This window comes from Centropristis striata, chromosome 15 (genome assembly GCF_030273125.1).
Source record: "Centropristis striata isolate RG_2023a ecotype Rhode Island chromosome 15, C.striata_1.0, whole genome shotgun sequence".
Lineage (NCBI taxonomy): Eukaryota > Metazoa > Chordata > Actinopteri > Perciformes > Serranidae > Centropristis > Centropristis striata.
Genome location: NC_081531.1, coordinates 36,602,649 through 36,674,737, shown reverse-complemented (window position 1 = coordinate 36,674,737; position 72,089 = coordinate 36,602,649). Strand labels below are relative to the sequence as shown.

Genomic DNA, 72,089 nt, shown 5'->3' with positions numbered 1-72,089 from the left:
CTGAAAAATCTTCTCCCCTCAGGAGTGATGATATTACTGCGCCGAGAAAAGCGCCACGTTTTATTTTGTGTCGCCATACTTGGTCGTTTAACTACTCGTGTAGCTGTATTTAAATAGGGAAAACGTGGAGGAGTTTGGTCGCTTCTAACTGTCCATCTGTTTGGATCCTAATGAATGAACTGGGCTAAGCTAAGTGCTAGCCAAGTGGCGCCGCGCGCCAGGGCGATTGAGTGCACGCATTGAGACGCAAGAGGTCTGTATCAACTCGTCTTACTTACCCGAATAACATGTTTTAATATGAAAAAACGGTGGAGTGTTCCTTTAAGAGTGTGGACCTTCTGGTGGCTTTAAAGCTTTTGGATGGCTGCTCTTTTTAGACAGCTGACCATTATAAAAGTTGAATAGTGGCCAAATTGCCTCTTGCTGTCACTCTCAGACTCCCGAAGGGAAGAAGTTGCTTTGTCTCCAGCTCAGTCAGGCGTGATGATCTCAGCTGCTGCTACACTTCCTTCCCTTCATCAGGATAATTGAAGCGGCTGTAGTCAGTCTGGACATCGCTCTTTCCCTTCCATTCACTTGACTCACGTCTCTGTCCGTCTTTACCAGTTTTACATGGAAGCGTTTCTCTGAGCCGGTCGGGGCCGTGTGGAGTTCAGCCGCTCTGAGGACGTTTCTGCCTTTCAGCCTCCTCGTTCTCCAGTTTCCTCCTGAGTCTTGTAGCCTGGAGCTAATCAATAGGTCCTGGTAGGAATGCTCTTCCTTTTGACTCTCAGCTATGACTTTTCTTCTGATTTATATATTTCTGCTTTGCCCTGCCGGCTATGGGAAGAGCTTTTAATATATTCTGTACAGCCTCGGCTATCTCTGCCACACACTCTCTGAACCGGGAGCAAATTTCTCTTCATAAGTTCCACAGTTTTCTTCTGTCTCTGCTCCACCTTTTGCAAGTGAAGTCTTGACTTCAGTGTTTTGTCCACAGGCTGTCTGTCTGATTCTTGCCCCCCAAAGCTCCCTTTTGTCCTCATCAAACTCTTTCCTGAGCTGCACAATCTCTGCAAGTCACTCCTCCAACTATCTCATCTTCTGCTGGCTGAGTTTGTTCAGTAAAACTCCTCCTGAGACTCCTGAGACTCTTCGCCGTGAAGCTTCCTCTGCTCCACTTTCTCAATCTGTTCCTCAACTTCCTTCTTTTTCATCATCTCCTTATAATCTTCCTCACTGTTAGTGTTCAGTAGCACAATTTGTCTTATTTGAGGAGTTCTGCCACATAACCACCCTGTTCTTTTCTTGTTTTTTTGCAGTTTTAATGTTTTATATGCATTTGTATGAAGTCTTTTATGCAGTGAGTGTGTTTTTTACATGCATATGACATTTGTTTTATTTAAATTTGCTGTTCATGCCCTTTGAAATGTTATGCTCTAAATGTGTTAGAAGCTTTTATAAGAGGATAGTAATAGAATATAGCACATAGCAGTTATTGCTTGTTTTCAGAGAATACATTTTCATGATTTTGCATTTGGTTAATACATTTAATCTATTCATGTTTTTATATTCTGAAGATTCATTGGTGGTTTTATTGTTTTATTTATAAAATGTGTAATTTGTGCAGAAGGCTTTTTATACTCACAATAGCTTGCCATTCAGGGCCAAACAAATAGCCTAGACATAGCCTTGACATCTCTCTGGGACAGGAAACGTCCCTGGCTATTACTGGACTTTTTTTGTGTGTTTTTTTTAAATCCATGCATGCAGCATATGCAAATATTTACTAAAACCTTGAAACAGCCAGATAAACACATTCTGTTGTCTGTTTTAGTTTGGTATTAGCTGTTCGCTTCATGAATAATGGAGAAGATCCTCGTGTGGCAAAATGTCATGGCATTTGGGCCATATTCTTTTGTGTCAGTGTGTGTGTGTGTGTGTGTGTGTGTGTGTGTGTGCATGCACATGTTCTCATACTTTATTCATACCACATGCCTGGACACACAAAGACAAGCTGAGCCAATAGCAGACATTTCACATTCATCCCCATACATGCATATTTGTAAAAAAAAAGAAAAAAGGGATTTTTTTCCACACGCACACACGCTATTCTAGCAGATTGCCAGCAGATAAAAAAGTAGCCTGGATTTCAAACATGTTGGATATTTCATATGCTGCGCCAGATCAGCTGAAAACAGACCTGAGGCTCAAGCACATGAATTCCAAATCGCCTCTGCAGCCCCAAATACCACAGATAACCCACTTAGGGGTCAGAGATATGCAGGAATGATGAAAGTATGAAGAAAGTGATGTTTCGAAATGCGTCAGAAGCGCTCAACAATTTCCCCACAAGACTCAGAGCAGTCTGTTTCTCTCCGATTTGGATTGTTTCTGACTTTAAAATGACATCCTGTAGAAGAACATGTGCAAATATAAATACAAGGAGCGTATAACCAATGAATCAGAGATGAGTCTCCATAATTAGAAAAGCAGCTGGAATCTGAATGGCTCCACAAAACAATAAAATAGTGTTTTTATTCATTGCTTTTGCATTTGAATGATCCAATCAAACAGCGCACCTGAGCGCACTCCAGAGCTCCAACAAACAGGGGTCAAGCAGCCATGTTCATGTTCAACTGCTTTTCTAATTCTCTTGAGATATTCAGTGCATGACAGGGAGGATGTTGGTGAAACAGGAATCTTGAAGTAGGGCTGGGCGATACGGCCCTAAAAGAATATCACGATGTTTCAGGCTATTTTTGCGATAACGATATTCTTGACGATATTACCAAATACTCTAAAAGAATAGAAAATATGTTTTTTTTAGTCTGTATGAATAAATAAAAATCTAAAATGTAGTGTGAAGTGCAAATCTCAACAGTTGCCAAATACAAAAAAATGTACTCTTGACTCTAGAGTATGAGGAAAATAATAAAAATAACCATTTAGGGGTTCCGGGGGCATATTTTAATGACATTTTGTAAAGGTGAATAAAGGTTCTTGTATGTTTTATTTAAGGCATCTTATTTTGACAGTCTTCTTGTAAGTTCTGTGGTGGATTCTCTTAACACACCGTGCTCTTATTTTGAAAGCTGCATGTGTTTAGTGACAGGGAGTAAGTAGCTTTTTGTGATTAAAACAACTTTAACCACGACATCAAGAAGTAAGAACGTTGCCAATATCATGATATGCATTTTTTTTAACCATAAAAAAAATATACCGATATTATCGTGAACGATACGATGTGGCACAGCCCTATCTTGAAGGTGTTTTCAAAGGGCTAATAACTGAAATTGACAGGAAGATAAAATCCCAAAACGGTGATCATTACCAAAGGAAGTATTGGAAGATATGTTGGTCAGTGGCCAGCATAGGTAATGATGCTTCTGCTTTGATGTCTGAGTGTGTGTGTGTGTGTGTGTGTGTGTGTCTAAATTCATCCCTGTGGTGAAGTGTATTATTACACCTCGTTCTCATATCTGTTAATTACTCCTGATACATCTGATACTGTGTGTGTGTCCGTCTCCTGAGTGTTACTACGGTGCTCAGGGTGAGTCATGGCTCATTCTAAACACAAACGCCACTCTTCTTCTAATTGCCCTGAAAAAGGACACTGTTTTTAAATCCTCCTCCTGTTTTTTTCTCTATCTGAGTGCACAATTGCTTCAGTCATCTCTCACTCCTTCCCCCTTTTTCTCATCTGCCACATAGGAAGCATAAAATTCCCCAAGTTGGTGCACTTTTGCACAACAAATGTGTTTATTCTTTCCTGCAAGTGCATGGGACATTTCTAGCCTTTCTCTTGCTTCGTTGTACTGTTAAATCTTCCTGACATGCCTGCTTTGTCTTCTCTCTCCCTGTTTGTCTGTGACAACGTTTGTTTTCTTATAAAAAAGGCAATGAGTAAAGTTGCTGGCAAGTGAAAAGAGACAGAATGATCTGAGGTGATTAATCATGGCTCTCTGTATTCAGCAGGAATCCCCTCTTTCAGAACAGATTAACACCGTCCCCGTTCTCTCTCCCTCTTAAAAAAACAATCTGGAAACATTTCATAAAGAGCAGCCTGAGGCATCAGCAAGCTTAGATTGAGAAATTTCTGCAAAAAGGAAAAGTTACAGACCTGTTTTAAATGTGTGAGGCGCGTCTTCCTCGCTCGCATTCACGTCGTGCAGAAATCATCCCGTTGTGTTTGGTGTTTTCAGCCGCGCAAACCAGATCTGTTGCCCCCCGAGAGCTTCCCTATCAGCCTGTCTGCTCCCTCTCTCTCTCTCTCTCTCTCTCTCTCTCTCTCTCTCGCTCTCGCTCGCTCTCTCTCTCTCTCTCTCTCTCTCTCACACTACAGCTGGAGTAGACACTGCCAATCTCTATGAATGGACTCACATTCAAAAGGAAACACACATGCATATTATATTATACAAAGATGGCCATCCTACCAACTGATGTTCTTTCTTTCTTAAAGGAACACTCCACCGTTTTTTCATATTAAAACATGTTATTCGGTCAAGTAAGACGAGTTGATACAGACCTCTTGCGTCTCAATGCGTGCACTCAATCGCCCTGGCGCGCGGCGCCACTTGGCTAGCACTTAGCTTAGCCCAGTTCATTCATTAGGATCCAAACAGATGGACAGTTAGAAGCGACCAAACTCCTCCACGTTTTCCCTATTTAAATACAGCTACACGAGTAGTTAAACGACCAAGTATGGCGACACAAAATAAAACGTGGCGCTTTTCGAAGCGGATAAAAAGGAGAACTATAATGTATGGCGGAATAGCACTTGGGAGCACTTCGACTCGGTGCAGTAATATCATCACTTCCGCTCCCTCTCACTTCCGTCAGGGTTGATGATATTACTGCGCCGAGTCGAAGTGCTCCCAAGTGCTATTCCGCCATACATTATAGTTCTCCTTTTTATCGGCCATACTTGGTCGTTTAACTACTCGTGTAGCTGTATTTAAATAGGGAAAACGTGGAGGAGTTTGGTCGCTTCTAACTGTCCATCTGTTTGGATCCTAATGAATGAACTGGGCTAAGCTAAGTGCTAGCCAAGTGGCGCCGCGCGCCAGGGCGATTGAGTGCACGCATTGAGACGCAAGAGGTCTGTATCAACTCGTCTTACTTGACCGAATAACATGTTTTAATATGAAAAAACGGTGGAGTGTTCCTTTAACTTAAAAGTGTCCTTGTTCTATTCTGTGTTTTTTTCTATTGTTGTTTTTATTTATGCTACCTCAGTATTTTATTCTATTGTATTTTATTGTACTTGAATACCGGACTGCTGTGACAACCGAATTTCCCTTCGGGGATGAATAAAGTAATCAATCAATCAATCAATCTATCAATCTATCTATCTATCTATCTATCTATGCACAAGGTCTGCAACTGAGAGGCTGAAACTAATGAATTATGTGTTTTTTTAACTTGAAAAGTGGTGAATAAAGAGGAGAGAGGGTCACATCTCCTCTCTGTTGTCACTCCCTCCATCTCTGCCTTCCCACTTTCCTTTCTGCTGCTCATCACCTTTCAATAACAATCTCATAAATAGTCTGACCTATTTGAGCTCTTTTCACTCAGCAGCACATTCCTCACGTTTATCTATTAAGCTTTTCAATACAGTTGGTTATCACGGACTGACAAATAGCCAGATAAGTAGACACACCGTGCAGCCAGATCGATGCTTTAAGAATTACACAATAAATCAATATTTGTCATTGCATGCACACCCTCTCATCCAGTCTGTCCTTTGTGTTTTGTGTCTGTGTGACGGACACAGCCTCCTCTCTGCTCTCTGCAGCCTGCGTCAGCAGACAGTATCCAGGGGTGAAGCAGTAACTGGCTGCTGGTAGCTGGCAGACTCAACTGCTCAGATGAGACCCCAAATCACCAGATGAATGGGATGAATAGGAGAGAAAACAGCCTTTTACACCTCAATTTTCAGTGCAGCTTTTATTCTCTTTCTCTTTCTCTCAGACTGCCTTTTCATGACCTTCTTTTTCTGTCCTGAGAAAACAGCATTTACAGAACATCTGTTCTGTAAAAGTGCACACATCTTTATATATATATATATATATATATATATATATATATATATATATATATATATATATATATATATATAAATATAAAGATGTGTGTTCTATGTTGAAGCAGTCTGGTAGCATTGAAGAGAGTGTCATGCACTACAATGGACTAAAAAGGTCCCACCTTAAACAATCGCCTCCATTCTAAGTGTATGCTATATTTAATATATACTCAACACTTAGACAGTCCTTTACCACGTGGAACTGCAATTATTATCTATGCTCTCCTCAAAGTCCCCAGACTCCATTGACAAAAATAGTAATTTTACCTCAACGTGTCCCCAGAGCATCCTGAGTGCATTCATGTCTACTTACAGCCTCTTGTGATCGGATCAGCCAGCATGCATAATAAAGTCTGAACAGGGACAGATTACAGCGTAGGCTGCTGTCATTAGTGTCACAGGTATGTTATAACCAGTATGTGATAATTAGACCTACTGATGGCTAGAAGAAAGGTCTGAGGTTATTTAGATGTTATTTATGATACATTGCCTGAGGACAATTTATGTTTGTGCAAATATCTGTGCCAGTCCATCAAGTGGCTGTTGAGATATTTCACTGTAACTTTGAAAAAATACCTGCAGGTGGTGCTAAAGAAAAAGTCTCCAAAGATCACCAAAGTCAGAGGATGTAGGGACCTTCAGCAACTTTCATAAAGTTCATTGCAATCCATGCTGTATCTGTAAAGATATTTACTAACTTTGCCATGCCAAGGACCCCCATATAGCACTGGCCTCTAGTGGGGACCCCCTGTTGCAAAATGTATTAAAATGATGTTAAGAGAAATATCAAAAATCAAACCTACAACTTCTTGATGTATTTTCCTTATTTATTTTAATTAATTATCAGTTTTCTGTAATAAACTTTTCTTGTCAATTCAGTCTTAATATTGAACAGTAATATTACAGTAAACACTTTTTCTCTTTTCTAAGCCTGATTTATTCATAAAATTCAGTGTATTCTGTTATAACAGACATATATTACATATCAACGCCCCCCACTTTGAAAAACAGTGTGCAAGAGGAAAAGTGAGTCACTGAACCACTGAATTTATCTATTTTTGTCCCATAATTATCAAGATAATTTACCAAAATGGTGGGTTCACCAATCAATCTGACCAACATTTCCATTCTGCTAGCATGGTAAAACATTTTAAAGTATGATGTTTTCCTGTTAATGTTGGAGAATCCACAGAGCAGTTTATTCCTTTGGTAGAAATGAGTTCAAGTTATAAGGAAATATGATTTTGAAATGTGAGTAAACAAACATTTTAACCCATAAGAACCCAGACCCAGTAATCCTTAATGTTTGTTTATGATATTTCTTATTTTTGAATGAACAAACTAGACACATTTTCTGCTTACAAAAACACAAATTTGCCTTTTCCTTTGCATCTCCACAACATATAATAAAAAGTGTGACATTAATAGTGCTGTTAGACAACAAATTCCATTTCAGATTTGTTTTAAGTAACAAAATAATAATAAATAAGTAATAAATAAATAAATATAAATAACACTGCCTCATTTGACGGCTTCTCAACAAGCTACTGTAGCTGTAGAACACTGAAAAACACACTTATGTACTTGAGAAAACACATGAACATTACTAGAACATTTAAAATGTTTGTGACACCCGTGTCACCATAGGTTGTTATGGGTTAAAGTTCTTTACTTTGATTGTAACGGTGTGTTCAGACCGGACGCGTAGCGAATTTTTGCGTCGCGTTACTGGCCGGCGAAGGCTGCTAATGCTAATGCTAACTTTGTAGAGAAGTAGCTACAACAGATAGCTGAAATCACATTGTCACAACTTACCAGGCAGACCGGTGACCTCACTCACCCTCCTCCAGGCGAGATCTTTATGGTTCCGGTTGCGGTAGGAGGGTGATGATGTGTCAAAAAGCTCGGGAAGCCCACAGACCGCAACAATAACTTACTCCTCCATTTTTCCAGAAAAGGCGGGTTCCCGGGATGCATGACGTCACTGTCGTCCAGAATGTCAACGCTGATAGGCTGTCCCGACACAGCGTCACGCGAATATTTCGCCAAAGTTGAATTTATTGAACTCACACGAATTTGCGTTGTTTCATTCGCGCCGCGCGAAACCCGCGATTCGCGCCGCCAGCAAAAATTTGCGTCTATTCGCGTGTTTGCATTGACTTTGTATGTAATCTTGTCGCGCGAAATATTCGCTAGGCGTCCGGTCTGAACACACCGTAAGAGTATTTGGCTCAGTTTGAAAGTAAACACTCCAAATAAAGTTCAGTCTCCTCTGATATGAACCAAATCTTGCGTGTGACCCTGAATCTAATGTATGAGCTTGTTAGCACCTTGATGATATTCATGAAGGTGTTGATCATGAGGCAGGTGACACCAGGTGACACCTGTCCCGGCTCTGTGAAGGGGAAAAGGCGCCTCCTCTTCCACAGATGCCTCTGTCCTCCACCATCTGCCCGCTGACACCGACACCAGGGGGAACAGAGAGAGGAGAGATGAGACGAGCATGACTTTATTCCACTTTATTCCACATCCGGATCCAGCTCTCGCTCACACATCACATGGCTCCTCTTCATGTGTACTTCACGCAGGGATTTGACAGGTCTGGGATTCAAATGAGGAGCATGTTTTTTTCGTTTGTGAATATTTTCTTAATCCGAACCACCCAGAGGAGGGAAAGAAGTGTTGATAAATATTTTTAACGAGATGCTGGAGGCAGTTTTGCTGGTGTTGACAGAGTTGAGAGGGAAACCAAGGACAGAAGAAAGGAACATCATTTAATTATTCCAATAATTATTTCCCCTGACCTCCTCTCTGCTAATCCACATGCAAGACCATTTCTGAATCGTTACACTGACACAATTCTTTATTTTCCTAAAGAGGGAATATGTTTGGCAAAGCTAATTATGTCTGTGTGACTACATGTGCTCATCTCTGAGCAAACTTGTGTGTGTGTGTGTTTGCTTGTGTGTGTGTGTGTGTGTGTGAGAGAGAGGACTGAAGGATGGAGATAAGAGCTTTGGCCTCAGATGGTTTTTGTCACTAATCCCAGAAGGCGTGGCCGCCAATTCCGTGTCATTCCCTGATATCCAGCCTGTTCTGACTCCGTGCCATCCTAACACTGCCCTTGTGAGGACACCAGTCCCTGCAATGCATGTTAATGAGGGGGAAACATGCAGAAATGAGAGGGGGGGTGCAACTGCGTTTGAGAACCATTTTTGTTTTAAGTTTGTGTATGTTTGGGGATTTGACAAGCTCCTTCTGCCACACTTTACACTCTTAGATAACAGACAGGAAGGTGTCAAGATATTAGTTTCAGATGGAGTGCTGAGTATTGTAAACGCACTACCAGATGTGCTTTACATCTCTGATGATCTGCAGCAATTTGCCAACCTCCCTACTGGGAGAGAAGCTCACAAAAGAGAAATCCAAGACTTTGATGAGTGCAGGAAAGCTGACTGCTTCACTTGTCTTCTCCTTGTTACAGGAGAAACTATGTTTGCATCCCTAATCTTGCAGAAACACTTCAATTATAATGCATTTTGTCCATGTCTCCGAGAAGTTTTTTGCAGAATTATTTGTGATGTTCGGTTTGGTTTTTAATGATTTTGCAGATCAGACACCAGCCAATAAATATGCACAGACGACTACCGAGCTTTTGGTCTCATGGCAGCGTCATGCCAATCAAAAGCTGCTCCTCAGATCTGCTGGCATTGAGCAAAGAAAACATACTGAGGCATAACAGGGAAACACTCACACATGCACACACAGGACAGCAGCCTGACAGGCAAGGACTTGTCCAGAATATCAATGAGAAGAAATGGAAATGTGATATTGCCACTGTGGGGACAACGGGGATAAACGACAACACACATGTACCAGCGCATGGAAGAGACCTGGACTGAAATCACAGCCCTATAAAACCCTTACCACTAATAGTCTTGGCAATTTTGCCCAGTGCCTCTGAAGAGTATACACTCCAAATTCATGAAAGGAGAAGAAAGGGGAAAAACGTCCTCAAAGTCAGATTCATTTGAATATATGAATAATTTAGTGCACCAAAAGATTTGGGACCCTTAAATTGCAAATAAAAAAGCCCTTTCTCCTCAGACATTCATAATTCATACATAGCATGGCTCAGGCATGCAGCGACAGGGAGATATTTGATATAAGGTAAAGACAAGTCAAGGACAAAAGCTGCAACACTTTGTGCATAATTACTGAGTCAGTTTATGTATTTCTACATTTCAGTAAATCAGTGAATATTACTTTCTCTCCCACTGACTTCGTCTGATTCACTCTGAATAGTTAATGAAACGAATGCAGACCCCAAAAGTAAACAATTAAACTTTCATCAAAGGTTTGTCGCATCATTATGGTTATTGCCACATGCTGTGATATTCTATAAAGTGTTATAAAGCCTCTGGATAGGAGTTGGCTTGTCTCTGTGAGTGTGTGTTGTGGTATCCTGGTTTCTAGCAGCATAATTATTCCACCATCATAAGAAACAGACAATAAGAGCTTTCAGTCTTGACATTAACACCCTCCTCCTCATTCCCAATTCATTTTCTTTCATGCCCCTGGCTCATTACAGTGATAGGCCTTTTAATGGGGAGATTGGAACCAAATTTCCACATCATACTCCTCAACAAAAGGTCCTTTGATCAGCATGAGGATCATTAAATAAAGCATTATTATAGCACAAAAACAGACATCATATGACCTCCAGACAGCAGACAGAGGAACATAGATGAACTGATAAGATAAATGCTTATTTTTAACTCATGATCACGTCTCCTCATGTTTGATCTAGTTTCTTAGTGTTTGTCATGAGTTTTGAAACTCTTCCCAACCATATAAAGAATTATTTTGTGCTGTTTACTCCACTGATGATGCTGAAGTTTGATTTGGCCTCTTAGGAGTTTTGTTAGTTGTCTCTTGTTGATTTGAAAACTTTGATATCAAAGTTCTGATTGCAATCCATATTTTAGAGCCAATAAATGCTGCTAATTGGCCTTCAACCAAACATGACGGGAGACTATAAGGTTCTTTTATTAGTTTTTAAATGTCTTTATGGTCTTGGGCCATCTTATCTATCTGATGTGCTATTTTCATATCAAGGCACCGGTCTTTTGATTATTCCAAGAGTTAAAACTAAAACCTACGGGGAGGATCATTCAGCCTATGGAACAGCCTGCCAGAGGACATCAGGACTCAGAGACTGTTGATGTAGTTAAAAGGAGGCTCAAGACCCACCTGTTGGTCTAGCTTTTAACTGATTACTTTACTATTTAGTTTACTATTCATTTATTTATTCACCTATTTAGTTATTAATTAATTTATTTAGTTGTTCATCACATGTTTGTATTTTCTTTCCCGTTGTTTTTATCCTGTCCTGTTGTCTTTTAGTTTTTATCCTGTCCTGTTGTCTTTTAGTCTTTTAGTTTTTATCCTGTCCTGTTGTCTTTTAGTCTTTTAGGGGTTTTTTGGATTGTTGATGTCGGATTAAACCCCAACATCATTTTTGTAATTTCAGTTTTAAATGTCCTGTAAATCCCCATGTTTCTCAGCTACGATGCCTAGAGACTGACCTCTGGTGGTCGCTGCTGTGCACTACACTTAAACAGCATGACTACCAGTTTAAATTGCCTGAAAGAGCATCTTTATTTCTAATGGTATTCAAAATGATACCATCAGGATTTGTAAATACCCTGCTGTACCATAATACTGCCTAAGCCTAGCCAGGAGCCAGTTGGCTGTTTCTGTAGATGTGCATGATGTTCTTCAGTCCTTGTCAGATCCTCTAGTCCAGATCACCTGTTGCTCCAAAACACCAAGATGGTGATGGCCAAAAGGCCAAACTAGCAGAACCAACAGGAAAGTTTAACCAATAAACAGTAAATTTGAATATACCAGAGTTTAGAATATAAGTTGCAATCAGCCAAATGTCTCACTGTATTCTGAAGACCGTTTACTAACCTGCCTGGATATTTATTTTCTGTCTCTTTGAGTAGGTGTGACTGTGGAGCGATGGGGAGTGGTGGATTGTGGGTAAAATGACAGACACTAAGAAGATAAAGAGCTAACTGGGAATTGATGTTGACTTTGATTCTCAAATTTGGATTGAATCATGATCAGTTAATCTGTTCCTACAAAAGACCACGGAAAAAAAAAACGGCTGATAAAAATGGATAAAGCTCGGCAGATTGGGTTCTCTTTCATCTCCTGCATCTCCTCATCCTGCAGGTTAGTTGCCTGTCTGTGTTTTCTGAACTAATTTTTTCTGTGCTGCAGGGTGAGACACAATCTCAGCTGTGATGGCTCCCAGCAGGAGAACACCACCGGAGGAGATGTGTCTATCCCCCGGTGGGAGGATTTTCCTGCCTGGCACAGTATTTTTGAGGTGACCCCCCCCAAACCCCCCCAACCCAGCTGGTCCGAGCCTGTCACCAGCAATACATCACGTTAATGAAATGGCAGCAGCCCAATGCTATCTGTCATAAGCAATCTGCATCTGCTCAGGGACTGAACGGAAATGAGGAAGAGGGATAAAAAGACAGGAAGGCAGAGAGACTTTGTGTCCCCCACCAGGTGTTTGTGTTTGTGTTTGTGTTTGTGTGTAAGAATGAATGCATGTGTGTGTGTTTGCTCAGTCCTTTCTTTCAGAACAGTGTGACCAGATATTGATTTTTTTTTATTTTGAGAGGATGTTTTATGGTTTTTTTAATGTTTTTATTAACCCATTGAGGCCTAAAACACCTGTAAAACCTCTGGGCGATTTCAAAATAAGCCCCTAAAACCTGAAGTTTTTCTGGAAATTCAACAGAAGTGTCAACGCTCCTACTAAATAATAGATTTTTCAGCCTCTGTAGCAGATAGAAATGAAATTCAAAAAGTATTTAAGAGCTTATACAAATACTACAAAACGACGTACACGCTTTCCAGGCTTCAATGGGTTAAAGGATCCCCATTAGCTTGTGCCGTGGAAGTTTGCTCGTCTTCCTGGGCTCCACATTCCAACAAGTAATACTCAACAGTCCTACAACAACTTCAACAGTAAAAATACATTCCAAAATACATTAGAAAAGTGCAGCACAAAGTTCATTACAAAATGCAGCACAAATTTAAAAGACAGTTTGTAGAATCAAACCATTGAATGATAGCCATTTGGATTAAATGTTTAGGAATAATTGGTCAAATGCATTTGATCAGAAAACAAATAAAATACAAAAAAAACAAAACAAAATAATACAGCTATAACCAGTATCATTGATTGTAATCCTGGACATCATGAATCCAGGCAAACATTGCTTCTATAAAGAGTAGCGTCCTTTCAACCAAAATAAACAAAAAAAATTTAAATAAACCCCCCCAAAAAATATATATTAAGCCCAACACCTAATAAAAAAGCCAAAGCCTTGTCTCCCATCTCTACTGGACCAAACAGGTGAGGATAATTCATCGGTCCGAGCTAGAACAAAGTTCCAATGCATCTTATCTTCCAGAGAGAATTACTCCCCGTACCGTGTGCAGAGGTTATGGATATCTGTTTATCAGCTTCACAAACTGTGAAATTTTACACAAACGATAAACTACACATGGTTGTGGAAATGTGCTCCTAACACCTGAGCAACAGCAGCTGCATAAGAAAAAGATTCAGTAAGTCTGAGAAAAAAACATGACTTAATTATCTTTGACTTTATGATTATCCGTCCAGATAACAGCAAATATAATCTTGTCAGAATTTAATTTTGGTAAAATGAAATTGTGTCATGTTGTAAATACCAAAACTGATTATCGGCAATTTAATCTAGCATGTTATTAAAAATACTTTTTCCAAGTGTAGTTTTGGTTTAAGTTTAGTTGGAGTGATTGGTAATATAGTTTTGAATGTTTTTGAAATTTAACAGCAACTACATTTTGTCTTTCAGTCTTCTTGTAGTAAATATAACATTAAGTCTATTATAGTATAGAATTACACTCTCAGAGTTACATTATATTTTGACTTTGATGATGAAATTACCATTTTTATAAATAAAATAGTGTTTTGTGGTAACAGCATCTGTGTCTTACACAATCACAGAAAATATACAACAACACTGTTCCCTGTGTTGCTGTATAATATTAGTTATTACATGCTTTTTGGGGTCTGGAATGTTTTAATTTAGCAAAAATGTAACCACATTTCTGGTGGTGACTTAGATTTCTGATGATGTTCAACTCTTTGCAGGGGAAATGTCTTATCTTTAGATAAATGTATGGTGTTTGACCAGGATAGATTTCCTCAGTGATGGACTGAAACTTCAAGGATCCAACCAATTTATACAAAGAAAGAACAAGCATAAAGGAAACTCTTACATTTGATCAGAGGTGAAACGCACTGTTGAATTTGGAGGTTAGACAATTTTACAACCATAAATTCACACAAAAACTGAAGGAAGCTTCCATTAAATACAGCCATCAGGAAAGTAGAACAGTGCCGGTTGGCTGAAGGTTCAAGAAGCAGCCTTGTGACCAAAAGATTGCCAGTTGGATCCGTAATCCCCCGTTGCTCCACTGGAGCAACTCAGCTGCAGCGTGAGGTTAAAGCCCCTGGTCCTCCCACGCTCCAGACCTGCTCCACAGTTAGCTGCCTGCGTTTGTGCCTGTGACTAAAAATGTGATCATCATCATTATCATCACCGTAACAATGCACTTTATGTGTTTTTTATGCACACTGTTCATTGCACCTTATTTGTTTCATAGCACCAACATTTTTATACTGTATATTCATATTTATTCTGCACTGGAATTATATTCTACTCCTTAATACATACTCCTTCTTTAGACACTTTTTCTTTAGACACTTTATTTTTTATTGTATTTTATTGTATTTTTATATTTCACTGCTTGAAGTATGCCTAGGTTGTTCTTTTTATTTAATTGTGTTGTTATTGTCTCTGTGTGTAATGCTGCTGCTACACTGTCATTTCCCAGCTTGGGATAAATAAAGTCTATCTATCTATCTATCTATCTATCTATCTATCTATCTATCTATCTATCTATCTATCTATCTATCTATCTATCTATCTATCTATCTATCTATCTATCTATCTATCTATCTATCTATCTATCTATCTATCTATCTATCTATCTATCTATCTATCTATCCATCTATCCATCTATCTATCCATCCATCCATCCATCTTCCTTCCTTCCTTATTTCCTTCCTTCCTTCCTTATTTCCTTCCTTCCTTCCTTATTTCCTTCCTTCCTTCCTTATTCCTTTATTCCCTTCCTACCCATCTATCTATCTATCTATCTATCTATCTATCTTCCTTCCTTCCTTCCTTCCTTATTTCCTACCTACCTTCCTTCCTTATTTCCTACCTACCTTCCTTTCTTATTTCCTTCCTTCCTTCCTTCCTTATTCCCTTATTCCCTTCCTACCCATCTATCTATCCATCTATCTATCTATCTATCTATCTATCTATCTATCTATCTATCTATCTATCTATCTATCTATCTATCTATCTATCTATCTATCTATCTATCTATCTATCTATCTATCTATCTATCTATCTATCTATCTATCTATCTATCTTCCTTCCTTCCTTCCTTATTTCCTACCTACCTTCCTTCCTTATTTCCTACCTACCTTCCTTTCTTATTTCCTTCCTTCCTTCCTTATTCCCTTATTCCCTTCCTACCCATCTATCTATCTATCTATCTATCTATCTATCTATCTATCTATCTATCTATCTATCTATCTATCTATCTATCTATCTATCTATCTATCTATCTATCTATCTATCTATCTATCTATCTATCTATCTATCTATCTATCTATCTATCTATCTATCTATCTATCTATCTATCTATCTATCTATCTATCTATCTATCTATCTATCTATCTATCTATCCATCTATCTATCTATCTATCTATTCCAAGCAACATCCGCTTGCTTTGCAGGCAAAGAAAGACTTTGAGTTGCTTTGATATTTTAATCAGATGAGTATTTCACTCCTTTGCAACATCTCCGTCCCTGAGGAGTCTGGTTGAGCAAAGGTTTTGTGGTAATTTGTGAAATTAGATTGAGCAGGGTCACCACAATGTCATACTATAAAATATGAATGTATCCAAAGCTGTTGCTGCTGTGTGACGTCTTGGTGCTGTAGCCCTGTGATGAGACTCTCTATCTATACGGTTACATAATCTGACAAGCCCTTAAATGGTTATTTGACATTACATGTCAAAAGTCTGCTGGGTTTAGTGCAGATGAAAAGCGTCAGAGTTTTATTTCTGAAGAGAAAGCCTGCCATCTGCTGGACAGTGTACAACTTGCAGAAAAACATTTTTAACAGCTTTCTATAGCAACCCTTTGTCTTGTTTCCACTTGTTTAAATATCTCAGATTTTACAATTTATTTAATTGAACTGTGAACTGCCAAAATGTAAAACTTGGACAAAGTCGCGGGCCAACATTGATATTTATTGAAAAAATTAACCTAAACAAGTTCAAACGAAATGCAACAAGCAAAGCTTGATATAACTTAATATTGCAAACATGCAAAATCGAATATCAAATAAAACAAACAAACACATCAATGGCATTAATTTCTTAAATAAAATGTAAATAAAAATCGTATGTCCCTTTATTTTATATGCGGCCTTCTTTAAATTTAAATTTAACAGTAATCTTTTTCCACAGGCTAAAAATAAATGTAAGAATAAAATAACAATAATAAACCAAATGACTAATAATAATATCCTTCAATGAATGTGCAGCCATTCAAGCCTAGGACTAGCAAGAAAAAGTGCATAAAGACAACTTTAATTGTTGCTCAGTTTGCTCCACACTGTTCTACACTGTAAAAAATGTCTGTAGTTTTTACGGTGAAAAACTGCTAAACAGTAAAAGACCGTAAAATGATAAATGAGTTAATTCAGTTTCATTAACAATGAAACAACATAAATGTATATATCAGCCAAAACAGTATTTTTTACAGTTTTGTTTTTTGAAAAATATATTACTCCACTGTAAAATACACTGTAATATGTATTTAATGTAATATATACAAGTCATCACTGTAATTTTTGCATTTATCATTTGTAAAAGAATAATAATAAATGCATGCGGCATTTATAAAGTATTTTCTTTTCAATTATATGGCAGAAAAGCATTTCTTTTGATGGAAAAACCTTATTTTTATACAGTAAAAAATGGAGTAAAATGGCAATCTTAAACATGAAATCAACAGTGCTAAAATCTTTTTACCGTAATATTTAAAAAAGTTCAACCGTTTTTATTACGGTAAAGTTCTGGCAACCACAGCTGCCGGTTTTTTACCGTAAAAACAACAGGGTTTTTTTTTTTTTACAGTGTACTGTGTTCAAGCCAAAACACCAGCAGAGCATTCTGGGATTTGTAGTATTATTTGCGCTGTATAATAATAACAATTTGGTATTGCCTTGCGGGCCAAATATAATTATACTGCGGGCCAAATTTGGCCCGTGGGCCAGAGTTTGACACCTCTGAGCTAGAGTGAAGAGTACAAACAATTCTGGCATGAAAATAATTTACACTCATCTGATGTTGGATGCAGCCAAACAGCTTCTGTAACAGTAACAACAAAGGCAATAACAGTGTATATGTTGAATAATGTAGAGTTTGTGCAGCTGAGGACAAAACTGACTGAAGCAGCTTCGCTTTCATCCTGGTTTATTTTCACCATTTGTAGAAACAGAAAACAGGACGAGGAGAAACTGCAGTGAATTGGCAGTTACCAGCTGAAAGGGAAAATCCAGATTTGTGAGCATTAATAATAATAAATCCCACTAAAATCTACGATAAACTGCTTTAAAGATGACATCAAGCACAAATCTGGGATACAGATCTTGGAAACAGGGAGACAAAACAGGTTGGACACAAAAATGCATAAATAGAACTCTGCTAAAACAGTTTGCAACTTGCTTTAATAATGTTTTGTTCTGGAGATGTGAGACATTTTTATGTGAACCAGAGAAAGTATCGTATTGAGGTAACTGTTTAAAATTGCTCATTAGCATTTTATAAAATCCATTCCTTTTCCTTACTAATCTTATTGTGTGGAATTTTGGTGGTCAATTTTTAAAACAAATGTACATTCAATAGTCTTGTTACAGAAATAAATAATGAAATCAATGTTCAGAGCTAAAGAAAAATTCGTACAAATTTACTGTAAAAAATGCATAACATACACTACCGGTCCAAAGTTTTAGAACACCCCAATTTTTCCAGTTTTTTATTGAAATTCAAGCAGTTCAAGTCAAATGAACAGCTTGAAAGGGTCCAAAGGTAAGTGGTGAACTGCCAGAGGTAAATAAAAAAAGGTAAGCTTAACCAAAACTGGAAAATAATGTACATTTCAGAATTATACAAGTAGGCCTTTTTCAGGGAACAAGAAATGGGTTAACAACTTAACTCTATGGAGTCTTGGGCTATTTTGTCCATTTTTGAATTCTTTTCATGTCTTTGTAAGTCATTTTGTGTCTTTTTTTGGTCATTTTGTGTCTTTTTTGTCATTTTGTGTCTTTTTTTAGTCATTTTGTGTCTTTTTTTGGTCATTTTCTGTCTTTTTTGGTCATTTTGTGTCTTTTTTTGGTCATTTTGTGTCTTTTTTTTAGTCATTTTGTGTCTTTTGGTGTCTTTTTTTGTCATTTTGTGTCTTTTTTTTTAGTCCTTTAGTCCAACATAAAATGTGATTTTGAATCTTTTTTTTTTACTTTCAAAACACTATCATGCTCAATCAAGAATTTTAAAAGTTGCAAATGTGCATTAATTTCAGAGTACACTGAGGCATAATTTTAAATTAAATTCTGGAAAACTTTTGACCAGTAGTGTAAATAATTACAATTAATTTCTTCTAATGAACCCGTGCTTGTGTACTTGGGGCAGAGCTGAAAAACCACAAATGTATTTAATTTACAAATAAAGTGAATATTGATGAATCCAGTCTGGAGTTCCTGACGCAGCGCGTCATCAGTTGTTGCCGTCTGGCTCGTGATTGGTCAGAGAGCCGTTCAGAGGAAACAGCTGATGAGGAAAACCTGAAGGAAACTTTAATCTGACAGGATTAAAAACATCCGGCTGCTTTAAATCTCTGATCTCAGCCAGAGGTCGCTGTTTGACTACAAAAACACCACAAATCAGAAAGTTTCCGGTGATTTCTCCGCCTCAGTGGAATGCAGCTTTCCGCTTCATAACGCAACGTTCAACTGTTAAAACCACTTTGATCCTTTTCACGGTGAGTTTGCAGACAATATGTTTAATATGTTTAATATGTTAATAGACAGATCGGAAGCTGATGTTCGGCTGATACTCTGCTGCAGTTTGCTGCCTTGTTTTTGATTAATGTTGGTCTCAGTTTTAGTGTTTCTGTGATGGATGAACTGATTGATCTTTGTAACCATGGCAATTATGTTTCCGACATATTCATTGTTCCTGCGCACAGGCAGTGGTGGAACAAGTTTTCAGATCCCTTACTTAAGTAAAAGTACTAATACTACAATGTGAGATTACTCCAGTACAAGTAAAGGTCCTGCATTCAAAACCTTACTTGAGTAAAAGTACAAAAATATCAGCATGCGATAGCAAAATGTACTTGAAGTACTAAAAGTACTCATTATGCAGAATGGACCCACTCAGGTTGTCAAATATATTATTAAATTATTGTTTTTGATGCAATTATCTAAGCAGTGGTTTGTTTTCTCAAGCCAGGGCTCATTTTAACCTCTAAATATACTGTTATTGGTTTAATTTAATAAAATGTCTAATCACTTTAAATTGATCATGTTTTTCATGTTAAATCTCGACCTGTAAAGTAACTAAAGCTGTCTAAAGCTAAATTAAGTGGAGTAAAAATTCCAATATTTGCCTCTAAATGTAGTGGAGTAGAAGTATAAAATCACATAAAATGGAAATACTCAAGTAAAGTACATGTACCTCAAAATTGTACTTAAGTACAGTACTTGAGTAAATGTACTTTGTTACATTCCACCACTGCGCACAGGAGAGTTAAATGTTAAAAAGTGTAATTAATTAATTCAAATATTAGTAATCACATGTTAATTACAAGACACAATTCATGAATTTTATTATTATTATTATTATTATTATTATTTTCCAATTATGGGGCCAGTGAAAATTTCGCTGTAAATTAAGTACTGTTGTAGGCCTAAATTAAAAAATGGTTAGCCTTGGGCCAATATGGATGGTGCATTTTGTCCATAAAATAACCACCTAATCAATATGACTAACATATACAGTGGCGTAAAGTAACAAAGTACATTTACTCAAGTACTCTACTTAAGTACAATTTTGACTTACTTGTACTTTACTTGAGTATTTCCATTTTATGTAACTTTATACTTCTACTCCACTACATTTTAGAGGCAAATATTGTACTTTTTACTCCACTACATTTAGCTGACAGCTTTAGTTACTTTACAGGTCGAGATTTAACATAAAAAAATACATTTAAAGTGATTTGACTTGTTGTTTTTTAATTAAACCTTGTAACAGTATATTAAATAGTTAAAACGATCCCTAACTTGATCAAATTACATGTGATTACTTGTGCTGCTTACATAAATACATCATAATATTAATCCAATAATATACTTGATATATATAAAACACTCTGAGTGGGTCCATTCTGCATAACGTGTACTTTTACTTTTGTCCTCTGGTTCTGTATTTTTGCTACCTTTTGTTCACTATTATTTCCTGTTGGCTTTTTTGAGACATGTTTTGGTAGTTATATAAATAAAAATGTTTAGGTATTACAATTGCATTGACAGTCATACAAGTATGGACTTTGACACAGGACCTGAAAGAAAGGAGACAGTAGCAAAATAAGATACTGGAGCTTACTGTCATTCAATTTTAAAATATCAACCATGACTTCCCAAGAATGACCCACAAAAAAAAGACACTTGACAAATCCTCTTCAAAAACGATTATTTCCCAGCACCTTATGGTTGATATCTTGTATAGAAAACTTCCCACATCTGTAAGCTTCAATTTGAGCCCTAGATGAAATTGATATCTTGAAAATTACATTTTTTTTTCAAACTTCTCTTTATTGGGATTTTTTTTCTTTCATTCACATACAAAAATAAAGAAGGTACATGTTCATTTATGCTTGAAATCAACACAAAAGAGCAGAATGATAGTAGAAAAATAAAAGCAATAAAAAAACACAAAAAACAAACAAATAAAAAAACCTAGGTGGAGTCAAATCAAATAGCAAAACAAAAATAAGGTTTACAAATAAAAGAGATTTAAATATTAATAATACAACTCGGAGGGTGTTAATTTTTCCAAAATGTGAAGTTGTTAATTTTTCATGGGGTTATATTTGGTATAATAGTCCATAAATGGCTGCCATATTGTGTAAAAAGTATCTATCTTACCTCTCAGGATGAATTTTATTTTTTCTAACTGCAAATGTTTCATTATATCGTTCATTATAGCTCGATAGACTGATAGGAGGATTTTTTTGTTTCCAGTTCAGCAGAATTATTCTTCTCGCTAACAGTGTCACAAAACAAATCCCATTCTTCTGGTTGTTTGATAAAGAGAGATCCATGTTCACAAGAACTGGCTCTGGTTTAATATGCTTAATATGAAAGTCTCAGATAAACCTTGAAATATCTTAACCCAATAGGAAAATGACATTTAATGTGATCTAAATATTTCACTATCTCTGAAATCGGAGCAAACAAAATATTCAGTCACAAGCCTTCTAGATGGGAATAAGTATATTTATTGCATTTAACAAAATGTTCATATTATGTACTGCTGCTACTTCTATCTGAAGTGAAGAGTAACATAAAAAGTGAATACTGCAGTAATGTTGCTATTTGTTAGAAAATATGTAAAAAAATGTTTGTCTTAGCTATCAATTTAATTAATTTACGACCCTCTCAGATTGATCTTGAAGCCCTTTTCAGGTTAGGAACTAAAGGCTTCATGTACAGACAGGGAACTGACAAATACAACATAAGATAGAAAACCTTCATGTGAAGATTTACAGTGTTTCTGTTGCTTTTTCTTTCCTGCAACCATGACTCTATCTTTCCCCATCTCTTTGTTCAAAGATGAACTTCAGCTCCAATGCCCTCTGTGGCAATCGCACCAGCAAAGAAAACGTTCCTTCTTCAAACAAAAGTGATGCGCTGCAGGTCCAGAGAGCCAAGCAGCGCACCGTCCTCGGAGTGTTGTCAGAAAACGAGCAGCGCGGTCGATCCCTCAGCCAGGTGAGTAAGAAGAGCACAGTGGGCGTTTCTATTTCTATTCCCCCTCACATTTCAACTTAATTTGGCAAAGTCGATTCATCTCTCTACACAGGGAACCAAGGTTATTATAGTTAACGAAAACTAACAAAATAACGAAAACTAAAATTGAAAAAACATTTTCATTAACTGAAATAAAAATAAAAACAAGAGTTTTTTAAAAAACGATAACTAACTGAAACTGTATTGTGTGGTTACAAAACTAACTAAAACTAACTAAAATTATAGTGAAAATGTCCGTAGTTTTCGTTTTTGTCAACTTTTTTCATTCATAATTCAGTGTTTCTATTGGAACATGCAGGAACACAGTAAATATGTTTACTGAGACTGGAACCAAAATACAAAACACCCAGAACTGTAAGAGTTAATAACCTTATTGGGGCTGAGATGATAAACCAAAGGAAATAAAGGCACATAGCCCATTACAAAAAAACTAAAACTAACACTAAAACTAATAAAAACTAAACTAAAACTAAGCATTTTCAAAAAATAAAAACTAAACTAAAACTAGCAAACTCACTCTAAAAACTAACTAAAACTAACTGAATATGAAAACAAAAATTCACAACGAAATTAAAACTAAAACTAATGAAAAATCCAAAACTATTATAACCTTGCAGGGAAGCCAGTTTTCCAAGCACAGTTCGATCTCAGACAGCTCCCAGCTGGCCTTCCTGGACCGTCCCTCCAGCTCCAGCTACGACGTTTATGTTGAGGAGGCTTGTGAAGTTGTTCTGGCTGCGTCTGGCCAGGAAGTGGTTTCAGACAGCTATTACCTAGATGATGAAACTGCTGCCTGGCAAAACGAAGATTTGAGACTCCTGCTGGAATTGAGTTCAAGTGAGTGTGGCAAATACTGAAGACTTTTTCCTTGTGCAGTCTTTTTACCAACCTGGTCTCACAGAAATCCGTGGAATAGCCACGGAATTGCTCAAATTTCCGTGAAACTGACACGAATTTCGCTACAATGCAAGTTAATTTTCCCTTGGCTATTCCAACATACAAAGTGATTATGTACATTCACTGAGTGAATATTTAGAAAATAAAACATATATTTCTCGCTAGAAATGTGATCAAAATCCATTTTTATGCAGAAACTAAGTCAAAATATTGATTTTTTCACTAAAAATAAGAGAACTGTCCGCCATGTTTTTTGTTCTGACCGCCGGGACCTTGAAAGTCACGTGACTTGGAACAAACCAATAGGAACAAATATCCATGGAATAGCCACGGGATATGACTGTCATTAACTTGCATTGTAGCGAAATCCGTGTCAGTTTCACGGAAATTTGAGCGATTCCGTGGCTATTCCACGGATTTTGAGTTAAGCGAAATCCGTGGCTATTTCACGGATTTCTGTGAGACCAGGTTGCTATTTACTCAGCTGCTGTTTTGCTATTCTAGATTCAGACCAGGATGCTTCCATGCAGTCCAACCCGAATGAATCCCTGATGTCAGAGGAGGTGCTGCATGTCTCCCAGTATGCAGACGACATCCACCTGTGCTTGAGGGAGAGTGAAGTGCGAAAATGATCTGAACTTAATAATTTATTCCACTGTGTTTGGAGCATTAAATGCATTGTAGTCATAATAGTCAGGCGGTTAGGACCAGATTTAAGAAGAAAGGGGACACGCCGGACAAAAGCACCAAATTTTTTCCACATACTCTATCACCATAAGTTTCAATTTTTGGTATGAGCCACTTCATCAAGATTGCGGATTGGAGATGGCAGCCATATAAAGTCTATGAGAACCAATATATCTTCCAAGCCACTTAGAAGGTCAATCTGAGTGTAAAAATCTACATTTTCTGGGTCAAAAAATCATTTAAAGCGATTGAGAATATCACTAGATGACTCACTGTAAATAATTTGTTAGTCAAGATCTGACATGAGATGAAAGCGTTCCCTTGATTTTTTTGAGCAGTGTACATGGCAGCTAATCTGAACTCTCCCATGAATATAGACTCCAAACATTTTCAGCTCAGGATTCCCTGCTGCAGCACTTGCAGACCTACCAGTCTGGGTGAAAATGAACATATCTATTTGATCAAATAATCGTGATAGTGATATTCTCAATAGCTTTAAATGATTTCTTGACCCAGAAAATGTAGATTTTGACACCCAGATTGACCTTCTAAGTGGCTTAGAAGATAAAGCATTCCTCATAGACTTTATATGGCTGCCATCTCCGATCCACAATCTTGATGAAGTGGCTCCTACCAAAAATTGAAACTTATGGTGATAGAGAGTATGTGGAAAAAATGTGGTGCTTTTGTCCAGCGTGTCCCCTTTATTTGGCTAAGCCGCCTGACTATAATGTTTTCCTCACGATAACTGATTGTGTTTGTTTGTCAGCTGAGGTCCAGGCCGAGGCCAGGCTACATCGAGAGACATCCAGAGATCACCAACGGCATGCGGGTCATCCTGGTGGACTGGCTGGTGGAAGTCGTCGTAGAATACAAGCTTCGTACTGAAACTCTGCACCTCGCTGTCAATTATTTGGACCGCTTTCTCTCCTGCACTGCTAATGTGAAACGGGGCAAGCTGCAGCTGATTGGCACAGCTGCATTACTGATTGCTGCGTAAGAATATGTTTGTGTTTTTAAAAATTTGATATGTCCTCTGTGTAGTCTGTAGATAGCATATAAGAAGTGGACGTAGCCTCCGGGTCTAAAAAAGTGAAGCCAATGCAAAACCTGCATTCTGACTAATGGCCAGCTGGGGGCGACTCACTGGTTGCAAAAAGAAATTGGACTGTATTAAAATTCTCACTTGATTTATTACCTCATTAACCAATATTTTTTTTCTGCGTTACGAGACAGTTTGTCAGTAAACGGACCTGTATTTCTATAATACAGTAAAGGTACTGTAAATTTTATAGTAACTTACTGGCGAAACTGCTGCCAGTAATTTTCTGTAATTTAACAGTAAAAAGTTTTACAGTGCATGGTAGTTTGTGCATTAAAATAGCTAATTTACTTTTGGTTTACCTCGCTATGGAAGCTATGCTAAGCTTATTAACTAGAAGCCAGCCAAGTACAGTGAGGTTACCGGTTTAAGTAGGTATACATCATGGGTCTCAAACTCGCGGCCCACGGGCCAATTGTGGCCCTCGTGAGGATATTTTGTGGCCCCCACCTTGATATGAAAGTTTAATGTGAGTTTTATATGAATGGCACTTTACCGTGTTGTGTGCGGAAGGTCCCTTTAATTACTTTTTTTGGTAAGTTTGCGCTTTTTAAAATAATTTTGTGTCTTTTTTTGGGGTAATTTTGTGTCTTTTTTAGTAATTTAGTTTTTTTTTTCTGTCATTTTGTGTCTTTTTTGGTTAATTTTATGTCTTTTTTAAAAATATTTTGTGTCTTTTTGGGTAATTCTGTGTATTTTTTGTAATTATGTGTCTTTGTAAGTAATTTAGTGTTTTTTCAGTCATTTTGTGTATTTTTTGTAATTTTGTGTCTTTTTTGGTCATTTTGTGTTTTTTTTTTTGTAATTTTGTGTATTTTTTTGGTCATTTTGTGTCTTTTTTAAGTAATTTAGTTTTTTTCTGTCATTTTGTGTCTTTTTTTTGTAATTTTGTGTCTTTTTTTTTTAGTCATTTTGATACTGCCTCCAGCGGCCCCCAGGTAATTTGAGTTTGAGACCCCTGGTATACATGGTCACATCTGCCTCCAAAATGCCAAACTACTTGTAATTGTAGCCCATGAACCAATGGGTGACATCACAACATCCACTTCTTTTATACAGTCTATAGTCCACTCTGGTCCTAGATTGGTTCAAAAACAATTGCACTGACTTGATGACTGGTGACAGTTTACAGCCTATCGTTGTCTGATTTGTCACCTGATAGAAAATATGAGGAGATCTACCCTCCTGAGCTGAACGAGTTTGTGTACACCACAGACAGCACCTACACCAAGAAGCAGCTGGTCCGGATGGAGCATGTCCTCCTAGAGATTTTAACTTTCAGGTTGGCCGCCCCGACCACCAACCAGTTCCTTCGCCTCTTCATGTCCGTCCACTCCGTCTGTCCCAGCACAGAGAACCTCGCCCTGGTGAGCAAATCCAATAACTCCAATGCTCGCAAGTTACAGTTTCCCATGAGCCTTGATCACGATGTGTTTGTGTTTTTTGCCTCTAGTATGTAGCAGAGTTAAGCTTGCTGGAAATCGATCCATTCCTAAAGTACACTCCATCTTTAGTAGCAGCTGGAGCCTACTGTGTGGCTACGTACACTGTGAACAAATCTCTGTGGGTAAGTTTGTCCAGATCATTTCTGACTTGCTTTTTATGAGAAAATAATAAGCCAAAATCTGACTTTTCAAGCTTTTTTTTCATATTTTAGCCAAACTCCTTAAATGCCTTCACCGGTTACACCCTGGCTGAAATCATGCCCTGCATGACCGACCTCTACAAACTATACAGCAGTGCAGAGAGTCGCCCACAACAAGCCATCAGGGAAAAGTATAAGAGGTCAAAGTAAGCTCTAGTTGTAGATTTAACACATTTGCAAACAGCTGATGCAAACTAAGTCTTTGGGATCTTTCATGGTTACATTGCTGCATTGTTTTTGCAGTTATAGATAGATAGATAGATAGATAGATAGATAGATAGATAGATAGATAGATAGATAGATAGATAGATAGATAGATAGATAGATAGATAGATAGATAGATAGATAGATAGATAGACTTTATTTATCCCAAGCTGGGAAATTACAGTGTAGCAGCAGCATTACACACAGAGACAATAACAACACAATTAAATAATTAAATAAAAAAGAACAACCTAGGCATACTTCAAGCAATAAAATATAAAAATACAATAAAATACAATAAAATGTAATGTAAAAATAAAAATAAAGTGTCTAAAGAAGGAGTATGTATTAAGGAGTAGAATTTCAGTGCAGAATAAATATGAATATGCAGTATAAAAATGTTGGTGCTATGAAACAAATAAGGTGCAATGAACAGTGTGCATAAAAAACACATAAAGTGCATAACGACGGTATGTAATGAACCAGACAGTATCAGGGAAAAGTATACGAGGTCAAAGTAAGCTCTAGTTGTAGTTTTAACACATTTGCAAACAGCTTATGCAAACTATAAGTCTTTGGGATCTTTCATGTTTACATTGCTGCATTGTTTTTGCAGTGAGGATTCATCTAATTCATTTAAATGCCTGTCAGTTTCTTTATCTCTCCATTCACAGGTATTGTCGTGTCTCATTGATTTCTGCACCTGCTGTCTGGCCGTTCCTATGAATAGCTGCCCCGCCCGTCTCTGACGCTTCTGCCAGAACATTATTAACCTGACAACAAAACAAACAAAGCTGAGCCAACTGCCAATCCCATATATGTCACACTTCATCACCTTGAGATGGGTCTTTTCTCTTTTTCTTCTTTTTTTTTTTTTTTACAGTTAATGTCAATTAAAGGAATACTTTTTAATAAAACCCTTATACATGACTGACATATTTACTTTGACTACTACTTTTATGTGCAGGTGGTCATGCAAAAATATTTTTTAAAGCTGTATCAGTTGTTATATGTACTTATGGTAACACTTTACAATAACCAACTAAGTGATGTTTAGAGATGGTTTATAAACCAATTATTCACATTTACAAAGTGCTAGATACATATTTAATCTTTAAATGTTTTCAACTAATTTCTTAAAGGTATATGAATCATTTCAAAATCATTAACCTACTTAATATGGTGTTAAAAATTTTAAAATGAGTGCAACTAACACTATTAATAAACTATTAATTATGATTTAATTGTTTGTTAATGGTAAAGTAACTAGAAACTTTAATAAATAAAACATAAAATATAAAATAAAATAAAATAAAACATTAATATACCATCTATTTGTCATTTTTAAAAAGATTTAGATAGTTTAACATTAATAAATTAGCTATTTACCGTTCTAAATGGTCTATATATGGTTTATAAATGATGATTTAACATTAATAAACTATAAAAAAATTAATCTGTTTATCATTTATAAATGATGGTTATTGTAAAGTGTTACCGTACTTATATTTTATTCAGAATGATGTCATGTGGTGTGTATCATGAATTACAGCAGTTGAAGGTTTATTTTCTAGCGTTATTCTTCATATTTTACTGTAAAGCTGCATATGTGACTAAAGAAAGTAAAATAAATCACTACACCTAAAGGAAATGTGTTTTAATAAGCTTAGATTCTTTCTAAATAAATCTAAATTGTTACTATTTTAGCCGTTCTTAATTTGAAAGTGTATCTTTAGGATCACTTTTTGGATGGATTTTATTTTGAAAGGTGTTGGCCAGAAGCCATTTTTAGCGGCTGCTGCTGCGCTGAGCCGTCAGATTAACGCAGCAAGTGAAGTGAACACAGTAACATGAGGAGGAAAAGTGTTGTCACATCTATGGAAGCACAGAAGGGCCAAAACTTGGAATAAAGACTCTGAAAGAACTTTTTTTTATTGTTTTTTTCCCCGGGATATTGAAGTTTGGCTGTAGAGGTAAGTCAGACTTTACTTTATTATTTGTTTTGGTCAGTCATGTATGAATCATGTTTTCATACGTTTGATTAAAACATATAGACTATTGTACATGTTTAAACTCTGTTTTCATAGTAAATCTGCTGTCTAAAGAAGAATACTTAAGAGGTTCAATTGTAAGTCCATGTTCTTGTTGTTCAGGTTAAACCTGATGCTCTAACAACAAGCTGCCAACAACAAGCACATTACACACATTTTTCTCACATTAATAGATCTTCTCTGCCGTAGTGCGTCAGAGCACTTATGTCAGTGTTGAGGATGTATTTAAGTTTCTTTTTCTTCTCTTTTTCACACCTGTAGCTGCACATCCTGGTGACAGGTACACACTCTCCTCTGTCTCACTGCAGCTTTTATTATTTTACTCATGTTCTATGATATTTAAAGAATTAAAACTGCAGCACAAAAATAAAAAACACCCTGCTAAATTGTGTTACATGTGGGTTTTCTACATATCTTAATAGACACTACACTTTAGACACTTTCTTTTTTATTATATTTTATTGTATTTATATATTTTATTGCTTGAAGTATGCCTAGGTTGTTCTTTTATTTAATTGTGTTGTTATTGTCTCTGTGTGTAATGCTGCTGCTACACTGGAATTTCCCAGCTTGGGATAAATAAAGTCTATCTATCTATCTATCTATCTATCTATCTATCTATTATCTATCTATCTATCTATCTATCTATCTATCTATCTATCTATCTATTATCTATTATCTATCTATCTATCTATCTATCTATCTATTATCTATTATCTATCTATCTGTCTATCTATCTATCTATCTATCTATCTATTTATCTATCTATCTATCTATCTATCTATCTATCTATCTATCTATCTATTTATCTATCTATCTATCTATCTATCTATCTATCTAGGAATTAATGTAATAAAGAGCTTGAAACTGTGTTTATAGCTTGTTTCTGACCCTTGATCTCCTCTCTGTCTCCATTCTGTTAACTCTAGAGTCTGTTTCCAGTCCGTCCCCAGTATGAGTGAGCCTGCGGAGCTGCTGCTCATCAAGGACCAGTATGAGTTGGCCTTTCACTCCCTGAGCCGCGGTCTGGCTGCTGAGGAGGCCGGGAGGAGAGCCGAGGCTCTGGTGTTTTACAGGAAAGGCCGACAGCACCTCACCCAGGGACTGGAAGTCCCCACAGCGGGGGAAAGGCAGAAGGGAGCGGTTTGGGACGCGGCCCGGCAGCTCCAGCAGAGGATCAGGGACACTCTGAGGACTGTGGAGACCCACCTCTCCGACCTGGAGACCTCCCAGCTGACCTCAGGAGGCCAGAGGAGCCGTCTGCTGAAGGATCTACCTCCAAACCTCTATCCAGACTTGGGACCAAGCAGCCAGCCCCCCAGCAGCTCCCTGCACCACCTCTACCCCACCATACCCGCCTTCACCACCCCAAAGCTCCCTCCCAGGCCTGCTTCCCCTGCAGGAGCTCCATGCATGGCTAACCCCGGGGAGCAGCCTCCAGCATACACCCCCCAGCCCTCTCTGGGCCACCGCAGCCTGGCCTTCAGCCCTCCTGGAGGCCGCCTGGGCTCCGGGATGCAGCCTGGAGCTAAAGGAGACGGCAACGAGCTGATCTTCATCCCTTCTGGGGTCCAGATGTTCTTCGTGGCGCCGAGCGGGCAGGTCAGCTCCCTGTCCTACCCAGGATTCCTCCGCATCATCGCGTTTGACAGCCAGTCTGCAGGAAGACCCTCAGCGTTTCTACATGTGAGTTTGTTAGAACCTGGTCTCACAGAAATCCGTGAAATAGCCACGGATTCCGCTTAACTCAAAATCCGTGGAATAGACACGGAATCACTCAAATTTCCGTGAAACTGACACGGATTTGGCTACAATGCAAGTTAATGACAGTCATATCCCGTGGCTATTCCATGGATATTTGTTCCTATTGGTTTGTTCCAAGTCACGTGACTTTCAAGGTCCCGGCGGTCAGAACAAGAAACATGGCGGACAGTTCTCTCATTTTTAGTGGAAAATCAATATTTTGACTTAGTTTCTGCATAAAAATGGATTTTGATCACATTTCTAGTGAGAAATATATGTTTTATTTTCTAAATATTCACTCAGTGAATGTACATAATGACTTTGTATGTTGGAATAGCCACGGGATATGACTGTCATTAACTTGCATTGTAGCCAAATCCGTGTCAGTTTCACGGAAATTTGAGTGATTCCGTGGCTATTCCACGGATTTCTGTGAGACCATGTTGGTTTGTTATCATAGGGACATTTCTCAGTGAGTCTCTGTGGGTGTGGGTACGTCAGCAAAGCATTTCCTTTAGGGTGTGTGTGTGAGAAAACTACCCAGGAGAAACCACTTCTTCACTATTAGACCAGTTTTGGAACTAACTATGAGTCATTCTGTTGGAATATTAAAGTGTGTCAAATGAGTCTTTGTCACAAAGAAATGTTACATACATTCAGAACTGAGCTGTAAAGGCTGACTTGGATGCAGCATTTATTTTCCACTTTATTGCAAAAGAGTGATTTTTCCATTTATTTGTTTATATTGCACGTTTCAGCAACTTGACAACTCAAAGTGCTGTACATAAAGGACATCTCAATACAATAGAAAAAGGGACAAGAGAATGGAAAAAGAACAGGCTACAATATAAATAAATAGGCAGCGATAAACAAAAAAATGTCTTCAGTCTTGATTAAAAAAACTAAGATTTGGAGCATTTTTATGGAAGTTAGTTAACCGAATAAGGGCGTTACAATAAGGTTGCAACTAATAATGATTTCTGTTAAATTAATCTGATGCTTATTTTTTTCATCTGTTAATGAATTGTTTGTTCGATAAAAGCCTCAGAGTAAAGTAAAAATAAAATACTAATTTCACTCATTTCAACAGTCCAAAACAAACAAAACATTCAGTTAAACATAGAAGACAAAGAAAAGCTGAACATTCGTCTGACATCTCAGTCAGAAGAACCAGGGAAACTTAAAGGTTTTTTTCTCTTTTTGAGATGTTACTTAATAATTTTGAATCAACAGACATTACATTACATTAACTGACCTTTGTTTAAATACACCTGAGTGATGTGAAACAGATTTGTAGCTTGTTGATTTATGTTTGAGCAGTATTTGTCTCCACTCCTGCTGCTGTATTTGCTTAGAAATATATCTAAGTTGCTTAATCTCTTGACTTTTATGGCCCAAGCTTCCATGAATGTCTATTCACATGCTGCTCACTATGTGTTCAGATTTTTATATTGACTCAATATAAAGTGTATAAAGTAACAATAATGTATTCTGCCACCTGTACAAAGCGGTTATTATGCGGTGTGACCCATGACTGGGCCTGGTGGGCTGCTCTCCTGTGTTCAGGCCTTTGCTTTGTCTCGAGCAGAACAATGAATCCATTAACAGATGACTCTGCTCTTCTGTTGTTGTGCTGCTGGGCGGCGTCCTGCGCCCTCACAGGGGTCACGGCCGGACGGCATACCAGAGACCACGCTGCAGCAAGGCTGCCTCGTCTCTGTTCTGTCCTGGTGGGGTTAAATAATAATAATAATGTATCTTTGAGAGGGGAAACATTGGGTCCGGAGGAATACTTGGACATTCTTTGGGGTTCACAAGAAACCATCTGTTGCAGATGAAGTTAAATTGGAAAATAACTTTGGACATGGGATGGTTTCAGTTAACTTCTTACAACCTGGTCTCACAGAAATCCGTGAAATAGCCACAGATTTCGCTTAACTCAAAATCCGTGGAATAGCCACGGAATCGCTCAAATTTCCGTGAAACTGACACGGATTTGGCTACAATGCAAGTTAATGACAGTCATATCCCGTGGCTATTCCATGGATATTTGTTCCTATTGGTTTGTTCCAAGTCACGTGACTTTCAAGGTCCCGGCGGTCAGAACAAAAAACATGGCGGACAGTTCTCTCATTTTTAGTGAAAAAATCAATATTTTGACTTAGTTTCTGCATAAAAATGGATTTTGATCACATTTCTAGCGAGAAATATATGTTTTATTTTCTAAATATTCACTCAGTGAATGTACATAATCACTTTGTATGTTGGAATAGCCACGGGATATGACTGGCATTAACTTGCATTGTAGCCAAATCCGTGTCAGTTTCACGGAAATTTGAGTGATTCCGTGGCTATTCCACGGATTTCTGTGAAATCATGTTGGTTCTGTCTGTGTGGATGACTGACAGCTGTCCTGGTGGGGTTAAATAATAATAATGTATCTTTGAGAAGGGGAAACATTGGGTCCGGAGGAATACTTGGACATTCTTCGGGGCTCTTTGGGGGTCACTAGAAACCATCTGTTGCAGATGAAGTTAAATTGGAAAAATAAGATTGGACATGGGATGGTTTCAGTTAACTTCTTATGCGATACAATAAGGACTCAGAAGCCACCATCTTCTGCTTTTCTGTCACGTTTTAAAGACGAGAGAATCATTGCAAAGAAAACTGGGCTGGAAGTGTTCTCAATGACTTTTCTATTAAAACATATTTGCAGTTAACAATTAGGTTAGGTTTAGGAAAAGATCAAAGTTTGGGCTAAAATAACAATGTTTGTTATGTAACATAAATGGTGAAATAAGTGATTATGTAGGTTGTCAAATACTGACCATAGACTGTATATGATACTGACGCTTTGGGTTGATGTAAACAAACCCAAAGTGTGAGTATTTGACAAGCTGGGAATGAGACTGCATCATCTCTTATTGCACCTTTATATTATATGTGTAAGTTAAGTACAACACACAGTATGTTTCATGTAAGTTAAAATAAGTCAATGCTGACCTTTGGTTTAGAATGAGACAAAAGGGCAGAAGTCTGTGTTTGTTTGACACGTCTAGTCCGAACTTCTCCCACCACAGACTTTGATTTGAAACTGATTTCTGATACATTAAAAACGTTATAATGTGGCTCCCTGATAGCACATTTCCTGTATATCTTCAGCTCTACTGCCAAATAAAAGAGCAAAAAAGACCCCAATTTTTTCCCCCAAAAAATAATACGTTATCCAAGAGAAAATAAACTTCTCTTTAGGCTTCATTGAGAACGCAGTGGGCACTAGGTGATGTCCTTTTTATGAAGCAGGGTTGGACGTGTATGTTATTTTGTTAGAGTGCATGCACATATTTTATATATGCGTACGGCGTTTCTTTGATTGTGTTTTATTAGATATTTATTGGGTCTTATTATGTTATCGTTGTGTACTTTGTCTTGTGTGTCCTGCTGCAAAACAAATCTCCCTTCAAGGGACTAATAAAGTGATTCTGATCCAGGTGATGACCTCTGACCTCTTTGTGTTTTCCAGGTGTGTGACTGGCTGTACCCTCTGACCACGGAGACTCCGGTGCTGCTGGCTCACTCTGGGATCTTCATGTTCCCCGACAGCCTGTCAGAGACCCCGGGGTCCTACATCGGCATCGTGCTGTCCTCTGAGCTGCCTGCGGTCCAGAGAGAGACCTTCCAGGACCTGCTCTCACAGCTGGCTGACCTCAGGGTCCAGGTCAGCCTTTATGTCAAATCAAATCAAATCAAACTTTATTTTATTTTATTTTATTTTATTTTATTTTATTTTATTTTATTTTATTTTGTTTTATTTTATTTTATTTTATTTTATTTTATTTTATTTTATTTTGTTTTGTTTTATTTTATTTTATTTTATTTTATTTTATTTTATTTTTATTAATTTAGACAAAACACAACACAAATCACCAATGAACAAACAGAGAAAAACAAGAACAAAACAAAAAACACAACAACAACAAAATCACAAAACTAACCCAAATAAATAAATAAAACCACAATAATAAACAAGAACCTCATCAAAACAGACACAAACATACATCAAACATAATTACCACATAAAACACACAGTAACTTTATTTATATAGCGCTTTTCATACATCAAAATGCAACACAAAGTGCTGCACAAAACAAAACAAAAAATAAGAATAAAAACAAACAATAACAATGACAAAAGCCACCCCTCCCTCCCCCACATACACATTTGTAAGTATACATACACAAACATGCACACACACACACGCATTTAGTCATGCAAGCACACAAACACACACTCAGACTCACACACAGCACTTTATGCATTTACTTGTTGTATGTTTATGCTCTTTTATCTGTGTTTGGAGGGAAAAGGTGGTTTGTTTCCTCTTGTGACGCTGCAGGAGGAACTAAATAGTTGTTGTGTTGTGGGAAAACATTGTGAGTGAGTCACAGCTTAGAGGAATGTACGCTACCTGTTTGGCTGTAAACACATTTTAACCCATAAGAACCCAGTTATCTTTAAAGGAAAACTATGGGGGATATACCACAGACCAAGTGGGCCACATAGAACACATTTATGATGTTTAAAAAAAAAAAAAATACTACACCTTAATGTCAAAGATCTGTGATGTGACATAAACGTTACATTTGGTGTTTGTTTTCATAATATTTCTTGTTTTAAAATAAATAAACTAGACATTTAGGCCACTCAGAGCCTAGACTTTTTCAAGACAGGCCTGAAAACGTTTTTATTCAGAAAGGCCTACAAATGATAAACTTGAAACCGACTTTTTAACCTACCTCTATTGAGTTTTTTTTAAAATTATTTTACTTGTTAAGCACTTTGAGATCTGCTGATAAAAAGTGCATTAGAAATAAAATGTATTATTATTATTATTATTATTATTATTATTATTATTATTATTATTATTATTATTATTATTTTCTGCTTACAGAAACACAAATTTGACTTTTTTTTTTCCATCTCCACAACATTTATCAATATTGAGACATTAATAATGCTGATTAACAACAAATTATCAAAAATTTTCAGATTTGTTTTTTTTTAATTTATTAATAATAAATAAAAAAACAAATAACCATTTGCCTTTTTGTTTGCATCTCCATAACATATATCAAAATTGTGACAGGAAATATGGTCAGAACAAGTTAAATGCAATACAGGGAACCCTATTGATGTGTTTGACTTGTTAAATGAGTTTAATCTGAGATTCTAGATGATTTAAAGTGTTTGTTACCATAGGTTCTTATGGGTTAAAAGCATCCTACTGTGTCTGCTGCCATAAAAACTGTTTAGCAATATGGATTCCCTGCAGGGTCCAGAGGGAGCGGGGTCAGAGGTCATCAACCTGAGTGAGAAGATCCCTCTCGGCCCCAGCAAAGAGCCGGAAGGACTGACGGTCCCCACAGGGGAGAAGGACAAACCACCACTTCCTGGATGGAGCGAGAAGATGGCACAAGGAATACTGACTGGTGTGTTTCTAATAAATGAAGGGGAAATAAAAAAAACAATACTTCACTACAGTGTACTTAGACTGAATATACACAAGATTTCTTTTACAAAAACCACCACTAGAGGGCACCATATAACTATGCAGGGTAACACTTTACAATAACCATCATTTATAGTATCAATTATTTATCAATTATTAGTTTATTACACTCATTATAACATTTTTAACACCATATTAATTATGTAAATGATTTCAAAATGTTTCTTATACCTTTAAGAAATTGCTTGAAAACATTTAAAGATTAAATATGTATAGAATTTTGTAAATGGTTAATAATAATTGGTTTAACCTGTTAGTCTCTCCTGAACAGGCAGTGCTGGAATATAAGGCAAATAATGTTCTTTTCAGCTTTTTCAGGTCAAGATTAAACATAAAAAATGTGGGTAACACTTTACAATAACCATCTAAGTGATGTTTATAGATGGTTTATAAACCAATTATTAACCATTTACAAAATTCTATATATATTTAATCTTTAAATGTTTTCAAACAATTTCTTAAAGGTATAAGAATCATTTTGTAATCATTTACATACTTCATATGGTGTTAAAAATGTTATAATGAGTGCAAAACTATTAATAAACTAATAATTATAATGTAATTGTTTGTTTATGGTAAAGTAGCTATCAATTTACATTAATATACCATCTATTAAAAAAATAAATTATAGCTCAACATTAATACGTTTTCTATTTACCATTCTAAATGGCCTATATACGGTTTATAAATGATGATTAAACATTAATAAACTATCTGTTTACCATCTATAAATGATCTATTTACCATCTATAAATGATGGTTATTGTAAAGTGTTACCAAAATGTGATTATTTTAAAATCATAATGCATCATTATACATTAACCCATAAAACAATATGTTAATAAGGCTAAATGAGCCCTACTTTGACAACAGTAATCAATAATAATAATCTAAAGATCTACACTACCAGTCAAAAGTTTGGACACACCTTCTCATTCAGTGGTTTTTATTTATTTTTAATATTTTCAACATTGAACTATGAAAGAACACATATGACATTATGTAGTAAAAAACGTTTTAAACAAGTCAGAATAGGTTTCATCTTTTAGATTCTTTAAAGTTTCCACCTTTTGCTTTGATGAAAGCTTTGCAGCCTTCTGTTCTTCTCTCACCTGGATGCTTTTCATTAACAGGTGCAGCTTTTAAATGGTAATTTGTGGAATTTCTTGCCTTCGTGATGCGTTTGAGAGCATCAAAGCAAAAGGTTCAAGGCTACTGTGAAGAATCTAAAATATAAAACATATTCTGGTTTGGAGAACACTTTTTTTGTGTACAATATAATTCCATATGTGTTCCATCATGGTTCTGATTTTTTAAATATTAACCTACATTATAGAAAATATAATTAAAAAAAAAAGAATAAACATTGAGTAAGAAGTTGTCTCTCTCTCAAACTTTTGACTGATAGTGTATTTGTAATATATTTAACAAAGAGTCAAGTACAGAGTCAGACCATTCTGCATAATGTTTAGCTTTACTTTTGATTCTTTAAGTTCACTTTAATGGTGATACTTTTGCTTCAGTAAGTTTTGAAAGCAGGACTTTTACTTGTAGTGGAGTAATTCCAGTGGTGGAACAAGTTTTCAGATCCCTTACTTAACTAAAAGTACTAATACTACAATGTGAGATTACTCCAGTACAAGTAAAGGTCCTGCATTCAAAACCTTACTTGAGTAAAAGTACAAAAATATCAGCATCAAAATGTACTTGAAGTACTAAAAGTAAAAGTACTCATTATGCAGAATGGACCCACTCAGGTTGTCAAATATATTATTAAATTATTGTTTTTGATGCAATTATCTAAGCAGTGGTTTATTTTCTCAAGCCAGGGCTCATTTTAACCTCTAAATATACTGTTATGTGGTTTTATTTAATAAAATGTCTAATCACTTTAAATTGATCATGTTTTTCATGTTAAATCTCGACCTGAAAAGTAACTAAAGCTGTCAGCTAAATGTAGTGGAGTAAAAAGTACAATATTTGCCTCTAAATGTAGTGGAGTAGAAGTATAAAGTCACATAAAATGGAAATACTCAAGTAAAGTATATGTACCTCAAAATTGTACTTAAGTACAGTACTTGAGTAAATGTACTTTGTTACATTCCACCACTGAGTAATTCTGTGTGGTATTAGTACTTTTACTGAAGTAAGGGATCTGAATTGTGTGAACAGCATCGTATTGCAGTAAAAACTTTGTTCTACAACTTCTTCATCTGCTTGTACAAGATATTCTAACAACATAACAATCAATGATATTGCACATTTTTGTTTAATATCTTAATTATTTGTGTGTTTAGGAGCTTCAAAATTGAGTGTGGGGTTTGTAAAAGGAGCCGAGGCCACCGGGAGGGCCATTCATAAAGGAGCGGCCAAGATCAGGGACCACATCACGCCTGAGGAAACCGCTTCAGAGGTCAGCCCCCGCGTCCAGAAGAGCCTGCAGGTGGCCAAACAGGCCACCGGGGGCGCTGTCAGAGTCAGCCAGTTCTTGGGTGAGGCTTATTATTATTATTATTATTATTATTGGGTGAGGCTTTAACCCTTTATAGGGACTCCTAAACGTCAACCCCATTTTTATAAATTCAACCATAAAACAGTACATTAACTAGTTAAAATTAGCCCTACCTGGACAACAGTAAAATGCTGCTTTCATTAATGCATAAATAATAATAAAAAAATATATTTGGAAGTGTTTAGGAGTTATTCACATTTGGAAAAGAACCTACGTGCAATATTGGCAATAACGTTCAATAGCAGCCCTTTAAGTATTTTATGTATATAACGTATGTATATTTATGTATGTATAAAACGTCCTATTTTTTATTTTATTTATTACTAACTCCACAGTCTGTATGTTCAGCTATTGGGACGACTGAATGTCCCCACTGCGGGATAAATAAAGCCTCATCTGATCTTAATCCATCTTTAAAATGTAATCGGCTGCAGATGCAGGACACTTCTCTTGACAATATAATAACTAGAAACCTTTCATGGATATGTATGCATGTAATGTTCTCTTAACCCTTTATAGGGCTTTCCTGGAAATTGAAAATATCAACGCTGAAGTGTTATTGGAGGATATTACAAGACTTTTTGCAAAGTGTTTCATTTTTATATTGCAAATTGAGGTCAATTGAGTCATTATTATTATATTTATTATAGTCTCTTTCCCACAGCAACCCTAAACAGACAATAACGTCGTTACAATAACGTTTATTTAATAAATGAATGACATTGATGTTGTTTTTTATTTGAAATTTGATTTTGCATGTCTGCACTATTTAGTTATATATTGTATGTTTATAAGCGTTGCTGGTTCCATATTTAATGTTAAAGCAAAACATGTTTGGTATATATTAAAAGGTTTATTTGTTCAATGTTGGCCCGCGATTTTATTCAAGTTTTAAATTTTGGCCCATTGTGTATTTGAGTTTGACACCCCTGGTATATATGATAAGCACACGTAAATATAGTTGTATACTTTTTTTTATTGATAAAGGCTTTAAACCAACTATAGTGGCAGCATTGATAATAACAATAGCCACTGCTTTTGGGTTATAACAAATCTTTTTTCCCTTTCATTAACAGTGAATGGAGTGAGCACGGTGGCAGGACACGTGGCGGATAAAGTGGCGCCCCATGTGAAGAAACAGGGCGCCAAGCTGGTCCCAGAGTCCATGAAGAAGAAAGGGGACGGCCCCTCAAACTGGGATGGAGCCAAGTTTGTGGCAGCCAGCGGTGTCCACGGTATGTATCAATACAATCAATAACCCTCTATGGCAGTAGTTCTCAACCTTTTTGAGTCGCGACCCCCAATTTAACATGCATGTTGTCCACGACCCCCGCTCACTGAACACAATCTCACACACACAGTTTAGATCACCCAAAAAAGAAACAAAATGACCAAAAAAAGACACAAAATGACCAAAAAAGACACAAAATGACCACAAAAGACACAAAATGACCACAAAAGACACAAAATGACCAAAAAAAGACACAAAATGACCAAAAAAAGAAACAAAATAACCCAAAAAAGAAAAAAAATACCAAAAAAAGACACAAAATGACAAAAAAAGACACAAAATGACCATAAAAGACACAAAATGACTAAAAAAAAGATACAAAATGACTAAAAAAACCCCACAAAATGACCAAAAAACCCACAAAATTACCCAAAAAATCATTAAGTGACCAAAAAGACTAAAACACATGAACACTTTAACACAGTGGAGACAGAGCTGACTTCCAAAATGATTTGGCGACCCCCAGAAATCATCTTGCGACCCCAATTGGGGTCCCGACCCCAAGGTTGAGAACAGCTGCTCTATGGTACGGTGTTGCCCTCAGGCAACATAACCATTTTTGGCCTGTCAGATTTCTACAATGCATTTTTTTGAGTGATGCGATACTTTAAGAGGGAAGAGTCTAGGGAACCAATAGCAATGCTTTAACTTGTCACATGACCTCCAGGAGGCCATATTGAAACCATATTTTGCAGACTTTTCCAAAGGAAACAGCTTTGCCATTTTGCGCCACAAAAAATCACTCTTAGTGTCATTTCCTGACCCTTTTCCGTCTGGAAAAAAAAATATTCCTACTGATAAGTGAGTAAACCTTCATTTTTGATAGTTTTATACACTTAGACTGTTCAAGACAATCTTTCAATGGTACAATGTTGCCTAGGCAACATTCAGACAAGAAACCGGTTAAAAAAATTCCTTTTATTATGTTTTTAAATTTGATATGTTTTATATTGTACCCTGTTGAAGCTACTGAATGTTTTACACATGTAAATAGATAATGTTAAAATTAATTTCAAAAACTTTCTTTTTCACTTGTGCACCGTTATGGTACAATGTTGCCTACGGACAACAAACCTGAAAAATCTCCCAAAAAAAAAAAAAAAAAGAATTTCTTCACATTATGTTTATTTAGTCTATTTTAAGACAAAAAACATGCCAAACATTTTTTTCCTAACTGGCATCATAATGCATACCAAAGAGGGATAACATAAAGTTACACTATCACACTGTGAGATCATGATCGTAACAGAAAATGTCTCATTTTACATCCACACCAGGTTTCTCTACTGTCTGGTCCAGTCTGGAGACCGGAGCCAAGCTTGTTGGTAAAAGTGTGGCAGCAGAGACCGTCAACACTGTGACGTACAAGTAAGTTCTGACATTTCTCTTTTCTCCTTCTTGATATACACTACCGGTCAAAAGTTTTAGAACACCCCAATTTTTTCAGTTTTTTATTGAAATTCAAGCAGTTCAAGTCAAATGAACAGCTTGAAAGGGTCCAAAGGTAAGTGGTGAACTGCCAGAGGTAAATAAAAAAAGGTAAGCTTAACCAAAACTGGAAAATAATGTACATTTCAGAATTATACAAGTAGGCCTTTTTCAGGGAACAAGAAATGGGTTAACAACTTAACTCTATGGAGTCTTGGGCTATTTTGTCCATTTTTGAATTCTTTTTATGTCTTTGTAAGTCATTTTGTGTCTTTTTTTGGTAATTTTGTGTCTTTTTTTAGTCATTTTGTGTCTTTTGGTGTCTTTTTTTGTCATTTTGTGTCTTTTTTGTCATTTTGTGTCTTTTTTTTGTCATTTTGTGTCTTTTTTTAGTCCTTTAGTCCAACATAAAATGTGATTTTGAATCTTTTTTTTACTTTCAAAACACTATCATGCTCAATAAAGAATTTTAAATGTTGCAAATGTGCATTAATTTCAGAGTACACTGAGACATTAAACTGCATCATTTTCAATTCAATTCTGGAAAAGTTGGTGTGTTCTAAAACTTTTGACCAGTAGTGAAGTTGACAGAAAAATATTGATGCATAAACTGTTTTAGATCTTATTTGCAGTCTTTTTCTGATCCTGTTTCTGAACAGTAAAACAATGGATCAGAAACCAAACTGCTGTGTTGCTTTCTCTTCTTGGTACGTTGGGAAACTGATCTGCTCTCACACCTTTCTCTGTCTTTTCAGATTTAAGGGCTTAGAAAGTCTAATAAAAATGTCCAGCAACATATGACTGCAAATTGGAGTGAAGACTTGAGAACTAACAGCTGATGAACTCTTTCATGTTCACTCTCTATTTAAAACCCAGATCAAGTCACAAAAAAACCCTTAATAATTGAGACATTATTCCAAATCTAACGCAAAAGCAAACACGGAATTATCTTTCTGTTTCATTAACCCATTGAAGCCTGGAAAGCGGTTACGTCGTTTTGTAGTATTTGTATAAGCTCTCAAATACCTTTTTTCCTGAATTTCATTTCTATCTGCTACAGAGGCTGAAAAATCTATTATTTAGTAGAAGAGTTGACACTTTTTTTCCCAGAATTTTTCCAGAATTTCCAGAAAATTAGAGGCTTATTTTAAAATTGCCCAGCGATTTTTCAGGCCTCAATGGGTTGAACTGACTTTCTTGGATTCATTCATATCTAGACTGTTTTGGGTTCTTTTCTGACTTGCTTCGGTTCTGTTTGTGTGTTTCTGGGTCCACTTACTGCAGCTAAACGTCTGCTTGTGTTGGGTGCTGCTGCTCTCCAGACTATCTGTAGCAACTTTTTTCCTGCTTTGTTACTAATAAAACCACTAAAAGTGTCATCTGACTTATTCTTGACCTTTGGTGTGTTGGTGTGAATGACAACGGCAAAACATTTCACATATCAAGAAGCTCAGAATATGTATTTTCTCACACCGAACCGCTCCGACCCGACCGTGTCATTGGTGGTGAAGGTACGGTAATGATGCAGGTGCAGCCACAGACACGGGGCTCAAGTCAGTGGTCAACGTTGGAGTCACTGCCTACAACATTGACAATCTGGGTATCAAAGCCATCATGAAGACCGCCTGCAAGAAGACCGCCAAGGCCATGGTCAGGAGCTCGGACGCCGAGGGGAAGGAGGCGCAGAAACGAGAGCACCAAGCAGAGACACACGGGAAGGAGAAGCAGAAGAAAGAGGAGGAGCAACAAAAAAAATAGATTCCTGCAGGACGTTTTAGTCAGATTGATGGATGAACTCCTCATTTACATTCTATACAGCAAAATAGCCCACTCATTTGGATATTAGAGTCAATATTAAGCTGTATTAATTGCAAAAAACACTCATTTTACAAGTTATTTATATCTCTATAGGTTTTATATTTTTGTGGGAGTATATTTAGCTAGTCAGTTATTAATTTGTACATATTTTGTGTTTGTTTTGTATGCTTAAACATTAAGTTTCTTCTTGTTTTAACTACCTGAATGTATGATCTGTATGAAAAGTGCAATAATAATGCAAGAAATGCACATAAATAATATAAACTGCCATCATTTCCAAAGATGCATTTTTATATTGTGCGTTTGTAGAAGAAAAGGGTTTTTATATAGGTCGAAAAACAAACAAATATCAACTCTGTTTTGATTTAACAGTCGTGCTGAGCTCTGCAGCGCAAATTGAATGTTGTTTTTCCAATTATAATAAGATAGTCTGCGAGATAAATCAAGTGGCATTTATAGGCCATTAGTGTTAACTGTTGAATTAAAGGGCTCGGCTATACAGAGGAAGTCATTTTCAGGCCTAATTAAGCGCGAAATGAGCTTCATAAAAATGTCGGCTTGCAAAAATAACAATTATAATAATAATCACAGTTTGTGACTAATATGTAATTTACGAGTTATTTATTCGGGTGTTGTCCATAGACTGTATAAATAAGGTGTTGTCGTTTTAAACCGATGGGGAGGTTTTATTTTGAAATCTCCCGGAAGTTTGTTTGCCGGAAGTAGCCGTCTGCATGGAAACGCTGACGCCTGGATTCCACTGGATGCGTAACGGCTGCAGATCCGTCGTCGGAGCCGTTACGCACACATTATAATCAATGTGTGAGATTCCACCGACTGCAGATCCGCTGCGTAATGAGTCCGACAACGCAGGGCCATCCGACAGCCCTCGCAACAGTTGCGCAGAGCTTCTATTTTTGTCGGACGACGGAGCACTACGCATAAATTCAGCACAGAGCAGATCGTTCGGGACAGGAAGTCTTGCACAGACACAAAATAAAACACCGGTATATTTTCAAAATAAAATACCTCGGGTTCGCTAACGAAGCATAAATTCAGCACAGAGCAGATCGTTCGGGACAGGAAGTCTTGCACAGACACAAAATAAAACACCGGTATATTTTCAAAATAAAATACCTCGGGTTCGCTAACGAGGTCGGCCGGCTCGTTAACAAGCCGGCCGACCTCGTTAGCGCTCGTTAAGACGGAGTCGCTGGATTTGTCTCCAGTCATTAACGAGGAGATGTTGATTATCTTCCAATTATATCAATTGATTAGGCGTGAATTCGGGAGATCTCGTGCGTCCTCGGGACTCTGCTGTCCGCAACAGCTCCGACACAGACGGATCCGGTGGGTGTTGACGGACTGCGTAGATACGCAGCCGTTGCGGACAGACCCCTGTCGGAGTCGTTACGCATCCAGTGGAATCCAGGCGTGAGGCGCAAACTTTCCTGCAGAAACAGAAACATGACTGCAGACAGCGACTACAGCAGATACGATCTGGCTCGTCTGCAGGCAGAACTGGAGCAAGAGAGGGAGATGAAGTGAGTTAGTTTGGATTATTACTTAATAAAGTTATTGTTTTCACTGCAGCAGTAACGTTTCCTTGCCTCCTAAATAGAGAAATGCTGCAGGAGTCAGTGTGTGACCTGAGGAGCACCATGTGTGAGCTGCAGGAGAGGCTGCACGGTGTGGATGGGCAAGGTGAGAACCTTTAGGACAGGGGTCTCAAACTCAAATTACCTGGGGGCCGCTGGAGACAGTATCCAAATAACCAAAAAAAGACACAAAATGACAGAAAAAAACTAAATTACTTAAGAAAGACACAAAATAATCAAAAAAAAAGACTGAAAAAACACTAAATGACTTTAAAAAGACACAAAATGACCAAAAAAATACACAGAATTACCAAAAAAGACACAAAATCATTTTAAAAAGACACAAAATGACCCAAAAAAAGACACAAAATGACAGAAAAACACTAAATGACTTTAAAAAGACACAAAATGACCAAAAAAATACACAGAATTACCAAAAAAGACACAAAATCATTTTAAAAAGACACAAAATGACCCAAAAAAAGACACAAAATGACCAAAAAAGACTAAATTACTTAAAGAAGAAACAAAATGACCCAAAAAACACAGAATTACAAAATATATATAGGCCTATACAAAATATATATATATATAAAATTATTTAAAAAACACACAATAATTTTTTTAAAAAGAGACAAAATTATTAAAAAAAAGACACAAAATTACCACAAAAAAAGACACAAAATTACCAAAAAAGTAGTTAAAGGGACCTTCCCCACACAACACGGTAAAGTACCATACCTATAAAACTCACATTAAACTTTCATATCAAGGTGGGGGCCACATAATATCATTATGAGGGCCGCAATTGGACCGCGGGCCGCAGGTTTGAGACCCATGCTTTAGGAGAACATTACATGCAAACATATCCATGAAAGGTTTCTAGTTATTATTATATTGTCCCTTGTTACACAAAGCAAATAGAAAAAGCCTATAAAAACCTAAGCATAGAAATTTAACAAGGACAGCTCTTGACATTTTTTTATTTTTTATTCAAACACACACACCTAACAAAACAAGTAAAAGTAAAGTAAAAATATAAATTAAATACAGCAATCAAGTGAACTAGAACTATTAACATCAAATCTTCGTGAAGAAGATTTTTTTTACTAGTGATTGAGACCATAATGTTGTCCTAAAATATTCTGAGGTAATAAATCAAGAGAGAAGTTCTCTCATTTTGCATTGAAATTAATGGACAGAAATGTTTTTGCAGCCACACTTAGCGCCCCCTGCTGGAATTTTCGGTAGCATGCAGCTTAAGGCACTTCCTGGTCTCCCCCCCCCAAAAAGTTAGTTTTTAAAAAAGTTTTTTAAAAAATCGGACATGAGCCGGCTCGCATCGTTCACTTAAAAGAGCCGACTGACACATCACTAATATTTAGCAGAAAGTTCTGAAAAACTCTTAGAAATAAAGTTAATTTTTGAATAGTAACATCATCATCATCATCAAATGGCACCAGTTCACCAGAATGAATGAGCAAGGTTATTATAGTTAACGAAAACTAACGAAATAACGAAAACTAGAATTGAAAAAACATTTTCGTTAACTGAAATAAAAATAAAAACTAGAGTTTTTAAAAAACGATAACTAACTGAAACTATTTTGTGGTTACAAAACTAACTAAAACTAACTAAAATTATAGTGAAAATGTCCGTAGTTTTCGTTTTTGTCAACTTTTTTCATTCATAATTCAGTGTTTCTATTTGAACATGCAACACATGGTGAATATGTTTACTGAGACTGGGATGTTTACACTAGAACCAAAATTCAAAACAGTTAATAACCTTATTGGGGCTGAGATGATAAACCAAAGGAAATAAAGGAAACATTTATTATGACCACTTTGAATCTGGCACCAACACATAGCCTATTACAAAAAAACTAAAACTAACACTAAAACTAATAAAAACTAAACTAAAACTAAGCATTTAAAAAAATAAAAACTAAACTAAAACTAGAAAAAATCACTCTTAAAACTAACTAAAACTAACAGAATTTGAAAACAAAAATTCACAACGAAATTAAAACTAAAACTAATGAAAAATCCAAAACTATTATAACCTTGTTGTAGAGTATAGTTACATCTAACTGGTTTCTCTCCAGTGTGGTCTGTAATGTGTCCAGACTGAAATGTGTCCTCTGTTTATTATTATTATTATTATTATTATTATTATTATTATTATTCTGCTCCAGGAAACGAGTGGAAGACGAGGTATGAGACCCAGATTGAGCTGAACGGACAGCTGGAGAGACAGATGTCCCTCATTCATGAGAGACTAGAAGACCTGAGAGGAAACCCCATGGGTGAGTTCATAGCTGGACTGGTGTCTCTGTTATTAGTTTTTTATTGCACAGGGCTGATACTGGTGAGAATATAATATATTATAGGAACAGAGAGGTAGTGAGTGAGAAGAGGCAGCAGGATGTTGAAGCTTACCACTGAATACTCTTCACTTTTAACTGTTAGTGAAAAAACTTGAATTAAACAAAATTAAGAAGGCACGATGCTCACTATTATATAGCACCACTCGGGTTGCAAAGGGGTGGAACATTTCCGGTAAATTTCCCAAAAACTTTCCATGTGGGATGTTAAGCTGGGGAATTCTGGAAATATTCAAAATTTTAAAAAATGACATTTCAACAGATGTATTTGTAAGTCATGCAATAAATATGTGAGTAGAACTTAAAATCATTATTTAACTATTTTACTAAACAATCAATGATTTCATTGAACAACAAAAACATGAATATTGAGTTAAATATTACTCATCCCCATTCAAACATTCAGTAAAATGATCTCGCCTCCCCGATAAATTTCATTCAAAATGTTAAATGGAAATAGCTCCTCTCCCTTCAAAAAAGTCCCATTAAACATGTAAATGTGATTGAGGAATAGATGTGATAGATATTTGAGTGAACCGGCATTAAATCTGGTTGTTTTAGTGAAGATTATGCTAAAGAAATATATTTTCCCCAACTATGTTTAAGTTCCCTGTTAAGTTCCCCAACCTTCAATTTAGTTAATTCCCAGTTTATTCCTATAAATTCCCATTAGTTCCCTTGGAAAGTTTCCAACTTTGAAAATTCCTAGAATTGTGCAACCCTAAAGCGTAATGCTCACTCTCTCTTTTCTGTCTCTTTCACAGATCGATTGGCCTCGATCAGAACTTATGATGACATGCCTGTTGTGAGTTTTCTCCTGAGCTGTTTCCTGATCTGTGTTGTTGTCCTGGAGTCAGTTAGTGAGTTAGTATTACTGGTTACTAGAGCAGAAGCAGAGAGAGACACACTGCAAATAAAGAAAAGTTGGGTGAACTCAAAATTTCAAGGCAACAAACTTCGGTAAAATTTTAAGTTGGACAATTAAACTAAATATTTTCAGTTTTGTTTTTGAGTTTGCTCAACTCTGAATTCAGATTTTTGTCAACTCAACTGTAAGTTGTACTAACTTATAATTTAACATTGTAATAACTTTTAATCCTTACTTCTGCTAACTTCTGCAATGTGCTGAATTGGCACGATTGTAACGCCGCTATGAAATGTCAGCTAATGTTGTGACCACAATTTTGAGTTAGCATTGATACGCTAATGGCTACTCTTGTAGCTGTAACAAGCAGCGCAGCTAGCATCAGTTAGCCGCTAGCATCAGTTAGCCGCTACAATCAGTTAGCCGCTAGTATCAGTTAGCCGCTAGCATCAGTTAGCCGCTAGTATCAGTTATCCGCTAGCATCAGTTAGCCGCTAGCATCAGTTAGCCGCTAGCTTTCGCTAATGACTGAATTTCACTGCTTTCCTGCATTTCCCAACAAAGAAATAAGAGTTATCAGAACTATTGTCCCTTGTTGTGAACCCCAACTTAAAGATATAAGTAACAACAACTCACCAACTTGTTTTTGAGCAGACAACTGGCTTCCTTTGTTGTGCTAACTTACATTATTGCCCTAAATGTCAATAATTCATATTTCCAAGTTTTACCAACTTAAATCACTGTTTTAGGCCAAAAAATACAAGTTGGCTTTTTTGCAGTGCAGAGACACAGACTGAGAGGCAAGGTTATTATAGTTAACGAAAACTAACGAAATAACTAAAACTAGAATTGAAAAAACATTTTCGTTAACTGAAATAAAAATAAAAACTAGAGTTTTTAAAAAACGATAACTAACTGAAACTGTATTTTGTGGTTACAAAACTAACTAAAATTATAGTGAAAATGTCCTTAGTTTTCGTTTTTGTCAACTTTTTTCATTCATAATTCAGTGTTTCTATTTGAACATGCAACACATGGTGAATATGTTTACTGAGACTGGGATGTTTACACTAGAACCAAAATACAAAACAGTTAATAACCTTATTGGGGCTGAGATGATAAACCAAAGGAAATAAAGGAAACATTTATTATGACCACTTTGAATCTGGCACCCAACACATAGCCCATTACAAAAAAACTAAAACTAACACTAAAACTAATAAAAACTAAACTAAAACTAAGCATTTTCAAAAAATAAAAACTAAACTAAAGCTAGAAAACTCACTCTTAAAACTAACTAAAACTAACTGAATTTGAAAACAAAAATTCACAACGAAATTAAAACTAAAACTAATGAAAAATCCAAAACTATTATAACCTTGGTGAGAGGAGGATGCAGTGAGAACAGAGAGGATTGTTCAGCAGCTGCTCTCCATCTCCTGCTGCAGCAGCCTGAATCAACCACAGCTTAATCACAGCACTGTAATCACAGGATTACAAACCATGGGAGAGTAATGCACAATAATTACAGTGCTCCAACACACACGGATGCACAACACACTCTAAAAGGTTGTACAATACAGTCTGAATGTGAGTGGGCCTAAAGGCAGAACCAACAGCTGCTCATTAGTGACCCGGAGCAGCCGCTGCAATGATCTGCAGACTAACTGTAAGAGAGACTGAGAGTGTGACAGGAATATGGATTGTCTTTGTTTAGTGCAGTGAGTTAATGTGAGGACAACAGAAAGTGTTTACAGCTCCAAACAAAGAAGCTTCAACATTAATATTGTAATACAGCTCCCGACTTTACATGTGACAAACAGTTTATTAGTTTTGTTTAGTTCTTTATTTAGGCATTTAAAAGAAAAAAAGTTATTATCATCACCCAAGTCTGTTTGGTTTGTCTGAATCAGAGTTAAATTGATACTTTTGGTTAATTTTGTATTTAGTCTGGTTTGCTTTCACGGTTTATAAATGTAAGAGGGGCATGTATGAAGGCAGAGGACTGGAAATATACACTACCAAAAGTCAAAAGTTTTAGAACACACCAACTTTTCCAGAATTTAATTGAAAATGATGCAGTTTAATGTCTCAGTGTACTCTGAAATTAATGCACATTTGCAACATTTAAAATTCTTTATTGAGCATGATAGTGTTTTGAAAGTAAAAAAGAGATTCAAAATCACATTTTATGTTGGACTAAAGGACTAAAAAAAGACACAAAATGACCAAAAAAAGACACAAAATGACAAAAAAAAGACCAAAAGACACAAAATGACCAAAAAAGACACAAAAAGACACAAAATGACTTACAAAGACATGAAAAGAATTCAAAAATGGACAAAATAGCCCAAGACGCCATAGAGTTAAGTTGTTAACCCATTTCCTGAAAAAGGCCTACTTGTATAATTCTGAAATGTACATTATTTTCCAGTTTTGGTTAAGCTTACCTTTTTTTATTTACCTCTGGCAGTTCACCACTTACCTTTGGACCCTTTCAAGCTGTTCATTTGACTTGAACTGCTTGAATTTCAATAAAAAACTGGAAAAATTGGGCTGTTCTAAAACTTTTGACCGGTAGTGTATGTGTCACTTCTTCTTTACTGGAAAGTTGGCGGTGGAGAACGTAAACACGTAAATAAACAAAGCACCATGTGGTCTGCACCAGAATACAACTGGATCGTTCAAATGTGACGAAACAAACCGTAACAAGGATTGAAACTCACTAAACTTTGAGTTGTGAATCAGGAACAGACAAGGATTTAGAGAAGGTGCACCTGTTGAAAATGTTATCAGATGATTGAATATCAGCCACAAGAAGCTTCAAAACAAAGCGGTTACATTTAGTCTGCAACCCTAAATGCTTTACATTCCATTTCTACATTCATACATAATGACTCTGGCCAAAAGAGGGTGCTGCTAAACAACATATTTCATTAACCTTTTATCGGGTGAAGAACTATATTTGGTAACTTCAGTGGATATATAAAATTTACTAGATTAAAGTGCCAAATCTACAAGAAAAAAATGTGCAGATTTAAGAGATTTAAAGAGGCAAATCTGCATGAAAAAAGTTGCAGTTTTACGAGACAAAAGTAAAAAATAAAACTACTTCTTTCTCGCAGATTTACCACTTTAAATCTCATAAATCTGCACATTTTTTCTTGTAGATTTGACGCCTTAATCTCGTAAACTTTTTTTCCTCAAAATATTACCCCCCTCCCCCGGGTCCGTATGTTGTTGTTTTTTTTGCATATTCTGGCAGTATGTAATATCCTCCAATATTCTCTAGGGTTGAAATTTGCAATTTGCAAGTATTTCAATGAGTGCCCTATTAAGGGGTAAAAGTGGTGAATCTGGGAGAAAAAAGTTGCTTTTTCCCACTTTTTTCTCGTAAATCTGTGACTTTTTTCGCACAGATTTGCCACTTTAAATCTCTTAAATCTGCGACTTTTTTTCTTGTAGATTTGCCACTTTAATCTAGTAAATTTGCAACTTTTTTCTCGAAATATTACCTGAAGTTACCAAATATAGTTCTTTGCCTGATAAAGGGTTAAGAAGGGACAAAATATTTGCAAGTATTTCAATGAGTGAGTTAAGCTGCCTGGACCATACTCACCCATATTTATGAGCTAAAAACGCTGATAATACCCATTTAGTAGTATAACATTTGAATCAGGATGAAATAATGGATGCAGAAAGGATGTGAACACTTCTCCACCACTCGCTGTAACACTTCACTATAACTAGCTCTTGGCTGGTCCTCAAACGCTGCACTGCTAGGAGGTGTAATGCTGCTTACAGAGTTATTTATTAAAGCTGACTACAGCTGCTTACATTTCTGAGGACCTGATCCAAACCCACATAGAAACCAAGTCTCCCCGCTCATGTAGCCTCTCCAAGTCTCACCTCTGATGTGTTTATGTGGTTATTGAATAATGCATGAGTCTAATTCATTTTTGTGCTCATGTTTTCTGCACTAAGTATTCTGTTATGATTTGATCCTTGCAGACAGCGCCGTGTATTTCTCCTACAAATTTGTTTTTAATTAGATATCGGCACCGCAACACATTTTATTCTTCTTTGTTTTATGAATGTTGCTAATTGATGGAAACACTTTGCTGCAGGAAACACTGAGGCAGCGTCTGAAGCTCCTGACTGGAGAAAAGTCTGAGCTCCAGAGTCAGCTGATGGACTGTCAGAGCGCCATGGAACAGGAGGGGAAGGTGAGGACTTCAGTTATTGTCTGCAGTATGAACCTGGTCTCACAGGAATCCGTGAAATAGCCACGGATTCGCTCAAATTTCCGTGAAACTGACACGGATTTCGCTACAATGAAATGAATGAAAAGGTTGGGCTTCAGTTTTGCATAAATGATTGTTAAAAAGAAGGAATGCAAAACAAAAATATCAGCCAAATCTTTTTCTAATCCTTTGCTAATGATTGTAATTTGTTACTGAAATATTTATTACCTGCGAAAATGTAAAGCTGCTTGTCTAAGAAATAATAAAAGTGGAGCAGCAGACATTATGACCCTCAACAATACTACCAACCTGCTCTCACAGGAATCCGTGGAATAGCCACGGAATCACTCAAATTTCCGTGAAACTGACACAAAATTACTAAAAAATGACACAAAATTACAAAAAATAGACACAAAATGACAAAAAATAGACACAAATTGACTAAAAAAAGACACAAAATGACAAAAAAGACACAAATTGACTAAAAAAAGACACAAAATGACCAACAAAAGACACAAAAAGACACAAAATGACTAAAAAAAGACAAAATGACCAAAAATAGACACAAAATGACGCTTAACTCAAAATCCGTGGAATAGCCACGGAATCACTCAAATTTCCGTGAAACTGACACGGATTTCGCTACAATGCAAGTTAATGCCAGTCATATCCCGTGGCTATTCCAACATACAAAGTGATTATGTACATTCACTGAGTGAATATTTAGAAAATAAAACATATATTTCTAGCTAGAAATGTGATCAAAATCCATTTTTATGCAGAAACGAAGTCAAAATATTGATTTTTTCACTAAAAATGAGAGAACTGTCCGCCATGTTTTTTGTTCTGACCGCCGGGACCTTGAAAGTCACGTGACTTGGAACAAACCAATAGGAACAAATATTAACTTGCATTGTAGCGTAATCCGTGTCAGTTTCACGGAAATTTGAGTGATTCCGTGGCTATTCCACGGATTTTGAGTTATTATGTTGAGTTATGAATTGTTGAGGGTCATAATGTCTGCTGCTCCACTTTTATTATTTCTTCGACAAGCAGCTTTACATTTTTGCAGGTAATACATATTTCAGTAACAAATTACAATCATTAGCAAAGGATTAGAAAAAGATTTGGCTGATATTTTTGTTTTGCATTCCTTCTTTTTAACAATCATTTATGCAAAACTGAAGCCCAACCTTTGTCCCGTGCTGCTGCAGCAGCCGGGCCGATGTGCTCTTAGTTTGGCGACGGCGTTCTTTGTGTATTGTTCTGCTCAACAAACAGCAAGATATTAGCTGAATAAAGGTTTAACACACAGCATGTGCAGCCAGTAATCCATGGTCTAATCTGTTGCTCATTAACACTGAAGACCTCCTGAAATACACAGAACAAGCACTGCACTCTGAGCAGACAGATTATTACTGACAGTTAGAACAAGTGTAGTCCATGAATGTGACAATAAGGCCCTTTGTTTCTCTCAAATATCAGGCATTTCATAAAACCAATGATGAGAGGCGGGCATACCTTTCAGAGATTGCTAAGGTAAGCTGTCACCCATGTCAGAAGTAGAGCTCCAGACTTTAAACTACCAGTTAAACATGAAGAATAACTGTCATTTTAAATGATGCAGCATGCTTTTCTGCAGACTGGCGTGCTCTCTATCTTTTCTCTCGTTCTGATTTCTCATTCATCCTCCAGCTCTGCTCTCTCTTCTTATGTAATAGTTGAATCTCTGTTCAACCAAAAAAAGTGAGTCAAGGACTTTTCAACCTTATGCTGCAACAGAACTGCTGCCTGCAGGGCTCTAGTGGGAGCAGCTGCAAGAAAAAACCACATTTCTGTCTTTGAAGCAACAAATCTTTGCATTCACAGTGACATGCATGTAGAAGAAGAAGCACACACACACACACACACACACACACACATGTAAACAGTGTTGATGTGTCATTGTCCCAGCTGTCCTCCACGCTGGAAGCCCAAAGACGACAGCACTCGATGCAGCCACAGGGGGCAGCAGGGAGCAAACAGAGGAGGTCAGTGAGACACTAACAGGTGATGGACACAATAATATGAACGCTGAACAAACTTTTTAATTTTTTTAATTTTTTTTTATTAATTTAGACAAAACACAACACAAATCACCAATGGACAAACACAGCAAAAAAAACCTAATAACAACAAAATCACAAAAACAACCCAAATTAATAAATAAAACTACAATAATAAACAAGAACCATAACACATCAAAACTAAACTAGACACAAACAAACACCAAACATAATTATCACATAAAACATACAGTATATCAGTAAACTTAATAACTTAAGAGAAAATAAAAAAGGGTTAAGTTAAATGCCAGCCTTCCACTTCAAGAAACCTTTCCCACCTTTCCAAATACCGTCCAACATCACCATTCCTATTAGCAATATAACCTTCCAAAATAAAATGACATTTAATAAGCATCCTAAATTGATTAATATTCAAAGAATCTGCATTGACAGCTTTAAAAATAAATCTTTTCCCCAACAAGATAATTAAATGAATAATATAACTGCTTGTCTCTGTAACATCACCTAGTATAACAGAAAATAAATCACATTCAAAACTCAACTTCATTGCAGTACACATCTTGACAACATGACAATACCAAAAAAGATGTATTGTTGATTCAGGTTCCATTGAACAAAAACGACACTCATCCGACTCAACAATACCCCAAATTTTAAGCATTTTCCTAGCAGATAAAAACTTATAAATAATCTTTAACTGAAAGGATCTTAAAAATGTGTCTACTGTTGTTCTGAACATTAACTTAAATACTTGTTCCCATGGGATAGGAAAATCAAAAGTATCCTCCCATTTTTATATATATTATACGGGGTAACCACGAGCGGTAACGGTGAACAAACTTAAAGATGACTGTAGAGTTCATCATGAGCTTCACGTAGGAGCTTTTGGTTGTTTGATTTTGGTGTCTGAATGTGTTATTTTATCTCTGAATCGCTCAGAGAGAAAACATTGTTTATCTGTCACATGCTTCTGATGAAGGAACTATATTCTGTCATTGCAACAGAGGGAGGCAGACCAGCAGGAAGGCAGAGGCTGATTCTAAGAAAGAGAGAGAAGAAGATGGAGGAGGAGTGCGTGTGAAAGGAGGAGGAGGAGGAGGAGGAGGAGGAGGAGGAGGAGGAGGAGGAGGAGGAGGAGGAGGAGCAGCAGAGAGAAGAGAAGATAAGAAATCCCAAAGGGGAAGCAGGTTACCCACCCTCAAGTACTACCTGAAACATAATCCCTGACCTAAACCTGGTGTTAAGCCTTTAAAAGAGGTAATATCTCCTCTGGGGAGGCTGAATTATGAAGCAGAACATTTCCATTTTCTTGTGTTTTTATATGCTTCCTACAGCTTTGTTCACATTTTTATAATTTGGGAGGAAACAATGCAGTTATCTACTCATGTGCCACAATCAGTGTTGTAATTGAGTGATCTTCTAATTATTGACAGCACATATAGAGGTATAAAATATCTGCTATTATTATCTACCTTCGTGTTTCTTTGTTTCAACTAAAAGCTGTGAGAAGAATAGTTTCAGAAGGAGAATTATTCAAGCTGCAAGTGCAGCAAGGTCGCCTCCTAATGTGCCAGAAGCCTGCTGAGTCTGACATTTCTTGTGTCACTGCAATTTTTTTTTTTCAAAACACCTCCTACGAGTCAGATTGCGTAAGCAGCATCTCTCCAAACGTAGTTCACCATCACCCCCGAACCTCCCACTGACCGCCTTCACTGGTGTAGGAGGAGGAAACTCAGTCCCAATAAGATGCTGGAGTGAAGAACTGCCAGGAGCTGTTCTCTGTGTGTGTGTGTGTGTGTGTGTGTGTTCTTGTACTTCCTACGTAGTGAGGACCGGAACACGTTTTTAACCAACAGAGTGAGGACATTTTTGCAAAGTGAGGACATTTCGGCAGGTCCTCACTTCTTTAAAGGCTTTTTTTTTAGATTTCAGACTTTGTTTTAAGGGTTAAAGGTTACATGATAATGATAATTAACTGAAACTGTATTGTGTGGTTACAAAACTAACTAAAATTATAGTGAAAATGTCCTTCGTTTTTGTCTTTTTCTATTTTTTTCATACACAATGAAGATGGATAAGGCAAAGGAAATAAAGGCAAAATTTCCTCTTTTAATCTCCCACCCAACAAATACCCCATTACAAATAACTAAAACTAATAAAAACTAAACTAAAACTAGCAAACTCACTCTAAAAACTCATTAAAACTAACTGAATTTGAAAACAAAAATTCACAGCGAAATTAAAACTAAAACTAATGAAAAATCCAAAACTATTATAACCTTGGTAGGGAATTCACTGTTACAATGAAGGTCCTCTCAAAGATAGAAGTACAAGAATGTGTGTGTGTGTGTGTGTGTGTGTGTGTGTGTGTGTGTAGGATGGCTTCAGCTCGTCAGCCTCAGAAAACTGAATTGAAACAATATCTAGTACCAAGGACATGGTTTTTATATAAACAAAAGCAGCTCTTGTCCATTTAGCTTTATGAAGTTAACTATTTACGTGTTCACTGATTGATCTGTAAGTACATATTGATTAGTAATAGATTATAACCCTCTGAACCTCACCAACCCACTGGCAGGTTTGAAAAGCATGTTGTTGTTTTTTTAAATCGCAAAAATACACAATTTGTTGTTGAAAGAAAGTGTGAAAACAGCTTTTATCATCTGAGTTTGATCTTTATGACAGTCCCTGAATGAATCAAAAGTTATGAAAGTTTCCGTAATGAAAATTAAGCTTAAAATTGGGATATTTCTGTCTGTATTTAAAACGTCACCAGAAATAAACCGTTTGGAATAACTAGATCCTGTAAAAAATATTGATTCTGAAGGACAGGAGAGGTTGTAAACATGTAAATGGTTCAATATGTAGAGTGTGTGCAGACCCTTTTTTCCATTTTATTTAAATTTTTAAAAATTCTGCACAAAATACATTTTCTAGCCATGACTGTGCTGATTCCATAGACCTGCATTATATACACTACTGGTCAAAAGTTTTAGAACACACCAACTTTTCCAGAATTTAATTGAAAATGATGCAGTTTAATGTCTCAGTGTACTCTGAAATTAATGCACATTTGCAACATTTAAATTCTTTATTGAGCATGATAGTGTTTTGAAAGTAAAAAAAAGATTCAAAATCACATTTTATGTTGGACTAAAGGACTAAAAAAAGACACAAAATGACAAAAAAAAGACACCAAAAGACACAAAACGACTAAAAAAAGACACAAAATGACTAAAAAAAGACACAAAATGACTTACAAAGACATGAAAATAATTCAAAAATGGACAAAATAGCCCAAGACTCCATAGAGTTAAGTTGTTAACCCATTTCTTGTTCCCTGAAAAAGGCCTACTTGTATAATTCTGAAATGTACATTATTTTTCAGTTTTGGTTAAGCTTACCTTTTTTTATTTACCTCTGGCAGTTCACCACTTACCTTTGGACCCTTTCAAGCTGTTCATTTGACTTGAACTGCTTGAATTTCAATAAAAAACTGGAAAAATTGGGGTGTTCTAATACTTTTGACCGGTAGTGTATATATATTATATATTGCAGTGAAATACAAGACCACAGTGGGTAAAATGTAAGAAGAGCAAAAATAGCCCTGAAACTGGGTTAAAATATGTTTTTTGACACAAGAGATCACAGGCAGAGAAGGTTTTATAAAGGTGATTCATTTATTACCTTCCTGGTGACTTCATGTCCCGGCTGTGTGACAGTGTGTTGCAGTGACGGGGAACTGGCCTTTAACTGAAAGGGCTCAGAGCGAGTCCTGGTCCTGGTGTCAGCTCACATCAGACCAGATCAACGTCCCTGTAGTCCCACACTGAGCGCTGAACCACCTTCAACCAGCTGTGAAGAAACTGTTCTCACATAGAACATCAGATTAGAGTCCAGATGTATAGGGTTATGTATAAGGGTTAAAGTGGTGAATCTGGGAGAAAAAAGTTGCTTTTTTCCCACTTTTTTCTCGTAAATCTGCGACTTTTTTCCCGCAGATTTCCCACTTTAAATCTCTTAAATCTGCGACTTTTTTTCTTGTAGATTTGCCACTTTAATCTAGTAAATTTGCAACTTTTTTCTCGAAATATTACCTGAAGTTACCAAATATAGTTATTTGATTACAAAATATTTCTTAGTCCCATGGCAGGAAAAGTTCCAGTGTTACAGCATCAAAGTGTATAGCAAAAATAGAAAGAAGCATCAATAAAATAGCAATAAATAGTAATCAAGCAATACAAACAAGAAATATACAATTATTAACAATTTAAGCAAGAAGAAATATAAAATGAGTAACCATGTATACAATATAAACAGACTCAACATTTGAAATTACTGTCTAAAATCATTGGAACATCTCAGTTTGAATTCTGTTTTAGGGTGGACTTTATTTATGAAGCTGGTTTGGTGAATAATCCCAAACAGTGGCAGCTTGTTTGTCTTAGACTTGATTTAATGACAGCTGGTCCATGTTGCTTTATGAGGCAGCGCTCTCTTCTTTTTTCCTCCTCCTCCTCCTCCTCCTCCTCCTCCTCCTCCTCTTTTTCTCTCGGTTTCATGCACAGGCTTTAAATACAACTCTGCATCTGCATGAATCAAACTGCCACAGAGAAACCACAGAGATGTATTTCTGCTGACAGGTGAAACATGGAGACAAATCACTACACCGTCTGTCAAAACACACTGGTGCCAGTGCCAAATCATTTTGGAAATCAGCTCTGTCTCCGCTGTGTTAAAGTGTTCATGTGTTTTAGTCTTTTTGGTCATTTAGTGACTTTTTTGGGTCATTGTGGGGTTTTTTTTTGTCATTTAGTGTCTTTTTTTGGTCATTTTGTGTCTTTTTTGGTCATTTTGTGTCTTTTTTTGTCATTTTGTGTCTTTTTTTGTCATTTTGTGCCTTTTTTTGGCCATTTTGTGTCTTTTCTGGTAATTTTGTGTCTTTTTTTTGTCAATTTGTGTCTTTTTTGGTCATTTCGTTTCCTTTTTTTGTCATTTTGTTTCTTTTTAGGGCCATTTTGTGTCTTTTTTTGGTCATATTGTGTCTTTTTTTGCTTAATTTTATGTAATTTTCATTGGTCATTTTGGTCAGAGAGATGTTTTAGTTGTTGCCTGCTTCATTATTTGTCCAAAATTCGTTGTATCAACTGAGTTTGTCTGATCTGAACTGTGAGATTGTGTTCAGTGAGACAACATGCATGTTAAATTGGGGGTCGCGACTCAAAAAGGTTGAGAACTACTGCCTTACATTACAGGAGTGCAAATCAGTTAAATTGTGTATTTAGTGTCTCTGAAACACCTTTTAGAGTCGTGCTGAGTGAATCACTGTCATGAAACAGTAATTCCTCTCTGTTTTTATGAGCGGCAGCACATCCTAAAACTGTCTGATCACATTAAATGTCCCCACAAAGACACTTTAATAGCTTTAGTCACACATGCCAAAAGTCTCCACCTCTTTATATAAAAGTCAATATAATCCCAGGAAATTGCCTCGTCATGCTCTGTAAGCAAATATGACCTCTATGCAGAATTGCACCCATTATTCATAAGCCTATATCATTCAGATTTTATTTTGGCGGGTCAGTAATTAGCCAGCTGCAACGCTGATACAAATGAGATGCAAATAATAATGTTATATTCTGTCAGCTTGATTACTTGGAAAGATGCAAGCATATTTGATCCAATATATAATTTAATATTTAAACTGAACTCATTCTAACCTCTGAAATGCAATAAATGTATAGTGTAATGTGTAGTTCAGTGGTGGAAGAAGTACTCAGATATTTAAAATACTCTGTTACAAGTAAAAGTGCTGCATTGAAAATGTTACTTAAATAAAAGTATAAGTATTAAAATACTTTTGAAAATGCCAAAAGTAAAAGTACCTTTGATGCAGTAGGGCCTATTTTACAATAACATATGTTATATTGTTATATAATAAATACATCAATGTGTTTTATTGCTTTAATGATGCATCATTGCTGGTAAATGTGGAGAATTTTTCAATTTATTTATATATATGTGATGTATTAATTTGATTGCGTAGTTTCCCCTGGGGACCATTGAAGCCCTATTGATATAACAATATAATTATTAAAAAATTAAAATGTATTTTTTTGTTTGGTCAATCTGAATCTGCAAAGCTGTCAGATAAATATAGTGGAGTAGAAGTATAAAGCAACAAAAATAAGGAAATGTTCAAGTAAAGTACACGTACATTTGTACTTGAGTAAATATACTTTGCTTGATATATATATGTATATATATATATATATATATATATATATATATATACTGTGCTTATTATAACAGTGTTATTTGTATGAATGATGACATTGACAAACACCAGATTTGACTTTTAAATTCTGAGGCATTAATGGAAATGAGCTTGTGATGCTGTTAAAGTCCTTTACTGTGTCCTCCATCTTTCTTGGTTGTGGGGACACATTGCTCTGCGTCCCCAGGATTCATGTAGACAGGAACACCTTGTCAGCCCTCAGTTTGTGACGCACACTGGGTCCCTATGTGTGTCGCCTCAAAATAGAAAAATCTGTGTGGAGGAAAATGTTTTTAGTTTTTATTTACTCTCTGTCACATTATGATGCATTCATTCAGTCATATAAAAAATAAATCAAATACCAGCAGAATGCCTCATATATTCATGATCTGGAGTAGTTGAACTACGTGGTATTATGTGTGAGCATTAAACAAATGTCACAACATTAAATAAATACAGAGACAGTGAAGCATTTTACATAATAAAGCTGCACCATATTCAACACCTTAAGCCAGCTGTTCTCAACCTTGGGGTCGGGACCCCAATTGGGGTCGCGAGATGATTTCTGGGGGTCGCCAAATCATTTTGGAAGTCAGCTCTGTCTCCACTGTGTTAAAGTGTTCATGTGTTAATGTGTTTTAGTCTTTTTGGTCACTTAATGTCTTTTTTTGGTCATTTTGTGTTTTTTTTTGGTCATTTGTATCTTTTTTTAGTCATTTTGTGTCTTTTCTGGTAATTTTGTTTCCTTTTTTTTGTCATTTTGTTTCCCTTTTTTTGGTCATTTTGTGTGTTTTTTGGTCAATTTGTGTCTTTTCTGGTCATTTTGTGTCTTTTTGGTCATTTTCTGTCTTTTTTTGGTCATTTTTTTTTCTTTTTTTGGTTATTTTGTTTCTTTTTTTAGTCATTTTGTGTCTTTTCTGGTCATTTTGTGTCTTTTTGGTCATTTTGTGGTCAATTTGTGTCTTTTTTGGTCATTTTGTTTCCTTTTTTTGGTCATTTTGTATCTTTTTTTGGTTATTTTGTGTCTTTTCTGGTCATTTTGTGGTCAATTTGTGTCTTTTTTGGTCATTTTGTGTCTTTTTGGTCATTTTTTTTTCTTTTTTTGGTTATTTTGTTTCTTTTTTTAGTCATTTTGTGTCTTTTCTGGTCATTTTGTGTCTTTTTGGTCATTTTGTGGTCAATTTGTGTCTTTTTTGGTCATTTTGTTTCCTTTTTTTGGTCATTTTGTATCTTTTTTTGGTTATTTTGTGTCTTTTTTTGGTCAATTTGTGTCTTTTCTGGTCATTTTGTGGTCAATTTGTGTCTTTTTTGGTCATTTTGTGTCTTTTTGGTCATTTTGTGTCTTTTTTTTCTTTTTTTGTTCATTTTGTGTCTTTTTTGGTCATTTTTTTGGTTATTTTGTGTCTTTTTTGGTCATTTTGTGTCTTTTTTTGGTCATTTTGTTTCTTTTTTGGGTGATCTGAACTGTGCGCGTGAGATTGTGTTCAGTGAGTGGGGGTCGCGGACAACATGCATGTTAAATTGGGGGTCGCGACTCAAAAAGGTTGAGAACTACTGCCTTAAGCCAGGTCTTCCACCCTGTGAACCCCAACACGTCCTTTCAGGGTTTTTTTTTATTTGTGCCCTTTTTACATTTTACTCACTGTGGCCTTGTGTTTCACTGCAATATATAAAATATATATAAGTCCTACAGCTCTATGGAATCAGCACCATTATACATAAATCATAATATAAGGAATAAAGGGCAAGTTGAACGACGTTTTCAAATAAGACATGTAGAAAAAAAGTAATTCTAAGCTTCGTTTTTGTTGCTCTGTCAAAGAAAATATATACGTTTGAATATAAAGACACCAAGGCTGCAGCTTCCACCATCACTGGCACAGATTAATGATGTGTATGTAGTTCATTAGGGAGTGGTGATGGAGCGGAATTGGTGGTGGTCTCCGGAGGAAAGGATGTAGGTCAGTGGTCTTTAACTCCTCCATTTAGCTCTCAGAGACTTTCTCCTCCCGTCAAATACTAAAGAACTTCAGAGGTTATTTGCAGAAATGTGCTTATGATAAATGTCTCCGTGCATGTCTCTACCTGGACTCTGTGTAACTCAACACAGGGTGTTAACATTATTTCGACATGTAATCCCAACTGAGTCTTCTTACACAGGATAAATTCAGGAGTTGGGTAGAAATCACACTTGTCATGCTGCATTTGGATCAGTGTGAAAGCTGCTCTGCATCGTTTGAGTCTTTGAGGTTAAAGCTGCCTTGGTACACATTGAGTTAGTGTGTTACATAATATTCCATGTGCTGATGTGGGTCAAACATAATGCTGCTCTTTATGGATAGTCTCATTGGTTTTAGCCCACATGCCAAAATATAAATTATTATTATTTTTTTTTTATTTTTTATCATATATATCTTTATTGGGTTGTCAGGACATAATACATATTCAGTCAGAAAAGGTACAATTCACCCATTTTCCCCCCTTTTAGAACAACCCCCCGCCCCCCGAACCAGAGAGTTACATTCACATAAAATAAGCAAAAAACAATAAATAGTAATGATAATGAGAAAATACAACTCTCTCCCCCTCAAAGAAAAACAGGAGGGGTGAACAGTAGCCAAATAAACAATTAAAAAAAACGAAAAATAAAAATAAAAATATACATGTATACATACATACACACATACATATACATACACATAAAACAAAACAAATAATAATAATACTAAATAAATAAATAAATAAAATAAAAAGGGACATTTAGATAAATTATTTTTTTGATTAAAATAATCAGAAAACATTGTCATACAAATAAAAAAACAACACAAAGTGTTTTAGACAACACAACACCAGAGCCAGCAACCTGTACCAAGAAGTAAACCAGATTAAATTACATAAATAACTGAATAAGTAAACAAAGTTCAACTAGAGGCATAAAACACAAATAAAAAATATATTGGACGATAAAGCTCTACACTGTGAAAAATAATCTGTTAAATTTACGGTAAATTACCGGCAGCTGTGGTTGCCAGAACTTCACCGTAAAAAAATGAAAAGAGGGGGTTTTCTACTGTAAATTTAAATATCAGCAAAAACTAATTTAGACTGAATATTCTCGTTATTTTTAAGGTAATTGTGTCATTCATTCACACATCATGGCAAATCTCCATTAACTTTACATGAAAATGTTATATTTTTACAGCAAAACTGTGCGTTTCCTACAGTTCATGACAGTAAAAGTAAAAATTGTGCTATTCCTTGATTTACGGTAATTAAAAGTGTCCACTACGGTGATACACAATTTTTAATTTTACGCCCCATTCCTGATGCAATTTGACAGTGTTTTACTGTAATTTCTACAAACATTTTTTACAGTGTAGTAAAGCCAAATTACAATGATGTAATACAATAAATATTTTAACAGGTAAAAATAAACAAATAATAATGGTGATAATAATAAAACGTAATTAAAGACCAGACTAAAAAAGTGAAATCCAATAAATAATGAGTGATAAAATTAAAACTAGATCTAGACTTAACTTTTTATTTATAAAAAAATATGATTATTATTGATTAATATTATTATTAATAATAACAATAAATATTTTAACAGGTAAAAATAAACAAATAATAATGGTGATAATAATAAAACTTAATTAAAGACCAGACTAAAAAAGTGAAATCCAATAAATAATGAGAGATAAAATTAAAACTAGATCTAGACTTAACTTTTTATTTATTAAAAAAAATATGATTATTATTGATTAATATTATTATTAATAATAACAATAAATATTTTAACAGGTAAAAATAAACAAATAATAATAAAACGTAATTAAAGACCAGACTAAAAAAGTGAAATCCAATAAATAATGAGAGATAAAATTAAAACTAGATCTAGACTTAACTTTTTATTTATTAAAAAAAAAATATGATTATTATTGATTAATATTATTATTAATAATAACCATAAATATTTTAACAGGTAAAAATGAACAAATAATAATAAAACGTAATTAAAGACCAGACTAAAAAAGTGAAATCCAATAAATAATGAGAGATAAAATTAAAACTAAATCTAGACTTATCTTTTTATTTATAAAAAAATATTATTATTGATTAATATTATTATTAATAATAACAATAAATATTTTAACAGGTAAAAAGAAACAAATAATAATAAAACGTAATTAAAGACCAGAATAAAAAAGAGAAATCCAATAAATAATGAGTGATAAAATTAAAACTAGATCTAGACTTAACTTTTTATTTATAAAAAAAAAATATGATTATTATTGATTGATATTTTTGGCGCTATTTTAAGGAGCAAAGCTCTGAAACTAAAATAAATAAAATAAAAGAGAGAGGCTCGAGCCCACCCCCCAGCCGACGCACCTCTTTGATGCTGGGGGGGGGGCAGGAGGACCAGCAGCACGAGAGTGGGAGCCGCGTGGGTCTGCATCCTAATGAGGGGGGGGGGGGGGGGGGGGGGCGCTGAATGGAAATCACGACGGAGTGACGTGGAGGAGGAGAGAGGAGGAGGAGGTGGCTGAAAAGAGGAGGGGAGGGGAAGCAGCTGCTACCAGTTCATTCCTAGTCCAGCCTCTGCTGCTGCTGCTGCTCACACACACACACACACACACACACACACACATACTGGTGTTGGTGGTCGTGGTGGTGGGCACGTCACGTCAACCGGACAACAAAGGGAGCAGAGGGGGCTCAGTGCAGCCGGAGAGGAGAGTCACTTCTCACATCTACTGGGAATAAACCATCATCAGACTGGAGGTGACCGTCACAGAAGCGTTAACTGCGCGCGTGGGTAAGCCTGTCATTATCAGTGATCAATGAGTGATCAATGCCTGATCATGTCATGTGTGTTATTGTTTTTAAAAACACTCCAAAAGTAACATTTCATATTGTAATCAGTGTTCTGATCATGTTTGAGTCGCAGGTTCAGCTCCTGCTGCATGTGCGTCCTGCTGAATATTTATTATGAATTAATAGTCTGTTATTGATTCGTGACTGCTCCCTCTCCATCCGGCTGCGCCTCGCAGCGATCAGGCGCAGTTGTTGGACAGTGTGCGGGTTCATGAGGCTTCATGCTGCCCGCTGCTCGGCTTAACAGCACTTAATCTGTCATTAGGGAGTTATTTTCAGACGGAGCAGCAGAGACCGGGTCCCGGCGGATACTTCACCTCTCCTCTGCTCTCCTCGGATCATTCTGCTTCTTTTTCTTTACTTATTATTCAACTTTCCATCTCCTCCAGACAGTACAGCGGTACTAGTGAGCCTCGGCAGTGAGATGGAGATGGAGCACTTCGACGACCGGGACAAAGGTCAGAGGCACGGCCGCTCCAGCGCCAAGCTGAACGGGGTGCCGAGCCCGACGCACAGCGCGCACTGCAGCCTGTACCGGACCCGGACCCTGAAGACCCTCACCACGGAGAAGAGAGCCAAAAAGGTCCGCTTCTACCGCAACGGGGACCGGTACTTCAACGGGATAGTGTACGCCATCTCCACGGACCGGTTCCGGACCTTTGACGCGCTGCTGGCCGACCTGACCCGCTCCCTGTCCGACAATGTCAACCTGCCGCAGGGCGTCCGGACCATCTACACCCTGGACGGAACCAGGAAGATCAGCAGCATCGAGCAGCTGGTAGAAGGTGAGTAGAGCGTTACAGCACACCTGAGGGTTTCAGGTTTTAGGTTTTATTTTATTTGCACAGTTAGAATTACATAAAATGACAAAGATAACATGTAAAGTGCAGAAAAATGTCATAGTTATTAGAAAGAAATAAACTGATAATAGGAAAAAACACATGTATAACATCAACAAGTTATAATGACAATAACAAAAACAATTAAAAACAAAAATTAACATGTTAAAAAAGTGTATTTGTGTGTGAATTAGAGGACTCTGCTTAGAGGGCTGGATCAGGTCTGATCGGGTCATCATAACCACTTTTTGTTGGATATGTTGTCCCAGAAATAACTGCAATAGGAAATGTTATTATCATGTTAAGATAATATAATGCCACTGATGTTATGCCAATATAATAGCATAATAATGCAAGTACACCCTTTGAAACTTTTTAAGAATATTCAGATATTTAAACTGTAATAGTAAAAAAAAAATCCTAATTTCCTAATTGTTTTAATAAGATAAAACCACATAACCAAAACAATATATAAAATAGGTTATTGTGCTCAGTTTACAAAAACTGCACTGAAATAAATATTGAAAATGTAAAAAAAATATTGTTAAAATATAAAAAAACAAAAAATAAAACCACATAACCAAAACAATAAATAAAATAAATAATTTGTCTCTGTTTACAAAGCAGAAATATTAAAAATGAATATTAAGCATTTGACACAGGGATATAGAATAATTCATTAATTAGATAATTAATTATATAGTCAGTCAATCAGTATTGGTTTAAATACACTATATTTATAATATTTTTACCATTTGACCTGTTTAAATGTATTGAAGTTGTTCTTTGTTTTCATCAGAGCTACCAGACTTTATTACCAAAAACAGTAATTTTACCTTGTATAGTACAGTGTATTATAGTTTACCTTGCTGCCTTGATTGTTTTGTTTGTTTGTGTTATTGTTTCACTTTTTTAGCGTTTTAAAGGCTGATTTCATATTCACCAAAGTCTCTATAACAATAACAGACAAACTTAACGATCGCGGCTGCAGCAGACCAGCAACTTTGATGTTATGTAAGGTTAAATTACTGATTTTGCCACTGGACTCTGGTGGCCTGAGGTGAAGCAAAGAGGCACAATTTAAACCACCAACCCACTTCAAAAAAACCCTTTTACTGCATGTATATTTCTTCTTGTGCATATTGCCTCATTGTCTTATCAGCAGCTAGAACATAATCCAAAATCTAGTGACACGTCTGTCTGCACGTCTTCCTCTGCTTTAAAGAACAAACGCTGCCTGATCTGATCAGCTGACATCTTTCCCTGCTCGTCTTCATCTTCGTCGTAGGGAGCACAGTGGGAAATGTGAAGTGAACATTAAATTTAGGGGTTTAAAATCAGCCTGGACAAGCTGGTTTTTATGGGCGCTGCTCTATAAAACTGGCTAAGCACATTGTAGATTAATGTTATGGGGATTAAATGTCTCATTTGATGGCCATATGGTGAAACAGACACGTTTCAGCTGAGATTATCTCCTCTTGATGTGTTTTACTCTCCAAGGAGCAACACGGGAATAGCTGCAAGTTGTTTACATCTGTGGTTGATATAGGATATATATAAATATATATATAATCTCTTTTGTTCATTCTAAACCTCATCTCATTCTGCCAATATTACCGTACGTAATGTATGTAACTAAGGACATTTACTCAAGTACTGTGTGAACTGAGGTATGTTTACTTAACTTGACTATTTTCCATTTCATGTAACTTTGTACAATATATATATATATATATTTGAGGCAAATATTATGCTTTTTACTCCACTACATTTAGCTGCCAACTTTTTGTTAATTTTCAGGTGGAGATTTAACATAAAATCATGAGAAAATTTAAAGCGATTCAACTTTTTTTTATATTAAACCTCATAATAATATATTAAAATGAGCCCTATCTCTACAAAATTAAAACACTGCTTACATGAATGCATCAATACAAATAATATAACAACATTTGGAATGTATATAACAATCTGAGTGGCTCCATTCTGCATAACTACTACTTTTATTTTTGATATTTTAAAACCATTTTGATACTTTTTTACTTTTACTTCAGTAAGTTTTGAATGCAGGACTTTTGTTGAGTAATTTCAAACTTTTACAGAAGTAAAGCATGTGAATCCTTCCTCCACCACTGCTAATATCTATATAATAACCAATTTTACTGTGGGGGCCAAGGAGGGGCCAGTGTTTAATCAGAGGGGCACATTAGCACATGAAAAAATGGCAAAGATGATATTTAGGCATTCAAAATCTTTGAATGTCTTGAAAAAGACACAAAATGACCAAAAAAGACACAAAATGAGAAGACAGAATAACCAAAAAAACCCCACAGAAGACAAAAAAAAGAGACAAAATTACCAAAAAAAGACACAAAATAACTAAAACAGACACAAAAAAGACACATAAATGACACCAATGACAAAAAAGACACAAAATGATAAAAAAAAGACACAAAATAACTAAAAAAGACACAACAACAGACACAAAATGACCAAAAAAGACACAAAATGAGAAGACAGAATAACCAAAAAACCCCCACAGAAGACATAAATATGACAAAAAAAGACACAAAATTACCAAAAAAAGATACAAAATAACTAAAACAGACACAAAAAAGACACATAAATATACACCAATGACAAAAAAGACACAAAATGACAAAAAAAAGACACAACAACAGACACAAAATGACCAAAAAAGACACAAAATGAGAAGACAGAATAACCAAAAAACCCCCACAGAAGACATAAATATGACAAAAAAAGACACAAAATTACCAAAAAAAGACACAAAATTACCAAAAAAAGACACAAAATAACTAAAACAGACACAAAAAAGACACATAAATGACACCAATGACAAAAAAGACACAAAATGACAAAAAAAAGACACAAAATAACTAAAAAAGACACAACAACAGACACAAAATTACCCAAAAAAGACACAAAAAGACACAAATGACCAAAAAAGACACAAAATGACTAAAAAAAGACACAACAACCGACACAAAATTACCAAAAAAAGACACAAAAAGACACAAATGACCAAAAAAGACACAAAATGACTTACAAGACATGAAAAGAATTTTAAAAATGGACAAAATAGCCCAATAAGACTCCAGAGAGTTAAACTATTACACATTCTGGGTTCATTTTGTGTACAATGAGATATTGTTTGAACAAAAAAATGTCAGAATTGTTCCATTGTTCATCGTTTAATGTAATCTGATCTCCTTGTTTCCTTCTCTTCACCCCACCAGGTGACAGCTACGTGTGCAGCTCCATCGAAGCGTACAAAAAGTTGGATTACACGAAAAACGTGAACCCCAACTGGTCGGTGAACGTGAAGGCGTCGGCGGCGTCCTCCCGCGGGCCGCCCTCCCTGGGCAGCGCCAAGGCCGGCGGCCCCGAGAGCCGCGAGATCAAAGAGTTCATCCGTCCCAAGCTTGTGACGGTGGTGCGAAGCGGCGTGAAGCCTCGTAAGGCCGTCAGGATCCTGCTGAACAAGAAGACGGCCCACTCCTACGAGCAGGTCCTCACCGACATCACGGACGCCATCAAGCTGGACTCAGGCGTGGTGAAGAAGATCTACACCCTGGAGGGCAAACTGGTGAGTCAAAGTGGCACAAAAGAAGGTTTTTTTGTGGTTGTAGATGATAATCAGCTGATTTTGCAAGCGTTGTAAGCTTCTTTTTGTGTGGATGTGAGACATATCATGTGTTGCTGATTGTTTGGATGATTCAAGGTGTCCAAAAATGGTTCCCAAGCGAAATTTTGAGTTTTTTTACCTCATTTGCATATCAAAATGGCCGCCAAATTGGTCCATTGGACCATTTTCCCCAAGGTTTTTGGAAGTAGACCAGCAAAGATGAGGAAATTAAGTTTCAAGATCTATAGTCTAGAGTCAGAGCAAGGATATAGTGGAGGCTCAGTGTCTTTTTTATGTAAAAAATGACACAAATAATGCTTAATTTCACCTTAAAAGTTGGTATTTTGCATATATGTATATATATATATATATATATAGCTATATATATATGCAAAATACCAACTTAATTTCACCTTAAAAGTTGGTATTTTGCATATATATATATATATATATATATATGTATATATATATATGCAAAATACCAACTTTTAAGGTGAAACTAAGCATTATTTGTGTGGTTTTTTTAAGGCCGACATAAATATTAAATCAACATCACTTTTAAATGTTCCAGTTGGTATTTTGCATATATATATATATATATATATATATATATATATATATATATATATACATAAAAAGCCACTGAGCCTCCACTATATCCTTGCTCTGACTGTAGACTATAGATCCAGAAACTTAATTTCTTCATCTTAATTACCTACTTACAAAAAAACTAAGGGGAAATGGTCCAACGACTGTGCAAGATGGGCAATTTGGTGGCCATTTGATACAAATTAGAAGGTCAAAAACTCAAAATTTCATTTGGGAACCATTTATTTTGATCTACACTCTGGAGGGCAAACTGGTGAGTCAAAGTGGCACAAAAGGTTGTTTTTTTTGTGGTTGTAGATGATAATCAGCTGATTTTGCAAGCATTGTAAGCTTCTTTTTGTGGATATGAGACATATCTTGTGTTGCGGATTGATTCAAGGTGTTTGTAAAGCTTCCAGTCTAAATGCAGCCAGTGGGAGCTGATGGTTTGTTGCAAGTTTCATACATGATGAGTGTTTCCATTGACAGAAACAGACCAGACTCTGAGATCAGAGAGTTTTTGTGTTGCTCTATGTGCAATAGAGAGATTCATCCATCCACGCTGCTGGTTTTGCATTGTGGGGGGGAATAAAGATCAACAGGCTGACAGGAGAAACTGGCTAAATATTTAATGACCACACTCTCGTTTCTCTTTCATGAGCCTTTTATGAATGAAGGAGCGTTTTGTGTCCCAGTGACAGTGAAGAGGGTCAGGAGAAGGTAAAGATGAGAGAATCTATGAATGAGTCTTCTCTCCCACGCTGCTCTGATGTGTGTCAGGGCTTTGCCTCCAAACACGGAAATAAATGGGAGTCATGGCCCCTTGATAGTCCGCCCACCTTTCTAGCTCCCTCTGAGCAGCAGAGAGGAGAGGGAGCTATAAAAAGATCACACTATCACGCCATGCAAGGAGTATCTGTACAGAGTGGTGCATGGATTCTCCATGATAAAATAAATGTGGTAACGGCCACGTTTGGAGCTGTGAAGGAGGTCAAACATACACTACCGGTCAAAAGTTTTAGAACACCCCAATTTTTCCAGTTTTTTATTGAAATTCAAGCAGTTCAAGTCAAATGAACAGCTTGAAAGGGTCCAAAGGTAAGTGGTGAACTGCCAGAGGTAAATAAAAAAAGGTAAGCTTAACCAAAACTGAAAAATAATGTACATTTCAGAATTATACAAGTAGGCCTTTTTCAGGGAACAAGAAATGGGTTAACAACTTAACTCTATGGAGTCTTGGGCTATTTTGTCCATTTTTGAATTCTTTTCATGTCTTTGTAAGTCATTTTGTGTCTTTTTTGGTCATTTTGTGTCTTTTTTTTAGTCATTTTGTGTCTTTTTTTAGTCATTTTGTGTCTTTTGGTGGG

The 72,089-nt window shown here is 36.3% G+C and overlaps 5 protein-coding genes across 7 annotated transcripts in view; 4 read left to right on the top strand and 1 right to left on the bottom strand.

The window, feature by feature from the left end:
- Positions 1–4,208, bottom strand: part of LOC131986472 (serine-rich and transmembrane domain-containing protein 1) — a 25,245-nt gene extending 21,037 nt beyond the window's left edge. The window contains exon 1 of the mRNA XM_059351447.1: positions 4,103–4,208. The gene's annotated coding sequence lies outside the window, so the exon portion shown is untranslated. The remainder of the gene's footprint in view (positions 1–4,102) is intronic.
- A 14,862-nt stretch (positions 4,209–19,070) lies between these two features.
- On the top strand, positions 19,071–27,930 carry ccna1 (cyclin A1). Of its 2 annotated transcripts, none has more exons than XM_059351441.1 (9): positions 19,071–19,326; positions 22,184–22,342; positions 22,999–23,218; positions 23,783–23,898; positions 24,735–24,961; positions 26,230–26,434; positions 26,521–26,634; positions 26,725–26,852; positions 27,591–27,930. In XM_059351441.1, exons 2-9 carry the CDS (start codon positions 22,184–22,186, stop codon positions 27,640–27,642), a joined length of 1,221 nt encoding a protein of 406 aa, XP_059207424.1. In that variant the 5' UTR covers positions 19,071–19,326; the 3' UTR covers positions 27,643–27,930. The 2 variants fall into 2 exon arrangements, with proteins under 2 accessions (XP_059207424.1, XP_059207423.1); XM_059351440.1 differs by having other exon boundaries at positions 26,725–26,858.
- Positions 27,931–28,697: 767 nt separating this feature from the next.
- On the top strand, positions 28,698–43,585 carry sparta (spartin a). The gene is made up of 8 exons (XM_059351452.1): positions 28,698–28,889; positions 29,897–30,653; positions 34,234–34,428; positions 36,044–36,200; positions 38,578–38,772; positions 39,869–40,027; positions 41,361–41,451; positions 43,023–43,585. Exons 2-8 carry the CDS (start codon positions 29,922–29,924, stop codon positions 43,267–43,269), a joined length of 1,776 nt encoding a protein of 591 aa, XP_059207435.1. The 5' UTR covers positions 28,698–28,889; positions 29,897–29,921; the 3' UTR covers positions 43,270–43,585.
- Positions 43,586–44,781: 1,196 nt separating this feature from the next.
- On the top strand, positions 44,782–55,858 carry ccdc169 (coiled-coil domain containing 169). Its single transcript, XM_059351453.1, has 8 exons — positions 44,782–44,873; positions 44,951–45,033; positions 47,125–47,235; positions 48,078–48,118; positions 52,306–52,404; positions 53,908–53,961; positions 54,376–54,452; positions 55,493–55,858. The coding sequence occupies exons 1-8, from the start codon at positions 44,797–44,799 to the stop codon at positions 55,713–55,715; spliced, it is 765 nt and encodes a 254-aa protein (XP_059207436.1). The 5' UTR covers positions 44,782–44,796; the 3' UTR covers positions 55,716–55,858.
- A 9,744-nt stretch (positions 55,859–65,602) lies between these two features.
- Positions 65,603–72,089, top strand: part of dclk1a (doublecortin-like kinase 1a) — a 95,082-nt gene continuing 88,595 nt past the window's right edge. For both annotated transcript variants that reach the window (XM_059351434.1, XM_059351432.1), the window contains exons 1-2: positions 65,603–66,431; positions 69,746–70,095. In XM_059351434.1, the coding sequence (XP_059207417.1) occupies positions 66,071–66,431; positions 69,746–70,095 (711 nt within the window). In that variant the 5' untranslated portion in view covers positions 65,603–66,070. The remainder of the gene's footprint in view (positions 66,432–69,745; positions 70,096–72,089) is intronic.

Excerpts from the sequence above, each read along its gene's own strand:
- ccna1 (XM_059351440.1), top strand. The coding sequence starts at position 22,184 with ATGAACTTCAGCTCCAATGCCCTCTGTGGCAATCGCACCAGCAAAGAA. Across the intron at positions 23,899-24,734 it reads TGTGCTTGAGGGAGAGTGAA|CTGAGGTCCAGGCCGAGGCC; the intron begins GTGCGAAAATGA and ends TTTGTTTGTCAG. Across the intron at positions 26,635-26,724 it reads CTGTGAACAAATCTCTGTGG|CCAAACTCCTTAAATGCCTT; the intron begins GTAAGTTTGTCC and ends TTCATATTTTAG.
- sparta (XM_059351452.1), top strand. The coding sequence starts at position 29,922 with ATGAGTGAGCCTGCGGAGCTGCTGCTCATCAAGGACCAGTATGAGTTG. Across the intron at positions 36,201-38,577 it reads GGCACAAGGAATACTGACTG|GAGCTTCAAAATTGAGTGTG; the intron begins GTGTGTTTCTAA and ends TTGTGTGTTTAG. Across the intron at positions 38,773-39,868 it reads CAGAGTCAGCCAGTTCTTGG|TGAATGGAGTGAGCACGGTG; the intron begins GTGAGGCTTATT and ends TTTCATTAACAG.
- ccdc169 (XM_059351453.1), top strand. The coding sequence starts at position 44,797 with ATGACTGCAGACAGCGACTACAGCAGATACGATCTGGCTCGTCTGCAG. Across the intron at positions 45,034-47,124 it reads GCACGGTGTGGATGGGCAAG|GAAACGAGTGGAAGACGAGG; the intron begins GTGAGAACCTTT and ends ATTCTGCTCCAG. Across the intron at positions 47,236-48,077 it reads CCTGAGAGGAAACCCCATGG|ATCGATTGGCCTCGATCAGA; the intron begins GTGAGTTCATAG and ends TCTCTTTCACAG.